Source organism: Cervus canadensis, chromosome 2, assembly GCF_019320065.1.
Source record: "Cervus canadensis isolate Bull #8, Minnesota chromosome 2, ASM1932006v1, whole genome shotgun sequence".
Lineage (NCBI taxonomy): Eukaryota > Metazoa > Chordata > Mammalia > Artiodactyla > Cervidae > Cervus > Cervus canadensis.
The window spans coordinates 23,052,395-23,124,483 of record NC_057387.1 but is presented as its reverse complement, the minus strand read 5'-3'; the positions used below and the strand labels follow the sequence as shown (position 1 = coordinate 23,124,483).

At 40.7% G+C, this 72,089-nt stretch overlaps 1 protein-coding gene across 1 annotated transcript; it reads left to right on the top strand.

The window, feature by feature from the left end:
• The first annotated feature begins 50,891 nt into the window (after positions 1-50,891).
• Positions 50,892-61,715, top strand: LOC122428582 (pre-mRNA-splicing factor SYF2-like). The gene is made up of 2 exons (XM_043448602.1): positions 50,892-50,939; positions 60,845-61,715. Exons 1-2 carry the CDS (start codon positions 50,892-50,894, stop codon positions 61,454-61,456), a joined length of 660 nt encoding a protein of 219 aa, XP_043304537.1. The 3' UTR covers positions 61,457-61,715.
• Positions 61,716-72,089: the final 10,374 nt, after the last annotated feature.

Here is a 72,089-nt window from a genome sequence, read left to right as displayed (position 1 = left end):
AGGAATACACCTTATGGGCTACTCACCTGTGACAACTGGAGGAGATAATCTGTGTACCCAGATGCAGGAGCCCAGAGATAGCTGTAAATCTCTTGCAGTGTTGCTCTTTTCCCATGAGGTTGTTATCCATAGAATAGGGCTTACTGTAAAAATTTTTATAAGCTACACATATAATGCAAAGGACAAGCTTAAGGACAGTACAATCTGTGTTTCTTATTTTAAGTTCTTTGGGAATAAAGTCTGCTCAGTTCCTTTTCCCTCACATAGGCTGGAAAACTTGGATCTATCCCCAGCTTTATACATTTTCTTTAGTTGAAAAAACCCACATGTCCTACTCTCAGAATCACTACTGAAGTAGAAGAGGTTTTTATTCAGGGCAAGAATTCTTTGTAAAACAATATCCAAATTCAGGATAAGACATCCATGTCATAACAGTTTAAAGTCCAATTTGGTCTGCTACAAAAGATATTTCTACAAAGTCAAGTATCTCATATGCAATTGGTAAATAAGAAACTAACATGGGATTAGTGGAACTGAAACTTGATTTTCTTAGATAAGGAGACCTAGAGTAGCTGGAAGAAAATTGTAACCTTCAGTATGAAAGAAAGAAATTTTAGTGTGGTTACTGCTAAGCAATAGTTCTTTCAGCTGTACCTTAAGAAATTTAAAAATAAGTGCTTGATTGCTGGTGTTAGCACAAATTGTATAAACTGATGAAGTGAAATTTAACAGTACTTAGCATTGATTTGGGGCCATAAACTGTCCCCTCCCAAATTCATATATTAGAATTCTTAACCCCAGTACTTCAGAATTTGACTGTATTTGCAAATAAGATCTTTAAAGAAATAATTAAGGCAAATGAGGTTAGGTTGTATAGGTGCTACCTCGGCTTCCCAGGTGGCTGAGTGGTAAAGAATCCGCCTGCCAATGCAGGAGACGCAGGAGACGCGGGTTTGATCCCTGGGTTGGGAAGATCCCCTGGAGAAGGAAATGGCAACCCCCTCCAGTATTCTTGCCTGGAGAATCCCATGGAGAGAGGAGCCTGGCAGGCTACAGTCCATGGGGTCAGAGAGAGTTGGACACAGCTTAGCAACTGAACAACAGCAAGGTAGACCCTAATCCAGTACAACTGGTATCTATGTAAGGAGATATTAGGACACAGACAACAGACAGAAAGAGGAAAGACCGTGTGAGCACGCAGCAAGAAGGTGGCTACCTGCAAGCCGAGGAGAGACCTCAGAAGAAATCAAACTTACCACCAGCTCAGTCTTGGGTTTCCAGCCCCCGGAACTGTGAAAAAATTAATTTCTGTTGTTTAAGCTACCTGGTCAGTAGTATTTTTTTATGGCAGCCCTAGCAGACTAAAATACTCTAGGATACATACATACATACTCAGTATATTTCTGCCACAAAAAATGAAACAATGTATAATTAAAATTGTTCATTGTGATAATATTTGTGATAGCAAAAAAGCAGAAACATCGTAATTTCCTTCCACAAGAGATTGGTAAGCTATGGTATATCCACACAATGGAGTCTGATGCAGTCATGATGGACGGTGAGGAAGACCTCTGTGAACCGCTATGAAATGATTTCCGGGACATCCTGTTAAGTGAAAACGAAACAAAACAAAAGAGCAAGATGCTACAGTGTATATGTAGTATATTATGTTTTGTGTTAGAAGGAAGGAAAAATAAAAATATGTGTGTATTTGCTTATTTTTGCACAAAATAGACACAGAGAGTAAAAATAAAAAATGACAATGGTACCTGATATAGGATAAAGGGTAGGTAATGAGTTCATTAACATAGGGATGGGAGTGTGTTATCCCTGAGTATATGTTTACTGTAGTCTTAGTCTAATTAATTAATTTATTTGGGGCTGCACTAGGTCTTTCCTGCTGTGGGTGAGCTTTCTCCAGTGGCAGCGAGCGGGTACTGCGCTCTAGTTGTGGTGCGTGGCTTTTCATTGCGGTGGCTTCTCTTGTTGCAGAGCAGAGGCTCTGGGGCATTCAGACTTCAGTAGTTGTGGTGCAGGCTTCGTTGCCTTGTGCCATGTGGGATCTTCCAGGACCAGGAATTGAACCTGTATTCCCTGCATTGGCAGGCAGATTCTTAACCACTGTACCACCAAGGAAGTCTGTAATATAGTTTGAATTTTTGAATTACATAGATGTTTTCCAAATTCAAAAATAAATTAATTTGAAAAGACTGAAAGAAGAGACCCCTAAAATTGAATACAATCAGAAAAAATAAACCTAACCCTTTATCAAGTTGATAACCCTGCAGCTAAAAAGAATTAAGGTAACTTTTGAACACTGTAACCTGAGTGGTTTATTTTTCTCTTGCTCTTTTCTTTTAAAAAATTCTGTGCTTCATTTTATCAATAGATAGTTACTATTGGTATGTCTCCAAGTTCACTTACTTTTCTTCCATGATATCTAATATGCTCTTAATCCTGTCTAGGGTATTTCTTATTTTAGATATTTTAGTTTTCATCTGTAAAAGTTCAGCTAAAAAAAAATCTTCCCTGTCTTTACTTGTTCAATCTTTCTTTTGGTTTTTATTGAACAATGGACTAGAGTTATCATAAATGTTTTACTGTCCTTTATTAGTGCTATTATCTGCGTAGTTGTTAGTATATTTTGATTGATTGGTTTTCCCTCTTCATTATGGGTTTTATTTTTCTAACTTTTTTTTTTTTTGCATATTTGGGCATTTTTTTATTAGATGCCCAACATTATGAATTTTATCCTGTGGAATATCAGACATTTTTGTATTCTTAAAAATATCATCCCACTTTGTTCTGAGATGTGGTTAAACTATTTGGAAACAGTGTGATACTTTTGGGTCTTGCTTCTAGGCTTTGTTTAGTGGGACCAGAACAATATTTAGCCTTGGGTTACTTTTTCCCCACTACTGAGGCAAGAAACTTCTTGTTACTGATCTCAGCCTCAGGAATTCTGAAACTTTCCACTCTGGCTGATGGGAATGGCCACTTTCCAGTCCCTGTATGAACCCCTGAATAGTTTGCTCTTATTCCGTAAGGCGGGTTCATTTCCTAGTCTTAGGTCGTTTACTCACTGACATGCTTCATCAGTTACCTACTGAAAGTTTGAAAGGGACTCTCAGCAGTTCTCAGTTCTCTGAGCAGTTCTCTCCTCTTGTTCTCTGTCTGAGAATCCTAGCCATGTCAGCTTACCAGGACTCCCAAATTCATCTCCGCAACTCTTCTCTCTCTGTCACCCGACTGGAAACTCTTCAAACAGTAAGCTAGGCAATCCTAGGGTTCACTCAGAGATCATTAGTCTTCATGCTTATTTCCAATATCTTGAGGGCTGTTGTTTGATTCATATATTTGTCTAAGCTTTTTGTTGCTATTGTTGTTCTTTTTTTTTTTTTTTAACATAGCAAAGTAAATCTAGTCACTGATAATTTACTCACATTTTCAAAACTGAAAATAAATGGTCAGATTTTTGAGGGTAGGTTTCATTTTGTATAAGTCATTTTATTTCCTTTGTAGTGCCCAGCATGTAGATTCTCAAAATAACGTCTTGATTTGTTATAATAGATTTGTTAGTCCAGGAATATATTATTGTCTTCACTAATATGATCATGACTAGCTATGATGTGATGACTGTCTATGTTAGGCACTCTACTGGGAACTGTATACAATATCTCGTTCAGTCTCCACTGTTGCTCTATGATATAGAGATTTCTAGTCCCTTTTTATAGACAAAGAAGGGCTTCCCTGGTGGCTCAGTGGTAAAGAATCTGCCTGCAGTGCAGGAGACGCAGTTCGATCACTGGGTGGAGAAGATCCTCTGAAAAAGGGTATGGCAACTCACTCCAGTATTCTTGCCTGGCTAATCCCATGGACAGAGGAACCCGGTGGGCTACACAGTCCATGGAGTTGCAAAGAGTCAGACAGGACTGAAACAACTGAACACAATAGACAAGGAAATGGGTTCAGGGGAGTTAAATAAACTTTATTAAAGGTCCCACATCTAGTAACTGATCCTGTTGAGATTCCAAACTCAATTCTATCTGATTCCAAATCCCAAGCTTCTTGTATTGCTTTGTCCCATTCAATAATGCATAATGAAACTTAGTGGTTCTTTTCTCAAAAAGGGAAAGAACTTAACAGGTTCTTTTCTCTTATTTTTCTTTCATCCTCTTAAAGAAGGGAATAAAAAGAAAGTCATTTTAGGACAAGGCAGTTTGAATAAATATGCATCTTGAGTTTTCTGGATTTCTCAGGGATCAGATTCAAGTCCTGGGTGATTTCATGTGGCTGTTTTATCCCTGAAGACCAGGGAGAGATTATGTTATTAAACACGATAAACTAAGAATACGCCAGAATCCCTTGTTCCCTTTTAAAATAACTTTTGCAGTTTCTATCAATAGAGATGGATTTACTCTTCAAGCACACCCCAGTTCTTTCAGTCATGACAGGAAACATTATTTCACTTGGAGACTCTTTTCAGAGTTACTCAAAAGCTTCTCTCAGGAAGGGCTTGCACTAGATGAAAAATTGAGTTCTGATCTCAAATAGTTTTTCTAATAATATTGTGGTATGGACTGAGCAGGCATGTTCCCTGAGAAAGGGAGGATAAAATTATATCGACCTCACGATGGTGCGTTTTACAGTTCCCCACATTTTGCTTCTCCACAACCAGGAAGCAAGATTTCATGTTACTTGGGGGGTTGAGTTTGAGCCTGGTAGGGCCTCTCTGTGAAGGAAGTCAAGGAACATGAGCCCCGATTGTCTTCACAAGGGGAAAAGGAACCCAGATTCATGGAAAGAGCCCAAGGTTTATCTGAATTGCCTTCAATCTCGGTCAAGGTTTAGCATCATGTCATTGGTGCCTATCACTGTGGCAATGAAGGATTATTTTTATTAAGCATTTTGTGTTTGTCCAAGAGCTTTCAGTCATTAATCATTTAACTCTTATTCCCCATGAGATTTTTGTGAAGTAAATGGGAAAGAAATAACAAAATTCTTATTTTACAGAGAGAAAAACTGAAGCATTTTTGTTTGCCGCTATTACACCCTGAAAGAGCTAAAGCCACATATTAGAATTTGGGAAAACCAGACTCAGACTAGGAGTTTGATGAACTTTTGTTCTACCATAGAAGTGAGGTTTTCTGTTTTTACATAAAATGGATTTGCATGTTTTTCAATTTGAAAGCAGCATGATGGATACTGAGGGGTGCCAAAGACAAAAGTAGGCTTTATTTCCTTACCTAATGTATTGTGAAAATTTGACTAAGTTCCCACAGAAAAATTGGGATCCAAATATGCGTTTACATTTAAGTAGTAAAGATTGTAAGGCATCGCTAATCTTGAGTTTTCTAAGAAAAGATATAAGCAAACACATCTAGTATGGTTGCATATAGCCAATAATAAATTATAAAGGGACCATGAGAGGTTAGCAGGGGGATTTTGCTGCCTGGAATTAATCTAGTGGGCTTCCTGGAGGGGGTGTGTTTTGAATTTCAATTAAAAAAAATTTCAAAGATGGTCTGTCCTTCAGCCCAGATGCTTTGAAATATCTTTTCTTACTTCTTTCCATGAAGTATAAACACTACCAAAAATTGTCAAATATCACAAGAAGGAGAAATCAACCGAGGGGTCCAGAAGGGCACATTTCAGAGTAATGGAAAGGAAATGAAGAAACGTTTTCTGACAGTGAGATCTTTCATATTTGTTAACAATGAGGTAGTTCAGAGGGCAGATGGATTAGGGTGGCAGGGAGGGAGCAGGGTATCAGTAGAATCCATTTAAACCAGACCAGATAAAGCACAGAATGGTGACTTCAGGAAGCAACGTGTCCTGTGGTGGGGAAAACAGTTAAGAATAGCATTTATTTACTTCCTTTGGCATAAGACAGACTGGATTCAAATCTATATGGAAACTACATGACTTAAAAGTCTCAGGTTCCTCCTTTTCAAAATGGTACCAACAAGGCCTACCTTATAAGTTGACGAGTGACAAGAAAGTGGTATGTTTACATGGTACATGGACCAGAGGCAAATTTGGGTTATATTGGGTCTGAAGCTTATATATTATTGGAAATCTTCTTTAAGAAAAAGAATACACAATTCTGGTTATCAATTTAAAGCAAGTATTTATTTAGAATGAGAAAAGAAATCACAACAAAGCTCTTTAAAAAAAACCAACAAATTGATAAATCCCACAAATACCACAGAATCCACAAACATCACAACATGATATTTTAACTTATTAACTACCTGAAATATCTCTATTTGATATGTGTTTATATAGTCCAACGTCCTTTTCATATGACAAAAATTTTGTAATATATTGCAGAGAGAGAATGGAAACATTTCCATGTACCTCTGATATGACTTATCAAGATTTGTTTTTAGTTACTGATATTTTAAGAAAGCTTTTTCAGCACAACTTGTTGCTTCTGCTATCAGGCAGAATTTTACAATTGTCAAATTTGGGGAAACTTCTATGAAGGTTTTCCGTATAAGCACAGTAAGATTTAGATAAGTCTTTCTTGACTAGCTTCTGACTATCCATGTCAAATCTTGTTCCATCATCATAGTTGGAGCTGGGCTTTGTAGGATACATGCACACTTCAGCATGATGTATTCTGGTCTTAGCTCCTTGGGTGAACCGACAATGTTAGGGGTATTTCTGGAATCTATTCCTACAACTGGGTGGCTAGGGTTAATTGTACACAGAAGTGATGTGTATCATGCATCATACATCCCACTCTACTCAAGCTGAATGTATCTTCAACTCAGCTCCGAAGCCAATCTAACAAAAGCCAGTGTGATGGGGGGAAGGGGAGTCAGAGCAGTATTGACTAGTTGGTATTAAGTATCTTAATTTTGTAAACTTTATAAAAACATATAACCATGCCCACACGCTGATAGAGTCCCTAGGAGAGCCTTGGAGGGGTCTTATGCCATTAGCTTCATGGTCAACTGCCCCTATGTGTTGTATCAACATGTCGAACGATTCCGTCCCTCACACTGGCATGTCTTGCCTGAAGTGAGCAAGATGGTGACGGGGATTTGGAATAACCAGTTCAGGAGACTTCCTGAAGGCAACAACTTGTCCAGGCACAGAGACAAGATGTGACCCCTTCAGCAGTGCTGAATCCAAATTAAACGGAGACTCGAGGATCTGATGGTGGCGCACCAGAAGGAGCTCTTTGTCTTAGATTTGGCTGTTTTTTTTCACCCTGACGTCAGTTGGTTACATTTGATTTCAAAGCTCCTCTTTGAATTTGTGGTAATTTATCTGACTCTGAACTCTCTCAGCTCTGAAAATCCCTTCTTGGGGGCCCATGACCCCCTTGGAGCCCTGTGATATCTGGTGGTGGTAGAGGTAAGCTGGCAAGGTTGTCAAACTTCCCTCAGGGCCCTTCCCCATGGTCCTGGGCAGAGGTATTTTTGAGGCTGGTGCAAGCAGCAGCTGGGAAGCAGGAGCCTAGTGGTGTGCTGGTCATCCCAGAAATGTAACCCCTTAGAAACGTGCTGCCCAGGCTCTCATAAGGAGGGTAAAACAAATAAAGCTGCCGCCAGCTTGGAACATACACTGGCTCCTTCCACATCTGCAGGACATTTAGCTCCTTGCATCTGGTAATGTTTGTGCAAATATAATTCCATATTCACTAATAATTCCTGGGGCTAAAGGCCCCCCCCTCGGGTAACCTTGTTAATATTCTCTCAAGGCCTGGTGTGAACGCCTCATAGCATTTTGATTAGAATTCAATCTTGTGTTTTTTTCCCCTCTCTGTCTCTCTCTCTCTCTTTCTCTCCCTCTCTCCTCTCATGCTTTCCCGGCCCCCGGTTTCCTGGCCACCCACATCAGGAGACATTCTCCCTCCCTTCCACTCTCCATTCTCAGTTTCAAGGAATTTCCTTGTGTCAAAGGCAAAATGTGATTGACATATTTTTCCCCTCTTAAGAGCAGCCATCACAGTGTTTCATTTAACCATCTCCTTATGGGGCTCACACAGTCATTACCTGGGTGAAAAAGAGACCTCCTGCTCACCCCCATGTTCAAGCACCAGGCTTGGACCCACAGAGCTCTGTATTTTTACAGAGTTTTAAATTGCCGCTCTCCTTCTCCTTTTCTCTACTCTTTTTTCTTTTTCTTTTTTCTCTCTTTTGGTAGGCACCAGCAAATGACTCCCTGGTGCGTTGTACCCTGAGCCTGAAAGAATTTTAGTTATCTAAAAACAGGTAGACCAGCTGCCTCCTACCAGTGCCCTCCGGCCTGCCAAGAAAAGCACTTGCTGTTCTTCAGACCTGAGGGAAAGAGTGGACACAGAATGGGTGTTCTAGCTGTGAATTCACCGTCTCTAGGCTGGTTGTGCTTCTTGGATTCCTTAGTCTTCCTTGACCAACTTATTTGTCTCTCAGGAGAAGAAAAGAGAAAACAAAAGCAAATTAGCCATACAAGTGAAGAATTATCTTTAAACCCGAGAAGAATTTCTTGGCAGTGAAGTTCTTAATGTTGAAGAGATTCTGGAATCCAATGCACCCTCTCTCTTAGGCTGCCTTATCCTCAAATTCCTTTGGGTTCTAAGGGTTTCTGCCTGAGGGGGATGAACTGGCTGACCTTGGAAGGTCACTTGCAGCCTTTTCATTTAGCAGCCGCCTCTTTTGTGTGGAGGGCCACACGTCTCACAGTGTTGGAGCCGACTCAGTCTTAAGGGGATTTATTCCTGTCTCTTCAGAGTAGCCTGAATCACAGCCCATTGTTCTTTTCAGTGAATCACACGTGCTGGTGCTGCTTGTGAGAGGCTACCTGCACAAAGTTACAGTTGTGGGCAGCTCTGCAATAATGCTCATGCAATAATGATGCAATAATGATATGCAATATCATTATTATGATATCACTATCATGCAATAATGATATGTTTAAGGTAACTGTGTGTGTCCCAAATACCATTGTTTCAGAAGGAAATGGAGTGCTAGATGATAGAGGCTTGGATTTATAGTAATAGAATTCTTTTCCTGCTGAAATTTCAGTAATAAAATAGCTTTATTCCATTGCATATATGTACCACATCTTCTTTATCCATTCATCTGTCAATGGACATTTAGGTTGATTCCATGTGCTGGCTATTGTAAATAGTGCTGCAATAAACATCAGGGTACATGTGTCTTTTGAATTATGGTTTTCTTGAAGTATATGCCCAGTAGTGGAACATATAGCTGATTCACTTAGTTGTATAGCAGAAAGTAACACAATATCGTAAAGCACCTATACCCCAGTTTCTTAAAAAATCAGTTTAGAAAAATAGTTTTAATAAAAGCTATATATATACATGATTAATGGTGAAATGTCACTGAATGTTAGCTTTGTACAATGAATTGAGATATTATAGCTATATACATATATACATATATATATATATATATTGCTTGTCATAATTATTATCCATGTTATGATAAATAAAACATAAAGCCAATGCAGCAAAACAGGCATATATTCTTACATTGAGAGTAACAGCAATATGTGCATTATAAATTGTATTTTTGATTGATGTTATACCCTACTGCTTTAGGAAAACTTGGCTACGGAGGAAATACCAGTCCTTCCCACTATATAAACACTCATAAGAATACATGTCAATCCGTGGTCCATCCAAGAGTATGCAAGTCTGAAAGTAGAATTATGGACTGTGCATGGAAAATAGTGATAACCCTACAAGATACTGGCCCCAGAAGATTAGGATGGACTTTGAGACTTTGCTAGCTTATTTCAAATTCCTATTTCAGGTTTCCAATAGCCGTTTATGAAGTCAAGACCTGAAGAACTGATGTGGTCCACCATGTATCTAAGCCTTTCCTGTACCCAATTTCTATTTTCACCTCATATGCTCACTTGAGATAATAAGTTTCATAAATTCACCACCTGCTTCATAGGGTAATGCTTCCTCTTATTTGTTGTGTATCTGCTTCTTTCAAACTCAAGGAGTTTCACCAAATTCTTATATTCTAGGATTTGGTTTAAGAGTCTATGGTTCTCCATTTCTATATCTTTCATGACCTGGAAAACTTTGATCAGATTTTTCTTACATGTTCCACTCATATGTCTATTCCTCACTGCCACCACTTTCGTCTTTCCAGGTGGATAAACAGGAATTTTAAAACTTGAATCATGGAGAATCCCTTCTAAATATTTTAGTTGATGATGTCCAAAAGCTCTCTTAGTGCCTAAATCATGGTGACTGATATTACATATATCAGTTAATGTTTCTACAAGCTGGGATTATCTTCTTAGAAGAGTAGATATAGTATATTCATGTCCTTCTTTTCAGTTTTTCTGCTACACTGCTGTGTTTAAGATAATTAGACCAATTTTACTGATGACCACTATTAATAAGCTTAATACCTGAGCCAGTAGTTTCTAATTTTGAGCAGTGGAAACAGTTTTTCAAATACAAAGTTATATGGAATACAAAAAACATGAATGTCATATAAGCAGCAGGAGTTGGACACCAATGCCTAGCTCATTTGGCCTCACCCTGGTCTCTGAGGTACTCCATGAAATAAGAGGTCCATGAAAGATGCTTTGAAAATCACCAAGTTTACCAATCACCAAAGTGAGCATCAACTAACGTTTACTTTAAAAAGTATAACTTAGTCTAAAATGCATGCATTCACATTTTTTAAACAATTTTTTTCTTTACAAAACGTATGATTTTGACATGTGTCTTTTATTTCAAGTCACCAAATATTATCCAGGCCTCACCTGCTCATGGTTATAAATAAAGTCATGGGTGTGGTTCAGCATAAAGTTCATTGACAAGGTAACCCTAACCTGTGGGACAGTAGGACCCCAGGTGACTTCTGAGGTGCTTTTATCCTCTAGTGTTTCTCAAGGAGTCTATAGGAGATGTTTTGCTTGTCCCCCTGCCCCAGCTACCATCAGTAGTAACAGCGCAGACACATTGTTGCTGAGTGCGAAGTGGCTCTGCTGCTACAGAGAGCTTTTTGTGGCCATTGTAACCATCACCATCCCCTCTGCCCAAGAGTAGACAGGGAAACTTTCTTTAATACCCCACAGTGCAGCCAGGAACAGAACTTATTACTTTTTTTGTCTAGCCTCAGGAATAACCAAAAGGAAGTATATACCCAAATCATCTTTTAGCTGTCTACTATACGTCCTCATGCAGTTTACTATTGGCCACATTTCTGCTCAGCTGCTGCAGAGAAACTCCATCCAGTATCTGTTCTCTGCTCTTCCTTCTTTGTAGAAAAATAATTTCATTTGAGATGGTGATGAACCAGACTAAAAAGATGTCTTTCCCATCCTCCCTTGCAGCTAGGTACAGTCACAGGACTAAGTTCCAACTAATGCAACAGAAGTGGACTTCTGGGAAGGCTCCTTGGTGCAGCTGATACAACTGGGAGGTACTTCCTTTTTGCCTTTCCTGATGCCTGAAATGAGTATGTGAGGGCAGAATTGACGGCAGTCATCTTGGAATATGAGGTGGTCTTGAGGCTAGAAGAGAATGTTGAGGATGGCAGAGCAGAGAGAAGGAGATGGAGTCACTAATTACCTGGTGAAATCACCATGGAATCTTTGAGATAATGACTTCTGGACATATTTGTGTGTGGTGGGTTTTCTGTAATCTACAGGCAATCCTAATTAATCATGGCACAGCAACAATGAGCCTGCTTCCTCCCTTGCTACAAGGCTGCTCAGCTCCTGATCTGGTTGCATATGGTGGAGTCCAGTTTCTCTCCACTGTGTAGAAAAACCCTTCAGCACTTCTAGACCCTTCAGAGCTTCTTCTCAAGAGAACCAGAGCCCAGAAAGAAGTAATTTTCTCCTTACCCACAGTCGAGGGGCCAACTGCCAATTTTTCGCCTCCTGACCCAGAAGCTGCCTCTTTTCCAGGATAATTAAGAGTTATAACGATTATTCCCCTAGACCCCACTTTCTGCCCAGAGGGGCATGGCCTCACCTGCTGCTGCCAACAGTAAGCACATCAGGCTCACATTTCAGCCGCAATTCAGTTCCTTCATCTGATAAATGGGGAACATTTAAAATAAACATAAACCACAAATGGCTTTTAAAATATACTCTTAGGTATTAGTTTTGGAATCCCTACCAGAGTACTTCTTAAATTTTATTTTTGACTCTTCTTATTTTTGGCTCATCTTACCCATATGTGCATTTCCTTAGATACACAGCAACTTATGAGTGTAAACCCAGAAACGCACACATACAGACTGGGTACATGAGTATGCATACGTGCACATGGAGATGCTTGTATATACTCCCACATCAATATATACATACACCCAGGACACTGATACACAAGCTCAAAGGAATATGAATTGAAGTTTAGCAAGGAGTGGAGTAGATATAGCAGGTAAAAAGACTAGGCAGGTAGGTTGCAAAAGAGTAAAATAACCCCCAGGGTACTCATTTTTCTATGGCACTGCAGTAAATTTTCTGTATGCTCCAGGGATAGGTTTAATGAGAAGTTGATTAGGGAGATGGGCATAATGCACAGTCCAATGCTGCTGCTAAGCTGGCCCGTGTCAACCTGGTCTTCTGGCTGGTCTCTTCTTATTCTTTTTAAAAAATATTTATTTAAGCTGTTCCAAGTCTTAGTTGAAGTGTTAGTGGCTCAGTCATATCCGACTCTTTGGGACCCTGTGGACTGTAGCCCGCCCAACTCTTCTGTCCATGGAATTCTCCAGGCAAGAATCCTGGAGCGGGTTGCTATTCCCTTCTCCAGGGGATCTTCCCAACCCAAGGATCAAACCTAGTTCTCCCTCATTGTGGCAGAGTCTTTACTGTCTTAGTTGCGGCACATGGGACCTTTGATCTTAGTTTCGAACTCTAAGTTGCAGCATGTGGGATCTAGTTCCCTGACCAGTGATTGAAGCCACACCCCTTGCATTGGGAGTGCAGAGTCTTAGCCCCTGGACCACCAGGGAAGTCCCATTGCTGGTCTCTTCTTGATGGTAGAACTCTCACGAGCTGTTGTGAACACCCTGAGAGTAGCAGGGAATGGCAGTCTTGTTCTCCAGCCTTATCATAGACTCCCAGAAAGATTTGGAAATATGAGTGAATGATTAATGTACTTTGCACAGAGTGCCCTAAAGACTGACCCTCCTTGAGTATGCATGGGGAAGAGAGAAAAAGCTAGCAGAATGCTTACCTGGATCCAAGACAGCACTAGTTCTAGGGGATGGGTAGTGGGGAAGGGGAACTTAGGTAGAGATAAAAGGCCTCTGTGGTGACAACTCACCCCCTCACCTGGGAGCTGGTGTGGGCTTGTAACTCTGCAAAGGAAAAAATTTTCTAGGATACTATCCAAGGAACATCCCTGGCATTCCTGGAGAGGCCACTCTGGAGATAGAGACAGACAGAAGGATGGAGACACTCTGTTTTTCTTTTCATATTTTTGTCTTTCTCTTGTTTACATCGACTGTTCCTCTCCTCTCCTGGTGATTGAACACTTGGAATACTTGTATGTTCTAACCACAGCCTGGCCCTGCTGTCATTTAGCCAAATCACACACATTTAGGTCTTTTCATCTTTCTTTATGAACCACTCTCTCCAGTCTATTTAATCATTTTGGCAGTTCTTTTCTGAATTCCATCCAATTTAAAAATAAGCTAAATTCCCCACTCCTGTGGATTTAAAAGCAGGCTGTTGCGAACCCATGCAGAGTTCTAGCCTGGCTTTGGTGCATACAGAGGAAAGATAACCCCATGTTTTAAACTCTCTATTCCCAGTTTTTCTCAGCAACAAGAGCCTGGAAAAGGCCAGGAGAGGTAGGAAAAGGTGCAAGAAACTTTGTTGACCAGAGCAGAGACCATATTGATTGTTCTGGATTTATTTTTAAATTTTCTTATTGACTGATTGATTCGTTGGTTGATTGTTAGAGGTGACAGTCACATTTGGTTCAGAATCTAAAAGGTGTAGAAGTATATACAATGAACAGAAAATGTTGCTTCTGTTTCTGTTACCTAGTCACCAACCCTGAAGAAACAACCAAAGTCACTTGTTTCTATGTGAATCATTCCAAAAATATTTTATGTGTACAATCAAATATATATTTATATCTGTGTGCATATGAATCTCTTCACCTCCATTTTAGACAAATGGTGACATACTGAAAACTTTACTTTCCTCTTTGCATTGCACTGACTCAGTGGACTGAGTTTGAGTAAACTCCGGGAGTTGGTGATGGAGAGGGAGGCCTGGCATGCTGCAGTCAATGGGGTCGCAAAGAGTTGGTCACGACTGAGTGACTGAATCGAACTGAACTTGCATTTTTAAAATAATCTGTCTTGGAGATTTAGAGATTGGTCCATATTCACACACAAATAGTTCCTTCAGTATTTTTTATGGCTACATAGTATCTATAATGTAAATGTGCTATGATTTTGGCATCCACAATTAATGAGTATTTATACCCTGATTTTTTATGGTTGCTATTAATGAACATTTAGGGAGCTTACTAAATTTTTTTTTTTTTTGTATTACTGATACTGCTTCACTAAATAAGTTAAACATTTTACACATGTCTGAGTAGATATGTAGAATGGAATTCCTGGGTTAAAATGTATGTGCAACCTAGAGGGGTGGGATCGTGTAGGGATGGAAGGGAGGTTCAAGAGGGAATGGATATATGTATACTTACAGCTGATTCACGTTCTTGTATGGCAAAAACCAACACAACCTTGTAAAGCAATTATCCTCCAATCAAAAATAAATTAAGAAAAACAAGGTACGTGCATCAGGTTGTTTAGTTCAAAGCTGGCTGACCATCAGCTTATACTGACCATCAGCTTATGACCACACTGTGCATGGATATGCGTGCATGATCAGTCTGACTCTTTGCAACCCCATGGACTGTAGCCCACCAGGCTTCTCTGTCCATGGGTATTCTCCAGGCAAGAATACTGGAGTGGGTTGCCATGCCCTCCTGGGATACCATGCCATCCCGACCCAGGGACTGAACCCATATCTCCTGCATCACCTGCATTGGTAGTTAGGTGGGTTCTCACCACTGAGCGATCAGGGAAGCCCATACCCACACTAATGTATGAGAATAACTGTTTCCCCATACTCACATAAATACTAAAGTTTTAGAACTTATGACAGTCTGATGGGGGAAAAGGTAAAACATTTTTGTAAATTTCCCTTATTGTAAGTGAAGTTGGCTTCTTTTCACAAATTTAAGAGCCATTTGAATTTCCTTTTGAGTGGATGGTCTATTTCCTTTCTTTATACTTCTGTTGAGTTATTGGTTTTCTATTGATTTAGAGGGGCTTTTTAATAAATTAAGAAGATTAGATCTATGTGACTTAAGTTGCAAATATGTCTTCCTGCTTGTCATTCTTTTCTGTTTACAAAATTAATATATTTACCTTTTATTTTATGATTTCTGGGCTTTGGTTTTGTGACATACTTAGATAAGTTTTTCCCACTTTGATATTGTTTTTAAGAAATTCCATGGTGTCTTCTGGTACTCATATAAATGACAAGTAAGCTTTGTTTTTCCAGATGGCCACCCAGTTGCATCAACATCATTTATTAAATAGATATCTTTTATTCATAGATTTGAATGCTACTTTTATAATGTATAAAATCTTCATGGCATTTGTGCCTGTTTTCATTGCTGGCTTCTTATATGAATTTTAGAATCAGGTTGACTATTTTAAAAAATCATTTTGGCATTTTAAAAAATCAGGGGCATGCTAAATTTATAGATTAATTAGGGAAAGTAGGCATCTTTACCACATTGCTTGCTCCTTCCCAAGAATATGATATACTTTTTCATTGTGCACATGTTTCTCAGTAGCTCTTTAAAGCTTTATTTTTGTAAATTGTGCCCATTTCTTGATAATTTTATATCTTTTTGGTTGCATAAATTGAGATCTCTTCTAACCAATTGTGTGTGTGTGCACTTTTGCTTTCTGCTGATTAATTTTGTAATCACCAGACACATTCCCAAATTCTCTTCTGTTCTCTCCGAGTGTCTCTCAAAGGTTCTTGTAGGCCAGGATTCCTCAACTCTGCACTAATGGCATTTTGAGCCAGGTAATTATTTATTGCTGGGGTGATGCGGGAGAGGGATGGAGGTATATTGTAGGATTTTAGTGGCATTCCTTATCTCTACTTGCTTCTGATAAGAACCATTACTTTTGTTCATAATCCAAGGAAGGTATTCATTATTTCAACCTGCTCCCAGCCCACTTTTCTATTAGCCACTGTTGGGTCTAATCACAAGAATGGAAATAGCTAAGGCCCAATGTTCTGTTGTAACAACAAACAATGCCTAGAAGTAGCCATGGAAGTGATGGCCATTCATGGCCTAAGAACTATTCATAGGTCATAGAACTATGAACTAAACTATGAACTATGAACTAAACATATGAACTAAGCTATGAACTAATAGTTCATATTCATAGAACTATGAACTATTCATAGTTCATGGCCAAGCTACTGGGGGAAATCAGTCACAGTTACAAACTTCATCAATTTAAAAGTGAAAAGTAATAAAAAGAGGGAAGTGGAATCTATTGCTTCTGTATCACACTCCTTCCGCTTTCACTGCATGGTGTCTGGCATGTTCTCTATCTGTTTGAAGGTGTGACCACTGTCTTCTCCATGGGCTTGAGTCATATATCGCAGGCTTGAAGGGATATCATCATGTTCCTTAAGGCATGTTATTACATCTTGCACCCTGTTAACACTCTCAACTATGTTGTACTGTTTTTACATTTTTGGAATGTTTACCGTTGTGCTGGGTTCATGGCAGAATGTTTGGAATAAGAAAGATTGACATTCAGTTCCTCGTTAAGAGTCATTAGGTTATTAGCTGTATATACAAGTTATCTTATCTCTGTAAATACCATCTGCAAAGCAGTTATGAATATTACTCACATTGTAGGGTTGCAGTGACCATTAAATGAGATCACATGAGTAATGCAAAGAGAACATAGCAAGAACACAATATGTTAACTCTCATTGAAAACTCAGGCACTCAGTATGTGATAGCTGTTATCTTCATTGTTGTTATGTGAATACAAGTTCTTTATCTGAAGAATTAAGACTAAAACAAACTAATCCAAATCATCTCTTAAAAATGTCAAATATTGGGAAACCATTTCAAAAAACTGACTTGATACTGTTGAAAGTCAGATATTTCTGTAAGAAACATCCATTTCTATTATTTCTTACTTATTGAACATAGACTCTTTGACAGTCTAAATAGTCTGGGCCTTGTCAGCAGCTTTGTGGGTGATTATTGTCTATAGAATTCAACATTGACTATAGAATAACATACAATGCAAAAGGGCAAAATTTGTTCTTAATCATGTTTTTATGAAGTGAAGCAGAATTTAATGATAGTATTTTTTAGCTGGATTTGCTTATTTTCTTGTTAAAGCCTTTTTCAAGTTTTGGAATGTCACACACATATAGAAATATATACATATATAAAACTTAAATGTACTGTATAAAGTAAGCAAATAATGGGTAACTTCTGCTCAAATTAATAAATAGCACATTATCAGTCCCCTGAACAGTGGATCCCTTCCTTATCATAATCCTCCCGATCCTTGTTTTCCTTTGTAACTTTACCCTCTATGAATATGTGCCCTATTGATATAGTTTAATAATTTTTTCTATCCTGTTTTAAAACTTTCCGTAAATGTACTGGTACTAGACCTATTCTTTTGTATCTGGCTTCTTTAAGTTTGTTAGGTTTACCTACAGTTTTGCCTTATAGTATTTCATTGTATGAATATAGCACAATTTATTTACCCATTCTACTGTTGATGGACAGATAAGTTATTTTTAGTTTAGGACAAATATGAACTATGTTGCCATGAGCATTCTTGTACATGTATTATGGCTGACAAGTGCAGGAGTTTCTCTGATTAAGTACCCAGAAATAAAATTCTGGATCATGCTGCTACTGCTGCTAAGTCGGGTGTGTGTAAATTCAAATTTAACAACAATTTTCAAAGAGGGGTGCACTAATTCATACCCTCACTAACTCTGTGAGAGTTCTGCATGTTCCACACCCTTGCCACATCTGTTATTATCAGGGTACTCATTTCTAGGAACCCAGTGAGTCTGTGGTGGAATTTCATTATGACTTTAATTCATGTTTCCTTAAGGTTAAGAAACTGCTACTGCTGCTGCTAAGTTGCTTCAGTTGTGTCTGACTCTGTGTGACCCCATAGACGGCAGCCCACCAGGCTCCCCTGTCCCTGGGATTCTCCAGACAAGAACACTGGAGTGGGTTGCCATTTCCTTCTCCAATGCATGAAAGTGAAAAGTGAAAATGAAGTCACTCAGTCGTGTCTGACTCTTAGCGACCCCATGGACTGCAGCCTCCCAGGCTCCTCCATCCATGGGATTTTCCAGGCAAGAGCACTGGAGTGGGGTGCCATTGCCTTCTCCGTGAGAACCTGAGACTATGCTAATTGGTCAACTGAAATTTCCACTGCCATGAATTGCCTCCTTTAATCTTTTGCCTAGATCTCTGCTGGGATGCTTCTGTTTGCTTTTCCTCAGGATGTTCATGTCCTTTTTCAGAAGTGAGACTGGCATGTGCTTTCTTTTCTTAACTTGACTTAGCTTGTGCTATCAGTGTTCTAGCTTCATTTGATGAGTTGGGCATTATGTAATTCTTTTCTATTATCTGGAAGAGTTGACACAAGAGTAGAACTATTTCTTCAAAGAACTTTCGATGAAACCTACCATCAGGTGGGTTTCCCAGGTGGTGCTAGTGGCAAAGAACATGCCAGGTCAGTAAGTCTGCCAGTGCAGGAGACATACGTAGGTTTGACCCCTGGGCCGGGAGATCCTCTGCAGGGGGTAATGGCAACCCACTCCGGTATTCTCTTTTTTCTTTTAATTTATTTATCTTAATTTGAGGCTAATTACTGTATAATATTGTGGTGGTTTTTGCCACACATTGACATGAATCAGCCACAGGTGTACTTGTGTCCCCCACCCTGAATCCCCCCACCCACCTCCCTCCCCATCCATCCCTCTGGGTTGTCCCGGTGCACCCGCTTTGAAGGCCCTGTTTCATGCATCGAACTTGGACTGATGATCTATTTCACATATGGTAATATATATGTTTTAATGCTGTTCTCTCAAATCATCCCACCCTTGCCTTCTCCCAGAGTCCAAAAGTCTGCTCTTTATATCTGTATCTCTTTTGCTGTCTCACATATAGAGTAGTCATTACCATCTTTCTAAATTCCATATATGCTGCTGCAGCTGCTGCTAAGTTGCTTCAGTTGTGTCCGACTCTGTGTGACCCCATAGATGGCAGCTCACCAGGCTCCTCTGTCCATGGGATTCTCTAGGCAAGAATACTGGAGTGGGTTGCCATTTCCTTCTCTGTAATTCCATATGTATGCATTAATATACTGTATTGGTGTTATTCTGACTTAACTTCACTCTGTATAATAGTCTCCAGTTTCATCCACCTCATTAGAACTGATTCAAATGTATTCTTTTTAATGGCTGAGTAATATTCCATTGTGTATATGTACCACAACTTTCTTATCCATTCGTCTGCTGTTGGACATCTAGTTGCTTCCATGTCCTGGCTATTGTAAGCAGTGCTGCAATGAACATTGGGGTGCACGTGTCTCTTTCAGACCTGGTTTCCTCGGTGTGTATGCCCAGCAGTGGGATTGCTGGGTCATATGGCAGTTCTGTTTTCAGTTTTTTAAGGAATCTCCACACTGTTCTCCATAGCGGCTGTACTAGTTTGCATTCCCACCAACAGTGTAAGAGGGTTCCCTTTTCTCCACACCCTCTCCAGCATTTATTGCTTGTAGACATTTTGATAGCAGCCATTCTGACCGGCATGAGATGGTACCTCATTGTGATTTTGATTTGCATTTCTCTGATAATGATTGATGTTGAGCTTTTTTTCATGTGTTTGTTAGCTGTCTGTATGTCTTCTTTGGAGAAATATCTGTTTAATTCTTTGCCCATTTTTGGATTGAGTCATTTATTTTTCTGAAATTGAGTTACACGAGCTGTTTTTATATTTCTGAGATTATATCTTTGTCAGTTGCTTCATTTGCTATTATTTTCTCCCATTCCGAAGGCTGTCTTTTCACCTTGCATGTAGTTTTCTTCGTTGTGCAAAAGCTTTTAAGTTTAACTAGGTTCCATTTGTTTATTTTTGCTTTTATTTCTGTTACTCTGGGAGGTGGGTCATAGAGGATCTTGCTGTGATTTATGTCAGAGAGTGTTTTGCCTATGCTTTCCTCTAGGAGATTTATAGTTTCTGGTCTTACATTTAGAACTTTAATCCATTTTGAGTTTATTTTTGTGTATGGTGTTAGAAAGTGTTCTAGTTTCATTCTAAAAGGTGGTTGACCAGTTTTCCCAGCATCACTTGTTAAAGAGATTGTCTTTTCTCCATTGTATCTTTTTGCCTCCTTTGTCAAAGATAAGGTGTCCATAGGTGCATGGATTTATTTCTCATTCCAGCATTCTTGCCTGAAAAATCCTATGGGTAGAGGAGCCTGGTGGGCTACAGCCCAAAGCGTCACAAAGAGTCAGACACGACAGTGACTAAAGCACATGTTTATTGTTAGGTTGGGTTATTGAGTAGACTGATCCAGGTAAAATAAGAACCGAGGGAAAATCTCACTCAAAATCCAACAAACTTATGGATATCTCACTTTTAGGCTGTGAATAGGTTTGACTGTGTGCTTGTTCTTACAAACTGGATAGTATATGACTAGAGCACATATTTCAGGAAACATACCTAAGATGCAGTTAAAATATTTTTCCAAAGATATTTACCATTTTTGCAAAACCATGAAAAAATTTGTGTCCCTGGTTCTGAGAGTATAATACTAAATAGCATATGGGGCCTAGCAACAGTGATCCAGAGTTTAGTGAGGAGATGGGTATATAAATGGTTAATTTAAGTACTGTAGTAAATGTTATAATAGGTAGATGTATATAATGTCAGGGTGACATGAAAGTAGAAAATGACGAATAAATCTAAAAATGGCTTCACATGGGAAGCACCATTTGACCCAGTCTTAAAATATTTTCAGGAATTTCCCAAGCATGAAAAGAATGGAAGCAACTCATGGAAGAAGGAATAACATGTGCAAGAGCCTAGTGGTGTGAAAACATGGAAACATGTAGTTGGTGACAAGGAAGTGGTTCTGGGAACTTGCAGTTAGGACAGGTGAGAGGAACTGATGGGAGGTGAGGCTGGGGAGGTATACAGGAGCAGATAATTTAATTCTTTGAGGGATAAGCTAGAGAGGTTGGTTTTTTATTGTCATTGCTGTTCGCTATGAAGAGCCATAAAGGGACTTCTCCTTCTCTAGGAGATCTTCCCAAACCCAGGGATCAAACCCAGGTCTCCTGAATTGCAAGCAGATTCTTCACCATCTGGGCCACCTGGGAAGCCAGACTAGTACTAGTACTAGTGTGAAGTATATCTTGGAAATGAGACAGACCAGAGGCAGAAAGATAATCATGAAGGTCCTGTCATGGTATAGTTTATGGTCAGACAAACTGAACTAAAGCAAATGGGCAAGAAAGAGGAGGATGATATTAAAAGATGACTCTGCAGTTTTTATTCAAGTGACCTAGTAGACAATAGACACAAGGATAAAGAGGAGCTAAAAGATGGATATGGTTTGAGATTTCTGGAGTTACTGACTTGATGACCGGGAAACACCTCTTTGGAGCTATCCATTGAAGACAGTATAGACCTGGAGTTCACCGAGTAAGCAGGGTTAGAGATGAGTGGCAGGGAATGGGACCGCACTTGAGGAGGGGCATGTAGGTGGAGAAGGGAACCACTGATGGGATCTTGAGGAATGGCCTTTTGGAAAGGGTGACTGAAGAAAGAGGAACAAGCAAAGGAAATGATAAAAGGGTAGTAAAAGAAGTGGGAAGAGAAACAAGAGTGTCTTATGAAAACCAAGCAAAGCACTTTAAGAGGGAAAGAGAATTAGTGCCACAAAGAGATTTAAAAGAATAAAGTCTGAAAACAAACGTGTACTGTTTCATTGGTGGAGCTAGAAAGTAGAAGGCAGATTGCAATGTCTAAGATATTAATGGGAGGTGAAGAAGCAGGGACAAATAAAACCTATTTAGGGGAAGCAGAAGTTAAAAGCACAGATCCTAGAATCAGACTGCTGTCATTAGCATCCCCACTCTGTTGTTTACTAACTCTGTGATCTTAGACAAGGGACTTAATCTCCCCTTTCCTCAATTTCCATATCTGGAAAATGTGACAGTAATAGCATATATCTCATCAAGTTGTTTTGAGGGTTGACTTATACATTAAGATCTTGGACTAGTGCCTGACACACAGTGGGTGTTCAGTTAGCTATAGCTCTTATTCCATCAAGATGGAAACTGATGAAAAAGAAAGCAGTGGGTCAACAGCTTGAGGATGACAGGGTGGGGACAGAAAGGAGGGCAATATTTTTGGAAGAGCACATTTGTAGGTAGATGCAAATCAGAGGAGAAGGAGAAACAAATCAATAGAGTGAGTAGGGATTAGAGTCCAAAGGGAGAATGAGTCTGTGGAATGAGGAGAAAAGGTAGAGGTGTTGAGCCCATGCAGGATAGGAAGAAGCAGAGCTCAATGTATGTATGTATATTTAATCATATATATATATATATATGTATATATATATATATATATACATATACACACACACACACACACACACATACACACACACACACACACACACACACGGGAATCGCCTGGTAGCTCAGATTGTAAAGAATCTGCCTACAGTGCAGGAGGCCTGGGTTCAGTCCCTGGGTCAGGAAGAACCTCTGGAGAAGGGAATGGCTACCCACTCCAGTACTCTTGCCTGGAGAATTCCATGTATATGTGTGTGTACATATTTGTGTGTATACATAGTAAGCAGCATGCCATTCTTACATATTTATACCTTAATTTTCTAACCTAGTAATGTATCTTAGAATTCTCTTTTAATAGCTGACTAATGTGTCATTGAATGGGTTATCATAGTTCATTTAAGAGCCTAGTACTTAAGGAAGGGGCATTGGAAGCTGTGTCCAGTTATTTGCTTTTACAAGTAACAAAGTACTAAAGATTCTTGTGTACTTGTGTACACATATGTCCACTTGTACAAATATTAATATATGCATAGGATAAAATTTTAGAAATTGTATTTCTAGGTGAGTGGTATCAGTAATTACCCCTCCAAAGAGGAGAAGCTATTTTATACTCCTACCTTAGAGTGTACCCATATGCCTGTCTTTACATCCTTTGAACACTGTTAATACCAGCTTTGCAATCTTTGTCATTCTAATATATGAAAAATAACTTTATTGTTGTTTCCATTCATACTTCTTTAATGACAAGAGAGATTTAGTTCAGTTCAGCCACTCAGTCATGTCCGATTGTTTGTGACCCCATGAATCGCAGCACACCAGGCCTCCCTGTGCATCACCAACTCCCGGAGTTTACTCAAACCCATGTCCTTCGAGTCGGTGATGCCATCCAACCATCTCATCCTCTGTCGTCCCCTTCTCCTCCTGCCCCCAATCCCTCCCAACATCAGGGTCTTTTCCAATGAGTCAACTCTTCTCATGAGGTGGCCAAAGTACTGGAGTTTCAGCTTCAGCATCAGTCCCTCCAATGAGCACCCAGGCCTGATCTCCTTTAGGATGGACTGGTTGGATCTCCTTGCAGTCCAAGGGACTCTCAAGAGTCTTCTCCAACACCACAGTTCAAAAGCATCAATTTTGGGGGGCTCAGCTTTCTTCAAAGTCCAACTCTCACATCCATACATGACCACTGGAAAAACCATAGCCTTGACTAGACGGACCTTTGTTGGCAAAACAATGTCTCTGCTTTTTAATATGCTATCTAGGTTGGTCATAACTTTCCTTCCAAGGAGTATTAGGCAGCTTTTAATATGTTTATTGGAGAGCTATATTTCTTAACCTTTGGTATGCAACCTCTAAAATGGCCCCAAGATCCTCAACTCCTAGTATTCAGATTCTTGTATAGTCCTTCCCACAATGCACCAGGTTTGGTCTGTGTTACTAAAAGAAAGAATATGGTGGAAGTAATGGTGAGTCACTGCCAAGAGTAAGTTGAAAAAACACATTGTGGCTTTTGTCTTGAGATCTCTCTCTCTTTGTCTCTCTAGTCACTCTATGGGAGAAACTTCCGTGTCATAAGAACACCCAGGCAGTTTAGAGAGACCCACATGGGAAGAGGTCTCTGGCCAGCAGCCAGCCAGGAAGTAAGGCCTGACAAAAACTCTAAGAGTGAGTTTGGAGAAGATCCAGCCCCAGTCAGGCCTACAGATACTGTGGCCCTGCTGACAGCTTGACTGCAACTTCCCAAGAAACACAGAGCTGGACCTCCCAGATAAACCACTCCAGATTCCTGGCCCAGAGAAGCCATGAGATAGTAGATGTTTGCAGGTTGTCTTAAGCTGCCGAATTTTGGGGGTAATTTTGGGGGTAGTATACAGCAATGTATAACTAATACAACATTCCCTGCCCCCATTTTTCCATAAATTGCTTACTATTTTCTTACTGATTTTAAGAATATTTATCATTTTAAGCTAACCCTTTGGTGGCCAACTGGCACATGAAAAAGGAATCCTCTGACACTGTTAGTAGGAATATAAACTGGTGCAGTCATTATAGAAAATAGTATGGAGGTTCTTCAAAAAGCTAAAAATAAAACTAGCAAATGATCCATCAATTACCCTCCTGGGTCTATAACCAAAGAACGTGAAAACACTAATTAGAAAAGATGTGCATCCCAATATTCATAGCAGCATTATTTACAATAGCAAGATAACTGAAATAATCTAAATGTCCTTCAACAGATGGATGGATGAAAAAGATGTGATGTGTGTGTAAACACATACACAATATTTTACTTAGCCACAAAAAGAATGAAATTTTGCCATTTGCAACAACATGAATGGACCTGGAGTGTGTTATGCTTAATGAAATGTCAGATAAAGACAAGTACTGTATGTTATCACTTATATATGGAGTCTAAAAAAATGAAACAAATGAATACAACAAAACAGAAACAGACTCATAGATACAGAGAATAAATGAGTGGTTACCCATGGAAAGAAGAATGGAGTAGGCAAGATAGAGGCAGGGGATTAAGAGGTACAAGCCACTATATATAAAATAAATAAGATACAGGAATATATTGTATAACATGAAAAATATAGTAAATATATCATAATAATTTTAAATGGAGCATAATCTGCATAAATGTTGAATCACTGTTGTACACCTAAAACTAATGTAATTTTGTAAATCAACTATATTTATTCAACTTAAATAAAATTTTTGTTCAGGTTTTATTTCAAGCAGTTTTTTATTTGTATATGTCAAATGGCATTCTTTTTTCCTTTTTTATTTCTCTGTTTTGTTTAATGTATTCATTTCAAAATTATTGTTAAAAATCACTCACGCTTTCTTCTATTGCTGTGTCTTTAAGTTCACTAATACTTTCCTCTGCAATGTCTAATATGGTGGTGTTCCCATCGGGTATATTTTTTTAATTTCAGATATTGTAGTTTTCAGCCCTAGAAATTTGATTTGTGTCTTTTTATGATTTCTAGGTGATATATGCTTATAATAATTGATTTAATACCTTGAATACTAATTATGTTGTCTTACTAATTCCTGACTCTGTTTCTATGGATTGCTTTTTTCATTGTATACTATTTCCCTGTTTCATTGCATGCCTGGTAATTTTTTACTGGATACCAGACATTGTGAATTTTATCTTCTTGGATGCTGATTTTTTCGTACAGTAAATATTCTTGAGTTTTGTCCTAGAACATAGTTAATTGCTTGGAAAACACTGATCTGTTTAGATCTTGTTAAACTTTGTTAGGTAGGACTAGAGTAGCATTCAGTCTAGGGCTCACTTTTCTCCATTAATAAGACAAACTCTTGTGAGTACTTTTCCTGATTCCCTGTGAGTTTTGAGGATTTTCACTGTGGTTGGTGGCAACAGGTACTGTTTCCAGCTCTTGTGAGGTATTGCTCTCTCTCGACCTTTCAAATGGTTGCTTCCCCAGCCTCTGGGGCTTGTACTAGTTTACTCACATTGGCCGAGCAGTACTGAGCTGCATACTGCAAGGGAACCCTCTGAAGACCTCCAGAGCTCTCTCTGCAGCTCTTTTCTCTCCAGTGCTCTACCCTCTACTCTAAATGCCGTGGCCTCCCTGGACTCACAGCTACATCTTTTCAATTTAGAGAGGTCACTTTACTATAACTGGCTTCCTCTTCCCTATTCTGCAGTCTTGAAAGTCCCTCCAGCTCACAGCTGGGGCAATCTTAAAACTTGTATCACTTGTTTCCTTCTCTCAAAGACTGCTGTCTTTTGTTGCCTGATTTCCAATGTTTTAAAATCATTGTTCTTTGTAGTTGTCTTTTTTTAAAGTTGTTTCAAGAGACAAGGTAAGGTCTCTATTATTCCTCATTCTTTCTTTCATATCTTTCATTTTATATATCTTTAATCCATCTGGAATTTATTTTTTATTGAGAGAAATATAGTTTTAGTATTTTTTCAAATGGTTAGCCAGTTGCTCCAATTCATATTTTGAATTCTTCACCTCCCTCCTCACCCAGTTGAAAATGTCACCTTTATCATAAGCCAAACTTCATGGATACTTGAGTCTGTTTCTGAACTCTTTATTCTGTCCCTTTGATTTTCCATCTTTTGTTGAATAGCAAACCTTTTTACTTGTTGAAGTTTCAAAATATATTGCATTATCTAGTAGAGCTAATTATCTCTTACTTCTTTTTATTTTCAAGATTTCCTTGAGCATCCACATATGCTATTTTCTACTTGAGCTTTAATATCATTTTCAACTTTCTTCTGATTTATTATAGATGTTATGTGCTGGGATTACATTAAAAGAGTAGGACCTAGGCAAGTTCAAAGATGGCAAAGTGAAGAGTCAGGAGAGTAGAAGTTCAATGATTTAATTTTCATGGTGACCTAGGAGGCAAAGACAAACAGAGTGAGTAGAATAGGGCTGAAACATAGACTAAGGATGAACAATGGAAATTTGAGTGAATCATATTATTATAATTACGGGGTTATTGAATCCCAAATAAGGAGAGTGTTAATGGGCATGTAAAATATTGACTGAATATCTCAGGACTGAAAGTGAAGATTCATCAATGGGCATTTGTATTTCTAAGTTTCCTTTCTCTGAAAATATAAAATATGCCATTAAAGGGTCCTGGAATGTATTTGTTATTACCAAGCCAAGCAAATCTCTAGCCATCCAGTTTTGTTTTTTTTGTTTAAATGCATGTCTCTCTGGTTTGCTGTCATGTCCTCAGTGCCAAATATATTGCTTGTTCATATTTGGTACTGAGTAAATATTAATGGAGTGAATTCATTAAATTTCTGAGTGGTTTCCTCTGACTTCTGCTTAAGATGCTTTGTTGGTATCTCTGTCATTCTGACTTCAGATTCAAAATCCAGCCTCAAATCCTAATCAGTTCTTCAGTTGCCTAGAAATGGAGAACTTAGGGTGATTGCTTTTACTATCTAAATGGCACAATGTGCTAAAATACTGTTTGAATAAAGACTTGTTCAATCTTAGACTTCTTAAACCTTCTTTCAAATTACCCAAGTTATTCATGTAAGTATGTTTATGGGAGAGCTAAGATAAAGGAGGGCTTAAGGCAAAAATGACCTGATTTCTTTCAACCATTCAGAGGTGTTCATCTCAAAACTAATGATAAAGATGGGAAGGAGTCCACATCATGTTAATGTATGATTTTACTTAATTTGGCCTGTAATGTGCTGCACACTCCACTATTGAACCCCTCAATGGCTTTGAAAAAGTAGACTTGCTTAGTTAAGAGCAAATTTTCAATAGTTGTCTCTTGGATTGGATGTAACAAGTATATGGTTTATATTAGTATAATACTTTCACCCTAAAACATCTTGAGACAATTTCTCTTTTTTAAATTAATTAATTAATTTTCAACTGGAGGATGATTGCTTTAAAATTGTGTTGGTTTCCGAAGGTAATTTCTGATGGAGAAAGACAGGGTGTATGGTTTTCAGGGACAGAGTTCATCCTTCTGCTAGGAAGATAGATCTCAAGTACTTAAGGTAGTCTCCTTGACAAGGAGATCAATTGATGAGAGTCAATTCTTAATGGAAAAGGAAAATTTAGAAAATTCAAAAGCACTCAGACATTTTAGATCTTGGATGAGAACTTTTGTAGACCAAGTAGAATCACTTGGAGCCTACCTCCTCCATTTTAACATTTATTATTTTATTTTAAGTGAAGCAAAGCTTGAAATGCTTTAATATCCCCTTAGAGACTATTTGGCTATTTCATAGCCCATAAAAAGTAATATTTGGATGATTTAAAGGGAAATGAATCAGAAATATTAAGTTTCAGTTTTCCTTTATGCAACAAGACTTCACCACACCCGCAGAGTCAATAGAAGTAGCCTGTAGGGTAAAACACATCTTAGATTTTATTGAAACAAAAATGATTACCTATGATGTATGGCAGAAACCAACATAGTATTGTAAAATAATTATCCTTCAATTAAAAATAAATATTTTTAAAAATGCAAAAAAAATATCGATGCATGTACAGATAGTAATGTCTGTTCCAAAATACTTCTTTTTTAAAATATTTAGACACTCAATTTTATAATTTTTCTACTGGTTAACAAGGGATCTAACAACTTCCCCAGTTTCTTCAGAAAGGACAATTTCTTGCATCAAACCTATTGATTAAACTCTCTATTTCTTAACCAAGAAGAAATGTGATCTCACTGCCCCAGGCAGTGTTTTCTTAAAAGCTACTTCAGGCTTCTCAGTTACATACCCCAAAGTGGGAGATGGTGGTAGAATCCAGAATATCCATGTGATTGGTTGGCAAAGTTTTCAATGTGGTTATTCATTATACATTTAATGTTTACTTCTTCTTAAGTTTAAACAAGATTTTCATTTAGGCATTGGATTTGTGTGATACAAGCATTTCTCTGTAGGTTAATAACTGGCTTCACTCTTCACTGATGTAGAGGAAATGAGAATCAGCAAACCTGATTGTCCCTCCTTGCTCTGCCATTACCTTCCTGAGTGACACTGGGAAAATTCCATTATGTTTTCGGCCCCAGTCTCCTCGTCTGTAAATAAGGTTTGTTAGGTGATCTCTGGAATCCCTCTAACAGCTGATGTGCAATTTTGGCATTTTTTGTTGTTGTTTAGTCACTAATTCATGTCTGACTCTTTGTGACCCATGGACTGTAGCATGTCCCTGTCCTCCACTATCTCCAAAGATTTCTCCAATTCGTGTCCACTGAGTCTGTGATGCTATCTAACCATCTCATCATCTGCTGCCCCTTCTCCTACTTTCAGTCTTTCCCAGCATCAGAGTCTTTTGGCATAGAAATCATTCATTAAATGGTAACACTTATTTTTTATTGAAGAGTTTCCTTCATGGAGAATATTAGAATAGCTTAATTTTAAGAGTCTAAAGAGCTTAGAAGTTGACTCAAAAGTCTTGGACTTCTGTCTTGTTATTTACTAGCTATATAATCTTGGGACATTTTTGCCATGTTTTAAAGACTCAATTTCTTCATTTTTAAAATGAGATGAAGGTATTACTGTTAGGCACAGTTCTTTGTTGCAAGTAATAGAATCCACTCTGGCTAATTTAGGCAGGAAAAGAATTTGGTAAAAATATTAAGCAGCTCACAGAATCCTCTGGAGGGCAAGAGAGTCAGACTTAGAAATAGTGAGGCCAGAAACCACACCAAACCATACTGTAGAATTGGCTCCAGGGAAAATACCATTGCTACCAACACTTGGCAACAACTCTGCTTCTTAGAGAGACATTGCCATTTGCCTTGATAATGCCAAGAGCTCAACCATTGAGCCCCTGTGGTCGTATTCACCTGGGATAAATGCCATTCACATCAGCATTCTTATAGCATTAGCTTGCCAGCTGACTCATGTGATGCATCTGATTGGCAACACACATTTCATGTATGATGTCAGCAACAAGAGGGCCTAGGACAGTGACTTCTGGCTATATCTTGGGGGTTACAGACGGGGAAACTCTCCAAAAGTCAGAAACTATGTTCAGAAGAGATTGGACAGCTTCAAACTACTCTGTCTAGGAGACAATCAGTGTCCCAGGTAACAACCCCGGTACTGTATGAAAGGTAATTGCTATCTTTTAAAGCTTATTTTACTGAATAGGAAGAAAAATAAGGTAGATGGAGCTTGTGAATGAAAACTGTAAGGAAATCTATCCAGATACAATTTCTCTTTTATTGTGAATATACCCATATATATTATATTAATATGATTGTAAAATGTATTCTCACTTAAAAATTCATGAAGAATAGAAAAATTATAGGGAAGAAACAAGAATCATCAAATAATTCTACCAGCATAAAACTACTTTTACCTCTTTGGTTCATACTCATCCATTCATCTAATAAAATTACATAATGTGTACATTGTTGTTTAGTTGCTAAGTCATGTCAGACTCTTTTGTGACTCCATGGACTGTAACTTGCCAGGCTTCTCTGCCCATGGGGTTTCCCAGGCAGAAGTGCTGGAGCGGGTTGCCATTTCCTTCTCCAGGGGATCTTGCTGACCCGGGGATCAAACCCTCATCTCCTGCATTGGCAGGCAGATTCTTTACCACTAAACCACCTGAGAAGCCCTTAATATGTACATTATTCATATATATATGCATCAGTTCAGTTTAGTCAGTCAGTCGTGTCCGACTCTTTGTGGCCCCATGAGGTGTAGCACACCAGGCTTCCCTGGCCATCACCAATTCCAGAGCTTGTTCAAACTCCTGTGCACTGAGTCCATGATGCCATCCAACCATCTCATCCCCTGTCATCCCCTTCTCCTCCTGCCCCCAATCCCTCCCAGCATCAGGGTCTTTTCAAATGAGTCAGCTTTTCGCATCAGTTGGCCAAAGTATTGGAGTTTCAGCTTCAACATCAGTCCTTCCAATGAATATTCAAGACTTATTTCCTTTAGGATGGACTGGTTGGATCTCCTTGCAGTCCAAGGGACTCTCAAGAGTCTTCTCCAACACCACAGTTCAAAAGGATCAATTCTTTGGCCCTCAGCTTTCTTTATAGTCCAACTATCACATCCATACATGACCACTGGAAAAACCATAGCCTTGACTAGATGGACCTTTGTTGACAAAGTAATGTCTCTGCTTTTTAATATGCTGTCTAGGTTGGTCATAACATTTCTTCCAAGGAGCAAGTGTCTTTTAACTTCATGGCTGAAGTCACCATATGCAGTGATTTTGGAGTCCAAAAAAGTAAAGTCTCTCACTGTTTCCACTGTCTCCCCATCTATTTGCCATGAAGTGATGGGACTGGATGCCATGATCTTAGTTTTCTGAATGTTGAGTTTCAAGCTTACTTTTTCACTCTCTTCTTTCACTTTCATCAAGAGGCTCTTTAGTTCTTCACTTTCTGCCGTAAGGGTGGTGTCATCTGCAGATCTGAGGTTATTAATATTTCTCCCAGCAATCTTGATTCCAGCTTGTGCTTCTTTCAGCCCAGCGTTTCTCATGATGTACTCTGCATATAAGTTAAATAAGCAGGGTGACAATATACAGCCTTGATGTACTCTTTTCCTGATTTGGGACCAGTCTGTTGTTCCATGTCCAGTTCTAACTGTTGCTTCCTGACCTGCACACAGGTTTCTCAGGAGGCAGGTAAAGTGGTCTGGTATTTCCATCTCTTGAAGAATTTTCCACAGTTTGTTGTGATCCACACAGTCAAAGTCTTTGGCATAGTCAATAAAGCAAAAATAGATATGTTTCTGGAACTCTTTTGCTTTTTTGATGATCCAGCAAATGTTGGCAGTTTGCTCTCAGGTTCCTCTGCCTTTTCTAAATCCAACTTGAATATCTGGAAATTCACAGTTCACATACTGTTGAAGCCGGTCTTGGAGAATTTTGAGCATTACTTTGCTAGCATGTGAGATGAGTGCAATTGTGTGGTAGTTTGAGCATTCTTTGGCATTGTCTTTCTTTGGGATTAGAATGAAAACTGACCTTTTTAAGTCCTGTGGCCACTGCTGAGTTTTCCAAATTTGCTGGCATATTGAGTGTAGCATTTTCACAGCATCATCTTTCAGGATTTTGAAATAGCTCAACTGGAATTCCATCACATCCACTAGCTTTGTTCCTAGTGATGCTTCCTAAGGCCCACTTGACTTCACATTCCAGGATGTCTGACTCTAGGTGAGTGATCACACCATTTGTGGTTATCTCAGTCATGAAGATCTTTTCTGTGTAGTTCTTCTGCTATTCTTGTCACCTTTTCTTAATATCTTCTGCCTCTGTTAGGTCCATACCATTTCTGTCTATTCTGCACATCTTTGCATGAAATGTTCCCTTGGTATCACTAATTTTCTTGAAGAGATCTCTAGTCTTTCCCATTCTATTTTTTCCTCTCTTTCTTTGCATTGATCACTGAGGAAGGCTTTCTTATCTCTCCATGCTATTCTTTGGAATGCTACATTCAAATGGATATATCTTTCCTTTTCTCCTTGCCTTTCACTTCTCTTCTTTTCACAGCTATTTGTAAGGCATCCTCAGAAAACCATTTTGCCTCTTTGCATTTCTTTTTCTTGGGGATGGTCTTTATCACTGCTTCCTGTATAATGTAAGAACCTCCATCCACAGTTTTTAGGCACTCTGTCTATCAGATCTAATGCCTTGAATCTATTTGTCACTACCACTGTATAATTGTAAGGAATTTGATTTAGGTCATACCTGAATGGTCTAGTCACTTTCTCTGCTTTCTTCAATTTAAGTCTGAATTTGGCAATAAAGAGTTCATGATCTGAGCCACAGTCAGCTCCAGGTCTTGTGTTTGCTGACTGTATAGAGCTTCTCCATCTTTGGCTGCAAACAATATAATCCGTCTGATTTCAGTATTGACCCTTTGGTGATGTCCATGTGTAGAATCTTCTCTTGTGTTGTTGCAAGAGGGCATTTGCTATGACCAGTGCGTTCTCTTCACAAAACTCTGTTAGTGTTTGGCTTGCTTCATTCAGTACTCCAAGGCCAAATTTGCCTGTTACTCCAGGTGTTTCTTGATTTCCTACTTTTGCATTCCAGTCCCCTATAATGAAAAGGACATCTCTTTTGGGTGTTAGTTCTAGAAGGTCTTGTAGGTTTTCATAGAACCGTCAACTTCAGCTTCTTCAGCATTAGTGGTTGGGGCATAGACTTAGATTACTGTGATATTGAATGGTTTGCCTTGGAAATGAACAGAGATCATTCCATTTTTTTTTGAGATTGCATCCAAGTACTGCATTTCGGACCCTTTTGTTGACTATGAGCACTACTCCATTTCTTCTAAGGGATTCTTGCCCACAGTAGTAGATATAATGGTCATCTGAGTTAAATTCGCCCCTTCCTGTCCATTTTACTTCACTGATTCCTAAAATGTCAATGTTCACTCTTGCCAACTCCTGTTTGACCACTTCTAATTTACCTTGATTCACAGACCTGATATTTCAGGTTCCTATACAGTATTGTGACCCACTTCGACTGTGTGAAAAATTCTGAAATAGATGGGAATACCAGACCACCTAACCTGCCTCTTGAAGAACCCGTATGCAGGTCAGGAAGCAACAGTTAGAACTGGACATGGAAAAACAGACTGGTTCCAAATAGGAAAAGGAGTATGTCAAGGCTGTATATTGTCACCCTGCTTATTTAACTTATATGCAGAGAACATCATGAGAAATGCTGGGCTGGAAGAAGCACAAGCTGGAGTCAAGATTGCTGGGAGAAATATCAATATCCTCAGATATGCTGATGATACCACCCTTATGGCAGAAAGTGAAGAACTAAAGAGCCTCTTGATGAAAGTGAAAGAAGGGAGTGAAAAAGTTCGCTTAAAGCTCAACATTCAGAAAACTAAGATCATGGCATCCAGTCCCATCACTTCATGGCAAATAGATGGGGAGACAGTGGAAACAGTGGCTGACTTTATTTTTTTGGGCTCCAAAATCACTGCAGATGGTGATTGCAGCCATGAAATTAAAAGATCCTTGCTCCTTGGAAGAAATGTTATGACCAACCTAGGCAGCATATTAAAAAGCAGAGACATTACTTTGCCAACAAAGGTCCATCTGGTCAAGGCTATGGTTTTCCCAGTAGTCATGTATGGATGTGAGAGTGGGACTATAAAGAAAGCTGAGGACTGAAGAATTGATGCTTTTGAACTGTGGTGTTGGAGAAGACTCTTGAGAGTCCCTTGGACTGCAAGGAGATCCAACCAGTCCATCCTAAAGGAGATCAGTCCTGGGTGTTCATTGGAAGGACTGATGTTGAAGCTGAAACTCCAATACTTTGGCTACCTGATGTGAAAAGCTGACTCATTGGAAAAGACCCTGATGCTGGGAGGGATTGGGGGCAGGAGGAGAAGGGGACGACAGAGGATGAGATGATTAGATGGCATCACCTATTCTATGGACATGAGTTTGAGTAAGATCTGGGAGTTGGTGATGGGCAGGGAAGCCTGGCATGCTGCAGTCCATGGGGTTACAAAGAGTCAGACACATCTGAGCAACTGAATTGAGCTAAAATCTGCAAGTCATCTGTGTTGATACAGGTAAAGTAGCTCATTATTCTGAACTACAGTTTACCCGACAGTAAAATGAGGGCAATAATATTCCTTATGTTGTATGCTATGAAGATAAACATGTTAATATAAGTAGAACAGTTTTTGGTCCATGGTGAATAGCCACAGGACTGAAAAAGGTCAGTTTTCATTCCAATCCCAAAGAAAGGCAATCCCAAAGAATGTTCAAACTACCGCACAATTGTACTCATCTCATGTGCTAGTAAAGTAATGCTCAAAATTCTCCAAGTCAAGCTTCAGCAATACGTGAACCATGAACTTCCAGATGTTCAAGCTGGTTTTAGAAAAGGCAGAGGAACCAAAGAACAAATTGCCAACATCTGCTGCATCATCGAAAAAGCAAGAGAGTTCCAGAAAAACATCTATTTCTGCTATATTGACTATGCCAAAGACTTTGACTGTGTGGATCACAATAAACTGTGGAAAATTCTGAGAGATGGGAATACCAGACCACCTGACCTGCCTCTTGAGAAACCTGTATGCAGGTCAGGAAGCAACAGTTAGAACTGGACATGGAAAAACAGACTGGTTCCAAATAGGAAAAGGAGTATGTCAAGGCTGTATATTGTCACCCCGCTTATTTAACTTATATGCAGAGTACATCATGAGAAACGCTGGGCTGAAAGAAGCACAAGCTGGAATCAAGATTGCCTGGAGAAATATCAATAACCTCAGATATGCAGATGACACCACCCTTCTGGGAGAGAGTGAAGAGGAACTAAAAAGCCTCTTGATGAAAGTGAAAGAGGAGAGTGAAAAAGCTGGCTTAAAGCTCAACATTCAGAAAACTAAGATCATGGCATCTGGTCCCATCACTTCATGGCAAATAGCTGGGGAGACAGTGGAAACAGTGGCTGACTTTATTTTTTGGGGCTCCAAAATCACTGCAGATGGTGATTGCAGCCATGAAATTAAAAGATGCTTACTCCTTGGAAGAAATGTTATGACCAACCTAGGCAGCATATTAAAAAGCAGAGACATTACTTTGCCAACAAAGGTCCATCTGGTCAAGGCTATGGTTTTTCCAGTGGTCGTGTATGGATGTGAGAGTTGGACTGTGAGGAAAGCTGAGCGCCAAAAAATTGATGCTTTTGAACTATGGTGTTGGGGAAGACTCTTGAGAGTCCCTTGGACTGCCAGGAGATCCAACCAGTTCATCCTAAAAGAGATCAGTCCTGGGTGTTCATTGGGAGGACTGATGTTGAAGCTGAAACTCCAATACTTTGGCCACCTGATGCGAAAAGCTGACTCATTTGAAAAGACCCTGATGCTGGGAGGGATTGGGGGCAGGAGGAGAAGGGAACGACAGAGGATCAGATGGTTGGATGGCATCACCAACTCAATGGGCATGAGTTTGAGTAAACTCTGGGAGTTGGTGATGGACAGGGAGGTCTGGTGTGCTGCGATTCATGGGGTCGCAAAGAGTCAGAAACGACTGCACGACTGAACTGAACTGAACTGAATATATATATCTAATCATGTTAGCTACTAGTATCACACTACTGGATTCAAATTGCTAATTTTTCTATTTAGAGTTTTATATTAATATTCAGAAATGAGTTCAGTCATGCTTTAGCATTTGTACATGTATGTGCTTCTATTTTTGCCTTTTCATACTGTCCATGGGATTCTCCTGGCAAGAATACTGGAGTGGGTTACCATAGGCCCTGATGCTGGGAAAGATTAAAGCCAAAAGAAGAGGGTGGCAGAGGATGAGATGGTTAGACAGCATCACAGACTCAATGGACATGAATTTGAACAAACTCTGGGAGATAGTAGAGGACAGAGGAGCCTGGCATGCTGCAGTCCATGGGGTCTCAAAGAGTCAGACATGACCTAGGAACTGAAGAACAACAAATTTTTGTGCTAGTCTTATACTGTTTGGATATTGGGTTTTGATAGTAAATGTTACCTTCACCTACCTGGGTATTCTTCAAGAAGTTGTATAATGAATCATTACCACTCACATCCACCCAAGATCCCTCCAAATCTGCCTCCCAGATACATCTCAGGTCTGTGGACTTTTCTCCATCAGTACCTTCTCTTCTCGGGTCCGTATTACCATCATCACTGCTTTTGTCCACCGTGCTAGTTACCTAACCTATCTCCCAGTACTAAATATGTGCTCCTTCCCCTTGCACTTAGGTTAACAATCTTAAGACTTTTTCAAGGTCTCCCAGGTTCCTAATATCATGGCCCTGCCTGCCTCTCCATTCCTGGCTTGTACCTGTGTTCCTCTCACCCTCCTGCTTTGGACACATTCCCTGCCAAGCAACATACTCCCCATCCCAGGACTAGCCAGTCCCTAATTATTCTTTCTCACTGAAATTTTCCCTGACGTGGCCATATCAAACAGATCTCTCTATATAATCATTCGTCTTACCCTTTTCTTCCCTTTCTCAGCACTCACAGCATGTGTGATTATGTATTTATATGTTTGGTTAATATCGCTAATGTCTATGAGCTCCTATTTTGTCAGTTTAGCATCTTTATTTTTATTTATTCTAATTTTGCACATAATGAATTGTTCAACAAATGTTTACTGAATGAGTGGCTCCCAGTCTAGCTGTGAAGACAGATACATAGACAATAGCAATGAAAGGAAAAATTGAAACAGATATACAGACATAGATGTTGAGGGCACAGAAAAGGAAGAGGAAGAAAGAAACTGTGCCAGGGGAACCCTCCCACTGGCAGTTTACGGAGAGAGCTGCTCACTGATTAAGCTCCCCTTGAATGTTATCCTCTCAGAGTTGACACGTCAATGGCACTGTGTTACCATTTAACATTCAAGGGAGTTGTTGGGTTCATGATGATACTAGATGCACAGGTTGTAAGAGACTCAAGAAGGCACACATTTGCCTGAGCTCTTGGCTCACAGCAGAGCACAACGGCAGCTCTGAAGGTGGCAGAAGTCCTCTGCACCTCCCGGCCCTGTTTATTTTCTCCTGCAGCAGAGGGGGTGGCGTAGGTCAGCTGAAATGGTGCATCCTGGTGAATATTTGTTGACCCAGAATATCATGCTGACAGACATGCAGACAGGCAGACACGGAGGCCTCACTTCTCGGCTGCCAAGGTTGTGACACGGCTGACACCTCCCCGCACGGGTCCTGACTTCCACAGCTGCTCCTGGGGAAGCTGGTGTCTCACTGGCGGGGGTCCCTGCGGACACTGTGCCAGATGCCTTCCATGCTGCTGCCTAGGCCTCTGCCCAATGGTGGTCTCAAGATGTTTCCCGTTCCCGCAGCCCACACCAGTGATCACCGAGCCAGGCTGTTTCCATCTCTCCCCTACTAGCTCTTCCATCTCCACCTTAACTCCATTGTTAAGAATTCTAGGTTCAAATTAAGTGTGCGTTTTAAAGAGGAAAGTCCTGAGTGACATCAACAGTCATCTTTGTATACAGTAAAGAAAGGGGCTCTGTTTTTGCTATAAAAAGTAATTATGTCACATAAATGTGACTCATTCTTAATATCTTTCTCTCCATCTTCTGGGTTTTCTTTCCCATCTCTCCCATCGAGTTAATTTAAATGTTATTTTAAAATCTTTTTTATTGTTATAAGAAGTAACAGAAAAACATAAAAAGAAAGTGTGCAGGTGAAAGTCACTGCTTTAAGATCGTGTGCATGCATGTATGCGTGCTCAGTCATTCAGTCATGTCTGACTCTTTGTGAACCCATGGAGTATAGCCTGCCAGTTTCCTCGGTTCATGGAATTCTCCAGGCAAGGATACTTAGGACTCTTGTAAACACTACCCATGATTAGAGAATTTTCCAGTCACCCCAGAAGTCCCCCTAAATGCCCGCCTCAACCACCACCCCTCTGCTAGAGTAACTACCATCTCGCCTTTTATTGCAACCACTTCCCACTTTTCTTTAGTCTTACCACCTAGGTGTATGTTCCTAAACACTAGTTTGGTTTTACCTGTTTCTAAAATTATCTTTAAAACGTCCTTTCATCCATAGATCTTCCCTTCCATGACTTTATTTTTCCTTACAATTCACTTAATGAAGAAATTGGATCACTTTTCTGCAGTTTCCTATAGTCTGGATTTTGCTGATTACTTCCCCAGAGCAAAGCTTAATGTTTTCCTCTAACCTCTATGTTTCCACTTATCCCAATTCAGGTCCTTTTTTTCCCCCTTTTTGGTCATGACAGCCTCATGAGTGATGTCTTCTTCATCAGGAGGCATGTATGTCTCAAAGCCTTTCTTATGGTGATAGTAGTCATTGATGTCCAACACTCTGTTAATTCGTTAAGATTACACTGACATTCTAATTCTATTATTCTTTCTTTGTGAATTTGTTAAAATATTCTAGTTAAGTACCCATGTAGTTGTTTTCTTCCATGATGCAGAAAAATTTAAAAAAAATAGTTACCTAGTATCTTCTGAAGATATCATTTTGGTTTTTTAGAGTTTAACTTTAAAAACAAATAAGCAACTAATCGTGCAGTACACTGGCAGCCCTTCAGAGGATGTTACACATCCTAGGAGAGAAAAGGGGAGAGGTTAGGCCAGCAAAGTGGGAACCCCCGCAGAAGCCCAGCAGGCAGACAAGCCTCACTTTTGCTCAGAAATGACCAAAGTGGGTTACACTGGCCACACTAATGTAGAGTCAACACATAATGTAGAGAGGGATTCAAAAGAGACCTCCTAGGAGACACTGCCTTCCTTTCATACTCGGTGTGTGACCCCTTCTTGGAATGTGGTGGTTCATCTTCCTTTATTCGCACGTTTCTCCATCCAGCCTCCTCCCCACTCCTCACAAGGAATGTTTACAAACTTTAGATGAGTTTCAATTCACCTACAATCACTGATTGATGTCTGTCCTCCTGTGTTTTGTTTTTTCCTTTAGGAGTAGCGATATAGGAATGGATCTGGGCTGCACTGGGTTTAGAGTTGGAGGCTGAAAGGTGGCTGATACCAGGTGGAGGCTGAAAGCTCTTTGCAACTAGATAAACTTTCCAAGTTAATATTAGAGTTCCCAGCAGGGTCCTAAATGTCATTTGAGCAATACAAAAATCTTCTTTAAAATATTTTTTATTGGTATACAATTCACATACCATATAGTTTGCACTTTAAGGAGTAAAATTCAGTGGGTTTTAATATATTCAAAAGGTTGTGCCACTATCACCACTATTTCAGTTCAGTTCAGTTGCTCAGTCATGTCCGACTCTGTGTGACCCCATGGGTTGCAGCACGCCAGGCTTCCCTGGCCATCATCAACTCCTGGAGCTTACTCAAACTCATGTCCATAGAGTCGGTGATGCCATCCATCCATCTCATCTTCTGCTGTCCCCTTCTCCTCCTGCCTTCAGTCTTTCCCAGCATCAGAGTCTTTTCCAATCAGTCAGTTCTTCGCATCAGGTGGCCAAGCTAGTGCCGTTTCAGCTTCACCATCAGTCCTTCCAATGAATATTCAGGACTGATCTCCTTTAGGATGGACTGGTTGGATCTCCTTGCAGTCCAAGGGACTCTCAAGAGTCTTCTCCAACACCACAGTACAAAAGCATAAATTCTTTGGCACTCAGCTTTCTTTATGGTCCAACTCTCACATCCATACACGACTACTGGAAAAGCCAAAGCTTTGACTAGTCCTGCCAAGAGAATGCACTGGTCATAGCAAATACCACTATTTAGTTCTGGAAAATTTTCATTTCTCCTAAAAGAAACCCTGACCCCTTAGCAGTCACTCTGCATTATCATCTCTCCCCAGCCCCTGGCAATCACTAGTCTGTTTTCTGTCTCTAAGTTTCCCTGTTCTGGACATTTCATGTAAATGGATCACAGAGTATGTGGACTTTGGTATCTGGCTTCTTTCACTTTTCATCTGTTCAAGGTTCATCCATGTTGTAGCATGTATTAGTACTTCATTCCTTTTATGGCTAAATAATATTTTATTGGATGGATATACAACATTTTATCTACTCATCAGTTTATGGACATTTGGGTTTTTTCCATCTTTTGGTTATTACAAATTGAGCTTCTATAAGCCTTTGGGTATGCATGTTTTCAGTTCGCTTGGGTATAAACTTAGTGGAATTGCTGGGTCATAGAAGTCTATGTTTAATTTTTTAAGGAACTGCCAGACTGCTTTCCAAAAAAGCTGCACCATTTTATATTCCAACTAGTCATATACAAGGGTTCCAGTTTCTCCAGATCCTCATCAGCACTTGTTATTTTCTGTCATTTTTACTTTAGCCATCCTAGTGAGTGGCAAATGATAGTTCACTTTGATTTTGGTTTTGATTTGCATTTCTCTAATGACTAATGATACTGAACATCTTTTTTCATGTGCTTATTGACCACTTATCTTCTTTGAAAAGTATTTTTTAAAATACTGTACGTGTCTCTGGAGAGATCTGCCTTTGTTACTAGTTCTCTCCAGTTTATTCTTTGCTTCTCCTCTTCACCTTAAGAAGAAAGGGCTAGAGCGCTGTGCATACCTTTCTCTTAATTGCATCTTCACTTAGAGAGAAGTGAACAGCAGAAGCAGTGGTAGACTCAGAGTGGGAACAGGGTGGGGAGAGGGGGTGATGTTCTTTGTGTAATTAGAAAAACTCCTTAAGGGAGAGTGAAAAACACCCAATATGTTAGTGCTTATCTTTTTTCCCTTTGGGTTCTATTTTTAAACACTTTCTTCTTTATGTCTATAAGAGGGTGAGGGAAATTGAGATCCTAGAAATCACGTTTCTTTGTCTTAGAAGAAGGAAAGAACAGCAAAAAAAAAAAAAAAAAAGAAGTAGCCCATGAAGAAGTTAGTGAGGTGTTTGTAGCCAGGGAGTGGCTCCAGGGACCTATTCCCCTGTCTGCCCTTTTTCTTCCTCAACTCTTCATTCTTCCTCTTCTTCTTTCTTTTTTTCTTCCTCTTCTTCTTTCTTCTTTTCTTCCTCAACTCTTCTTCCGAGTGGCTCCCAGTATCTTCTCAGTAAGGGACTCTGCAAACTTCCCAGTCTAGAGTGACAGGGACTCCACCTTGTCCCCATCTTGTGAACGAGGCTCAACCAGTAAAGGCTTCTCATGGTGCTGGGTGCCGGGGTGATGTTACAGGAATGCGGGTTTCTTTTTCCCTCCTTTACTTAAGACGTTCCTTCTGCGCACCTATGATGTGCCAGACTCAGTGCTTTCCTGAGGGAGAACAACTTGGGGAAAAACAACTTAGATCCCAAGTCAGCACTGGATGCTTTCCTTGTGGATGGTCTCCATGTGAAGCAGAGCTTGAGAAGAGAAGCGGGTGGAGTGCTGAGTGATGTTACACTGAAGCGCAGAGTCAGGGTGAGTGGCCAGTGGAGCAGCTCCCACCAGCTGGCCAAAAAGCTTGGACAGGGAGCCCCCCGTCAAGGAGAAACCAATAGCATCATCATGACATGCAGGTGGAAACAATGTTTTTGAGCTTTTGCATGTTTCCCCGCATAGAATTAGGAGGCTATCTAATTTCATGAGCTAATATTATTTATGGAGGCAAGAAGTAAACTTGATCCATCATCAACTGCGAGGAGAGTATTACACTTTAAATATAATTTTATTGAGTTTCCTGCACCTTTTTGAGTGCCATTTCCTTTTTAGTCGGTGTCAATTAATTCGCCGTTGCTGGTTTTAGTTTTCTACTTGATAAGCAAAAGTTTTGAATCCATCTTGATTAAAGCATTGAGGCCCTAAACTCCATCCTGCCAGCTTTCTTTGAAGTTCACGTAAACTCTGTATTCAGATCAGCTGCTCAGGGCACAGAGAAAGATGAGCTATGAGCTGTGACAACATGAGGGCCCCAGGCCAGATGCTTTAAGACAGTCTGCTTCCTTCTGGGAATAGAATCACTAGAGAGTTTCATCTCTCTGGAATGGTTTAGGTGTGGCTGGGAAGGAAAAAACACAAAAATCCAAAAATGAAAAGATGATTTTTCAGGTTTCTTCCAGAAACGGTCCAAATTAGACAAAAATCTATTTGTTAAAGCTGATGGCAGGCTTTCTGGTGCTTGTGACTGCCCTGAACTCTAGATTATTCCAAGATATATGCCATCTGGTAAGTTGGAGGGTTGGTTATTACACAGAGGAATCAGGAAAGGGAAGAGTGGGATATTGTTAAATATGTACCATGGCATGTTTTTCTCATATTTGTGCAACAACCCTTCTGCTTTCTGTCCTCTTATAAGATTGCCTCTTCTCTCCCTTTTCTCAGTTTTTTCTTCATTATGCCTCTCTCTGTGTCTCTGTCTCTCTATCTCTGACTCTCTCTGTCTGTCTCTGCAAAACCAACATCTTCCTTTATTTCCCTTTTCCTCTTTCACTCTTTTTTTTTCCTCCGTATGCATATTTTCAAGTAGAAGCTTTGGTTCTGATGCTAATACATTTCAAATAAGCCACTTTCCCTCTTTGGGCAACAGGTTTTTTTGTCAGTAATATATAATGATTCTTAAATTTCCCTCCAATGCTAACATTCTCAGATTCTTTGGGATACCTATTTTTTTCAAGTAACACAAATTTCTTCCCCTAAAATCTGTGGAAATTGACCCTATCAAGGCTGACAAGGCAAGTGATAATTCAAACCCTTTTTCTTTCTCTTTGGGGATCACTTTACCCTGCATCTGTATTAAAAAGTCACACATGATCTCTGATACCCCCATGCCTCCCAGAAGCTGGAGAATAATGGGGTGTGCCCCTGAAGCAACAGATTCAGACATTCCATCAGCATCAAAAGCTCAGGGTCTGGGGAAGAAGGGTAAGGAAGAGGAGAAAATTAGAAAACACAATTTTTAAAAAGAAGAATTTGTGTGTGTGTGGTACTGAACTCTCCTGAAGATTTTTATATGTATCTCAGATTGCATGCCCTACTCTCTATGCCATGAATTTTCAGGTTCTTTCCTGGACAGAATATCTAAGAGAACACCCCCTCTCTCCCCTCCAAAAGAATGAGTTTTATTTTCCATATGGTATATGCTAGCAATCCTGGCATTTGACCACATTTATGTAAACATGCAGAGATAACTATAAATTATTGGATTTATCCCAGTTTGAGTTTCCAACTATGTACTACAATCATTACAGCTGTTCTTACTTTAGCCTAAGATATTTTGGTCCATTATATGGCTGATTAGTCATCTCAACTGTGGACTACATTTATAACATTGTTTGGGGAACATAACAGCTATTCAGTGGGGGCACCAAGAGTCTATATATAAGCCAACAGTTCTGCAAACTGGTAGAGATCCCCTCACCCCTCTTCCATCCTAAGTAGTAACTGACTGTCTGGGCTACCCAGAGCTGCCCAGCACTTTGAGGGAACTTTGGGAGAACTTGGGCTCTCCCCCAGCATATTTAGATTGAAGAGAACAAGAGGCTGGGATAACTAAGACCCCCACTGTTAAAAATCTGGGCCCTTTCCAACAGATCTGGGACTTGTCGATGGGGAGAGGATCCCGGTGGGCCTTAATAGCGTTGTAGGAATCTTGGCAGTAGAGATTAAGCTGAGCTTTCTCACTCAGCTCCCCCTCACTCATCCCCACCACAGGTCTCACTGCTTAGCCCAAGCTGAGCTCAGATCCCCTGAGGGTCCCATAGGGCTGGAAATCTTGGGCTCTAGCCTGGTGTCAACATCTGGGACAACCTGCAGGGGGCGCCCTAAAGCAGATGCTGCCTCCCACAGCTCTTTCACTTCAGTGAAACTCTCAGAGAAGTTTCCACTATTATTTGTAATTAACCATGCAGTTTGTTCATATGACATCTTAGGTTTTGGGCAGCTTTTTCCCAAATGAATTTTCATATGTTTTGTTTAATTTTTCTATCCACTTCTCACAATCACCAGGCAAAGTAGCCTGTGTAGAATAGCGAAATGATTGTAAAGTTTAGGTGGTCATCAGTGGTACAGAGTATCTGGAAGTCAAGCATCTTGAGTCCCAGACCTGTGCTCTTTCTACAAAAGCTCTTTACAGTGAGGATAATAGTAAACAGAAAACACTTCTGCTGTCCCTTTTCTTTTCACTTTCCTCTTTAAAACTTTGACATGTTTTATTTATGTCCGTCCTCCTGAGATCAGTTTTCATGAAACCCTAGTACGTTATTGGCTGTCCTCCATGCTCAAACAATGTTGGGTAGGATCTCCAGTCTTGTTCTGATTTATTCAACAGATGGAGAGTTATTATCAATATTTCTTCAGAGTTTTGAGGGGGTATTTTTGGATGATAGAGTTAGTTTCCATTTATCATCATTTTTATCCCCAGTGCTGCTCTGGGGGCTCTGATTTTTGCCGTATGAATGTGAACCCTGAGTTTGCATTCATCTTGGTCTACTTTCAAAGCCAGAAGAATAGAGACCAGAACACAGAAATGTATGGTGGCCTTCGGCAACTTGGTGGGCATGTTCACTTAAGGCATTCGTACCTCTTCAGACCTTGAAGAGGTCATAGAAAACTTTTAGTAGCTCTTGTTCTCACTGATGCAGAAAGTGAGACTCAGAGAAGTCAGGACACTTGCCTGCGATCACACAACTGCATGGTGGTGGTGCTGAAAATAGGCATCAGGTCATTTGTTCTGGGTCTAAGGTACCATCTGTGTAACCACAGGATCTCTCAAAACTGAGGACTGGCTACACCTAGAGAATGCTGAGGGAGAGTTCATGTGATTAACTCAGTTCAGTAAACACTGAGGCCACTTCAGGGAAAACCACCGAGGTGTTGTGTGGAACACCCCCTCCCCACCACAGCTCGCAACGGCTGACTGAGCAGGTCCAAATCCATTTGTTCCTCAGTTCTGTTCTGAGGGGCCTAAGGGCCAGGCCTCCTGAGATGCTGCTATGTCTACATTGAGAAATTCACTCTGAGGACTAAAATCTTCTGTCTGGAGGGATGGAACCCAAGCTTTTCCTTTGTTTCCTGTGGTAACAAAAAGGAAGGCCATGGAGAGGCTTTCCTACCAAACCACAGGAAGATTGAAGGGCCAGGGAAAAGAATGCATCTTGGATGAGGAAGTCGGAGAGTTTGTGGGCCCAGAAAAGAGCTTTCTCATTATTAATGGTGGCTCTACCACAGCTGTGGCTTGGAAATGGAAAGACAGGAGGCAAAAGAGCCCCGTGTGCGGGTCTTTGTTGCTCTGACTGCAGGCGTGTCCTCCGGATACCGTGCCCCACCGACGCTCAGAGAGACGCAGGAGCCCTTGCCACCCGCATCTGGTGACAGTGTCTGCTGGCCACCTTCTCCCTGGCTCGGGGGCAGTGAGCACCATGGGGGAGGAGATGAAATTGCTAATAGCCGTGGTCTTTGAGATCTGTTCTTTTCAAGGAATCAGTGGAATTAGAAATGAGATATTAGCTCTAATCAGTCACATATGTTGGGTTCTTAGGCCCTAGGAAAAGAATTTCTGACTGTGGCTCGTCACCCGGTAGGGAAAATGCAGCTACACCTGTGGGTCTGGCAGGGCCCCTCTTCTGTCCTCTGGAGGATCAGGGACAAAAGTACCCCTTCATATATGCTGTCAGTCCGTCATCTGGTCTCATCTGAAGTGGCCAGACTTCTGACCAAGCATCCCCTATGTGGCTTTTCAACAAGTGCAGAAGAAATTCAAGGCACACATATTTCCATATTGAGCCACGAACTAGGGCTGGAGGTGAATTCCATTTCCCCTTTGTCTTACGTGCTTATGTTTCTGAGATGTCGAGGTGTTCGGAGGAATAGGCACTTAGGGAAAGGATGGGTTTTCGGTTGTTTTTTTGTTTTGCTTTACTTTGCTTCTTATTTTACAAAAGTTTAAACCTATGAATAAATTTCAAGAATAATCAAATGAACCCCTGGGTGTCCTTGGTATAGATGGAGGTTTGGTGAGCAGGTTTTCACGAAGCGTGTGAGTTTCTCAGTATGGTCCCCTGACCATCCAGAGCTCTTCACTCAGGACCTTGGGGCAGTCTGGGATGCTGCACGCCATACAGTTCCCCAGGGAGCATTGATGAGCTGGTACCTGTGAAATGCCCTGTTGTGATCCTCATACAGAGCCGGGAGTCTATTGACCTGCCCATTCATTCTTTGTGTTACCAACTCTACCAGCTCCAATGGGTGGTCAGAATAGTGTGCTAATTGATATCATCTCTTTCAACCCTGCATTATACCTTTAAAAGTATAAACAAGGAGAATCACCCCATTTTTCCTTTTCTCACATGGCACTCTTCCTCTTAGCTACTAAGCATGACCCTTCTTCAAACTCAACAGACTTGTAGTGAAAATAAAATCTTATGTTAAGGTTCTTGCCAACTTTTTAATACTTAAGTTTAATTTCCAATTCACGTTGAAAGTTGATTTTATAGCCCTTGGCCTGCCCTTAACTAGAAACGTCCTCTGTGAATTCTTTGTGTATTGGTGATGGTGTGAATACAAATGCACTCACACGAAACACTCATTGAACTTTTAAATGTCAACATTGAAGAATTCCAAAGGGAGCAAAGGACAAAGTTAATTTTCAGGACAGATTTGAAGTCCAAGGTCTGATCTACAGTTGCCTCTGTTTGGGGGTCTGTATTATGTCATTTAAAACAAGAAGAGTTAAGGAAGCAGGGATGGGTGAAATGGAAAAGGATGGGGGTGGGTGGTCAGGGAGTGAGCAGCAGATTCGTTGTTGGCCCACTGAAGTTGTAGTCAGGCAGCAGAGTCGTGGCAGGTAAGAGAGTGCAGCCAGGGTAGGTGCTTGGCATTTGCTGAATGCTTTTATGAATGCCATCCGTCAGTTTCTTGTGAAGGGGCCACTGTCATCATTTCAGAGCTTAGAGAGGGCAGGCGGACCTACAATCCTGCCCCTGGGGCCCACATTTTGGTCTCTCCTTTGGTTCCAGCTACTCACAGCCACCCTGTTGCACAGCTTTGGGAACCACTTTCACTTATGCAGAACAGAGAGTGAATGGAGTCCCCCGCACTGGGCCCCTAGCAGCTCTGACTCTGCCCTGGGTGCCTTCTGGGAGGATGCTGTGGCTGCTATGGACACAGCCCTCTGGGGTTGGCAGATTTTATTTGTGTGTTGGCAGTCCCTCCTATTATTCACTCACTCACCAGTGCTACTTGTCTACCGTTTGGTGTTGCTTTCTCAGGGAATCCTAGGGACCAGTTCCCTTTAGGAAAGTGACTGCCCTCTTTCCCCACAATACTTTTTATCCTCAGCATTCCAACCCTGTTCTATAAGTATCGTAAACGCTGAGAGTATCTGGGACTCTTAAAGCTGAAGACATTCACTTTATTGAGGTTCTAACAGAAGGCCTTAGAGTTATGGCTCTTGGAGAAATGAAGGATAAATATGATATTTTGGGCACACACTTTTTCAATTATGGGCAGCTCAAACCCAGTATTGCTCCTCATCCATCTCAATCTGAAGGCTGTGGGGAGGCTGCTCCTAAACATCTTTGCACACTTAATCTCAAACCCCACTCATGCAGCTTCTAAATTTTTTAAGATTAATCAAATCTAAGTCTTGCAAAGCGTGCACCCTGATTTATATGAGTTTTGGCAAACAGGCACACCGAATAAAATCTTTCCTAGTTGGAAATGACAGCATTAGGGGGAACAAGGGCTGGAGAACCATACCAGGACACCCTGTTTGATGAGCCGGTGGCAGCTCCTGGAACTCCCTTAAAGGACTCAGCTTGGTGTGGTGCTAAGGCTGGGGCCTCCAGGTAACATATAAGGAATGCTGTGTTCTCTCACCCTTAGATTTATTTTTGATCTCTAGTTCCCATGAAGGAAAACCTTAGAAAGACTCATGTCAGAGGAATTGCTGTGTAGGAATATTACACGGACTCAATCGTGTCCACCTCTTTGAGACCCCATGGACTATAGGTCCACCAGATTTCTATGTCCATGGGATTTTCAGGCAAGATACTGGAGTGGGTTGTCATTTCCTTCTCCAAGGGATCTTCCTGACCCAGGGATCAAACCCATGTCTCTGGCATCTCCTGCATTGGCAGGTGGATTTTTTTTTTTCACCACTGAGCAACCTTAGAAGCCCTCTATTGTAGGGGCTGGAGACCATGATGAGAAGCTGGAATCAGCTGGCTCAGGGGCTTATCAGAAAGATGCCCAACTACCCCCTGTAGGAGTCAGTGAATTCACTCTTGACTCAAGCCACAGGTTTCTGAGAAAGTCCAGTAGAATGAATCAATATGGCAGCAATCAGTAGAGCATAGTAACATACAGTTAAGCTTGGTTCTGGGTTCCTGGTCCTGGGTTACTATTCCATTATTAAGCATTTCCTGGCAGTGAATTAACCTTGCTCTTTGCCTTCATCTTTGGCAAGCTTCGCTTGTTCCACAAGAGCACTGAACGTTGAAGCCTTTTGGCTGGCAGGGCCTTGCTCCCCTGCCACGGGAGGGTTGTGGACAGAGTCAGACTGGCTGACTAAGTGGAGCTGGAGGTCTAGGCAGGCTGCCAGCCCACAAGGAAAGTATTCAGTAGGAAAGAGAGGGAGAAGCCCAGTCACTTGAGTTGGGCCTTCTGATGGGAGAAAGACATAGCTATGGCTTGTCAGGCTCAACGTCAAGTATACAAGATAGGGTGCAGATGAGTAGCAGTAAGACCAGTTCCAGACCTACTGGGTGAGGGTCTGAGCCCCTGGAAAAGCATGGGTTTTTGTCAGACTGACTTCAAAACTGGGTGGGACTGGACTTGGCACCTACTTGGACAGGAAGAACTCTTCCTTTCTAGACAAATGTCAAAGGAGCAGCACCCTCCGTGAAAATAGAAGAGGGTTTAAAATGAACACCTAGGAAAAACATTTAAAATAAACATCTGGACAATACCTGGTACATGTTACTCTACATTTTCTTTTAAGGTCTTTTGCAATACATGACTAGATTCTCTCGACCTATTTTTGTTGTTCAGTCACTCAGTCATGTTCGAGTTTTTTTGACCCAGTGGACTGCAGCATGCCAGGCTTCCCTGTCCTTCACCATCTCCCAGAGCTTGCTCAAACTCACATCCACTGAGTCGATGATTCCCTCCAACCATCTCATCCTCTGTAGTCCCCTTCTCCTCATGCCCTCAATCTTTCCCAGCATCTGGGTTTTCTCCAATGAGTCAGCTCTTCGCATTAGGTGGCCAAAGTATTGGAGCTTCAGCTTCAGCATCAGTCCTTCCAATGAATGTTCAGGGTTGATTTCCTTTAGGATGGACTGGTTGGATCTCCTTGCTGTCTATCACAAGCACTAAAAAAACTTTTTTTCTGTAGAGACAACAAAACATGAGGGTAAAGTCACACACCGCCTTACAGAGCAGGCAGCAGGAATTCAGAGCACGGACTAATCTGAGGCACCAGCTGCTGCCCTGCCTTTGATGAGTTCACTGCTGTCTGAGAAGGAAGATTTAACCCGTTGGAAGGTACAGGGACCCACATCAGCCAGATGATGAGTGTCATACAAATGCAGACAGATGACCACAGGAAAAGGGCTACAGGACAAAAGGACACTGTGAACAATTGACAGGGGAAGAATGAGGCACAGAGTGAACGGGTCTAGCAGAAAGAGGGCAGCATGGGGATGGGCAGGAAAGAGAGGGCAGATGGCTTAATTTTTAATCTTTCATTTTATCCAGCCCAGGGGACCTACTAGAGATTTGGAAAGATCACCAACCACTACTCAGGCTTCACAAAAACTCAAGGGCAAAGTCAAGGATGCCTAATGATTTCCTTTAGTGTTCAGGTCTAGTCATGAAATCTAGGTCAGTAAAACAAAGTGACTTGGGCCTAGAACTTAGTGCATGTATGCATGTGTGCTAAGTCACTCAGTCATGTTCAACTCTTTTCGAGCCCGTGGACTATAGCCCACCAGGCTCCTGTGTCCATGGGATGGGCAAGAATAGGGAGTGGGTTGCCACACCCTCCTCCAGGGGATTTTCCCGACCCAGGGATTGAACCTGCATCTCTTATGTCTCCTGCATTGGCAGGTGGGTTGTTTACCACTAGCACCACCAGGGAAGCTTTGGTGAAGGCTGGCAAACTTTTTGCATTTTCCCTCTGAAATCGCCCTTTTATTCTGTCATTAATAACAGTGGCAGCAGTAGCAGCAATGATAATCATGAAAAGCAAACTCGTGCTCCACGTGGCAAACACTGTTTTAAACTCTGTGTATTAACTCATTTAATTTTCACATCCACCTGATGAAGTCATTACAAATATTATTCCCCTTTTTTAGGTGAGGAAGCTGGAGCCGAGATGGTTCCTGCTTTAACCACTGATTTCCCTGAGTCTTATAAATTACAAGTAGGATGACCACAGTGTAATATGATGACAGGGCCCAGCTCACAGGTGTTTTGTTTTGCTTTTAAATATTATTATCACTTGTTCTTAGGTACCTTGAGCCATCTTGGAGGAAATATTTGAAACTGGTGCCTGATCCGAGCATGGCTTCTTTCCTGGCATTGTGAGCTATTTGAGATGGTGTGTTCCACTGAATTTTGCATTCCACAATGGAATTGGCTCAAGCCAGGTGCCATTTTCCTGGGCACACTCTACAAGGTAAAACTTCAGAGTACCTATGCCCTTTGAGTAGAAGACATGAAATTTAACTGGCATATTCACAATTCTCTTCACGTAGTCATGTCAGATCTTGAAGGAATTCCCATTTCTTGAATGTTTTTGTGTATTTATTAAGAACAAAGCATGGTTGCACTTCCCTGGTGGTCCAGTGTTTAAGAATCCGCCTTGCAATGCAGGGGACCTGGGTTCAACCCCTGGTCAGGAAACTAAGATCCTACATGCCACAGGGCAACTAGAGAGCCCACGTGAGTGCACTGCTGAGTGCACACACTGGAAAATCCAACATGATGCAAGGAAGATCCCACATGCCACAACTAAGACCTGACGCAGCCAAATAAATAAAAATTTTTAAATAACTATTTTAAAAAAAAGAATAAAGCATGGGGAGTGTTGTCAGGGATACAGTGATGAATCAGAAAAGGGCTCTGATCTCATTTACAGTGCTCTGAGGTAGGCAGAGTATATGCAGATCATTGTAATGAGCAAAAGACATTCTTCCAGAACCAGTTCTGTTGTGGTTATACAACTTTTGGTACTTTCAATCAATTCAACTCAGACTTCTTTTGAATATCTACTGTGTGCGAGGTGCTGTGATAGATTCTGAGGACACAAAGGTGAAGAATATTCTGTTCCTGTCACCGTCTGTCGCTGCTGTAACTCAAGGCTGTGTGAAAACACTTCAGGGAGGCCAGAGGAGGGAAGGAATAACGCTGCCTGGTGTCGGGCTGTGAGGAAGGCTTTCCAGAGGGCCAACAGTTGAACTGGACCTTGAAAGTTTTATGGGACATCACTAGACCAGAAGAGAAGGAAGATACTTTTAGGACAGGAAGAAGTAAGCAGACCCACAGAGGCACAAAAGAGTATGGTGTATTTGGTCAATGTACTCTATGAGGCTGGAAAGAGAGTCTGGAACCCAACTGTGGAAGGCTCTTAATAGTCACAGTACAGGGTTTAGACTTTACCCAGTGCAGTGGTGGAAAGGAGGTGGGGAACCAGATAATAAATTGGGCAGTCTGTTACTGAAATGTGCCAAGTCACTTCAGCCCTGTCCAGCTCTGTAGCCCACCAGACTCCTCTGTCCAAGGGATTCTCCAGGCAAGAATACTGGAGTGGGTTGCCATGCCCTCTTCCAGGGGATCTTCCAGACCCAGGGATCAAACCTGCATCTCCTGCATTGCAGGCAGATTCTTTACCCAGAGTCACCTGGGAGCCCGTTCCTGAAATAGTCAACACTGAGCTTAATTTGATTCTGGTGAATGAACTGAAAAGCATAACAGACTTTAGAGTCAAAGGATCAGGCTTAAATCCCAATCTGTCGATTATAAGCCATGTGACCTTGACTAGCTTATTTAACCTCAGCTGTAGAAGGAGGCTAGTAAGTTTATCAGCCTTACAAGGTCATTATAACAAGAGGAGACAGGAGAGAAAAATGGTTTCTATACTGTCAAGCACTGTGTAAACTTTAATTGTTAATGTTATTTGGCACCAAAAAAAGAGATGCTGGGAAAGTGTCTGTTTAATATTTTCTCTCTATATTGCAGAGAATTCTTGGTTTTTCAGCAGTGTAAATACTAGTGGTTTGCTTTCCACTTGCCATAACACTCATGAGAGGTGATGCTTCTAAACTTGCATAAACAAGCACAAAAGGAAACTAGCATTCTCTGAGTGCTGTCCTGTGCCAAACACTTGGCAAACATCCTCTCATTTCACCTCCACTTTAACACTTAGAGGTAGTTATTGTCCCCATTCTACAGACAAGGAAATCAACGTTGAGAGTCAGTTAACTTGTCCAGACTAATGAGGACGTGGCCGAAGGTGGTTTTGTCTATGCTGCCATGTTTGTTCTGCCTGACTGTGCTGTAGAGAGCATAGAGTTAGTGTTTAAAATCAATCAGCCCACATCTCATTTCTCTGGTAAGTCCCCTAACCTCTCGCCCCTGATGAGGGGTCTCCTGAGATGGCCATGCTTATAAGACATGACTCCATGGTCACGGCTGATTGGACCACTTCTGATGCAAGCTGGACCCGTTACATTCCTCTTTCTGAAATTTGGAGTTGTAATACTTGGCACCTGAGACAATCACTGTGGGAACCAGGTGGGAAAGACAAGCCAAGTCAAGGCTTGAGTCTCTCCACAGTCTGGAGAGACACACTGAGAGGCAGGCTTGAGAATGAGCAGTGGTCTCCACGGATCAGAAGAATATGATGTCCTGGGAGGAAGACGGAACTGCACAAACAGGATCAGGGCCTGCACACCCTTTGCCCACAGAGAGCAAGGTGGGCGGAGGGCTAACTTAACAGCCCTCAGCGGCTGTCCAGTTTTCAGGTCCAATTCGCTTGACATCTTGACATTCTTACAATCTCCTTGTCTATTTAAACTAGATGGTCCTGCAGTCAGACAGCACCAATCAAGCAAGCACCAATCAAGCAAGAATAAATTCTTGTAGAACGACTGGCTAATTGGTGTATCTTCTATCACTTGTCTAGATGTTTTCACCCTGAGCATCACCTACTATACTTGTATCAATTTCACTGTAATTCTTTGGTCTGCCGTTTGGTCCTGGCGCCATAGTTCTGGAAGAATGAATAAATGATGCCTTAGAAATTACTCACCAAATAAAGGTGGCAAGATAATGGAGCAGAGGTACTGATAAGACCTTCAGGGGAGTGTTAGGTTATTTTAGATGGTCTGAATACCTGTGAATAAATTATACAATGTCTCTAAAATCCACATGGTGCTCTATTTCAATGTATTACAAAATTTAATTTTTGTTATAGGCTAGAGGTTTTGGTTCCACTTTTAATAATAACAGCAAAAATTTTAAATGGATGACTAACAAGGACCTACTGCAGAACACAGGGAACTCTACTCAGCATTCTATAACAACCTAATTGGGAGAAGAATTGAGAAAGAATAGATACATGTACATGTAAAACTGAATCATTTTGGTGTACACCTGAAACAAACACGGCATTGTTAATCAACAATAAAAAAGACAACTGCAATAAATTGGAGTTAAAATTAAATAAAAAAGACAACTCCAATAAAAACAACAACTCCAGTAAAAAAGTTAAAAGGAAAAAAAATAAAACACTAAAAGCCCTTTACATAAAGTAGAAAGGGCACACACAAAAGCAAAGAACAGCCTTTCTTGAGACTAGCAAAAAAGCAGTGATATTTGCTCAGAGGAAAAGTCCTGTAGCAGATTTTGAGTGTCAGGAAGAGGAATACCTTATGACCTTAAATACTATAGCTGAAAAGAACTGTTAATCCCATTCCTTTTTGAAGCAGAGCATTTGGAAATTCAAATTCCATTTGAAGCATTCTTTGGAAAGAGGGAAAGGCTTAAGCTTATGAGAGTAATTTGTCTCTGTTTTCAACTTTTATTTTTAATCTTGCTCCAAATTTTATTAGCCTTTTAAATGTGAACTTATGCTAATATAAGTACATGTGTAGTTTTGCTGCTTAATGAACATTCTATTTTGTGAAGGGAAGGCCTATCATTATGAAAGTGGGCTAAGGGGATCCAGAGGGTTTGCATATCAAAGCTGCAACCCAGGCAGCAGCTTTCATAGTCAGTACCTTGCCTGAAAAGAAGCGTCTCCTTTGGAATTGTTGACTTTTAGTAATAAAATGACAGTGTGTCTGCGTGCTAAGTCAATTCAGTCATGTCTGACTCTTTATGACCCTGTGAACTATAGCTCTCCAGGCTCCTCTGTCCAAGGGATTCTCCAGGTAAGAATACTGGAGTGGGTTGTGATGCCCTCCTCCAGGGGATCTTCCCCACCCAGGGATTGAACCGGTATCTCTTATGTCCCCAGCATTGGCAGGTGGGTTGTTTACCTCTAGCACCACCTGGGAAGCCCAAAATAACAGCAGATGTCACAATACCAAATGGACAATCCAAAACACTTACTTTATTCCCAGTGTGATTTTGAGTATGTGGAATCCTTGCTGGTGGTGGAGAAATGGAAAGTGCACTGAGCCAGGAGGCAGAGCACCAAGTTGCCTCCATCACTGCCACTATTTAACTTCTCTGAGTTCAGGTATTTCATTGATAAATTAGTGATGATAGGAGAAAGGCCCTTGGAAAGTCTTCATTTTCGAGGAACATGGGGTTGAATCTTCTAGAAAGGTTGTGGACAGGATAAAATCCCATATTTGACAGTGACTAGCATATTTCCTGGAGCAAAATGAGTGCTCCAACTCTGCTTGCTATTGTCCCCATCCCTTCACTCACTGACGAGGCTGCAGTAGGGCCCTGTTAACCAAAAATAACATCATCAGCAGCCTCTGCTGCTCGGCCTTAGCCCCACCACTGGTTTTCTGTCGCTTGGTGGGTAGCAGAGGGTATGAGCCATTCATGCTACCGGAGCAGGAGAAATCTGTTTCTCCTGGAACTTAAACACTTGGGAAGCAATTGATTCCTTTCCATATTTGAGTTTCAAAATAAAGTCTCTAATCTGGCATGCATGTGTGCTCAGTAACTTCTGTCATGTCTGGCTCTTTCTGACCCTATGGACTGTCGGCTGTCAGGTTCCTCTGTGCATGGGATTCTCAAGGCAAGAATACTGGAGTGGGTTGCCATTCCTATCTCCCAGGGCTCAAACCTGCATCTCCTGCATTGCAGATGGATTCTTTACCACTGAGCCACCATGAAAGCTCCTCTAATCTAGCTAGAGATCTAATTTAAAACTGGAATGATCAAGTGGTTCAAATGATCAATGTCTTCTATTTACAATAGCCAAGACATAGAAACAACTCAAGTGCCCATCAACAGACAATTGGCTTAAGAAGATATGGTATCCACCCACACACACATACACAAACTATGAAGTATTACTCATCCATAAAAAGAATGAAATATTGCAACTTACAGCAACATAGATGGACCTAGAGAATATTAGTGAAGTCAGAGAAAGATAAATACTATATGAGATCACTTATATGCAGAACCTAAAAATAGTACAAATGACTCTGTATGCAAGACAGGGCAGATTCACAGACACGGAGAACAAACCTATGGTTACCAAAGGGGAGAGAGAGGGACAAATTAGGAGGATGAAATTAATGCATACAGACTATCATACATAATATAGATAATCAACAAGGATTTCTGTATAGCACAGGGAATTAAGTCAATATCTCGTAATAGCCTATGTGCTGTGCTTAGTCACTCAGTCATGTCTGACTCTTTGTGACCCCATGGACTGTAGCCCGCCAGGCTCCTCTGTCCATGGGGACTCTCCAGGCGAGAATACTGGAGTGGATTGCCATGCCCTCCTCCAGGGGATCTTCCCAACCCAGGTATCGAACCCAGGTCTTCCACATTGCAGGTGGATTCTTTACCATCTGAGCCACCAGGGAAGCCCAATAACCTATAATGGAATGTAATCAGAAAATAACTGAATGACTTTGCTACACAGCTAAAACTAACACAACATTTTAAATCACTATACTTCGATCAGAAAAAAATCAGTGTCTGAGAAACAGAAAAGTCAGCTTCCCCAGGAATATTAATACTTAGAAAAGGAGGCACTAGCAAGGGTGCGCTCTGGTTTGGAGGGTATCAACCTGCAGATGGGATGTGGGAGTGGGGGCAGGAAGCAGAAAGGACGCCTCAACATTCCTTCATCAACTGCAAATTGCTTTGTCAGGGAGGATTCCCCACTCGGGATCAATAAGCAGTTCTCAGCTGATACTCTTTAAAGCCTAGAAAAGTGTGGAAGCAATCATACGGTGGGGGAGTTTCCATGTGGCCCCAGGCGTGCCGAGGTAGAAGAATGAAAGCTGCCCTAGAGAGCTTGAGAGGGAGGAGGGGAAACAGCTGTGAGCGTCTCTGGACGGAAGAAACTGGTAATAGATGCAGACGGGGTGAGAAAGAGAAAAGGAGCAGGAGACAGGGCAGCAGGAAACAGCGTATTTCCACTCATTTCATCTTGAGAACACAATGGTCTTCTTTAAAAAAAAAATTCAGGAACAAGTTCACACTATGAAAATTTCTTTTTAGCAAGTGAGTAAACAGGTTGGGTTTTAATTTTAAAAATGTAATTATCCACCTTTACTGCCCACTGTTTCATCAGTGTGGGCTTGATAGTACATAGTAAAGCTACAGAGTTGAATACTGTAGTAGACAGAGTTTAACACTGCATAGTAGTGGCAAAGAATCTGCTTGCCAATGCAGGAGATGTAAGAGATGTGGGTTCAGTCCCTGGGTCAAGAAGATCCCCTGGAGGAGGAAATGGCAACCCATTCCAGTATTCTTGCCTGGAAAATCCCATGGACAGAGGAGCCTGGCAGGCTGCAAAGACCGTGGGGCCACAAAGAGTCAGACATGACTGAGCATGTACACAAGCCACTGAAGTTAACTGGTGACTAGTTTAGGATGAAGCTAGCATTGGATGAAACTGAGCAAAGATGGAAATATGGTCTTCATTGCTTCCTCTCTATAGTGGGCTAGAAGACACTTCTAGCTTCTCCAAAGCAACCAAGATGATAGCAGTACATGTTGGGAGACTAAAGAAAGGTGAAAAGGGGGAAGTAGCTACCTCTTGCTGCTGCTGCTGCTAAGTCGCTTCAGTCGTGTCTGACTCTGTGCGACCCCATAGACGGCAGCCCACCAGGCTCCGTTGTCTCTGGGATTCTCCAGGCAAGAACACTGGAGTGGGTTGCCATTCCCTTCTCCAATGCATGAAAGTGAAAACTGAAAGTGAAGCTGCTCAGTCGTGTCTGACTCTTAGCGACCCCATGACTGCCGCCCACCAGGCTCCTCCATCCATGGGATTTTCCAGGCAAGAGTACTGGAGCGGGGTGCCACTGCCTTCTCCGAGCTACCTCTTACTGTGTTGTATACCTCCTTAAACTTTCTGAGTCTTTGTCTCCTCATCTGATAAATCAGGATAATAATACCCATGGGCTCATGAAAATAAGACTGTATAGGACATGTAAGAGGGCTTGACTCATAGTAGTGAAAGGGTTAGTTGCTCAGTCATATCTGAATCTTTGTGACCCCCTCCCCACCCCCCCCACCATGGACTGCAGCCCGCCAGGCTCCTCTGGACTATGGAGTTTTCCAGGCAAGAATACTGAAGTGGGTTGCCATTCTCTTTTCCAGAGATCTTCTTGAGTCAGGAATCAAACCCAGGTCTCCTGCATTGTAGGCAGGTTCATTACCATATGAGCTGCCAGGGAAGCCCTTATAGTAGTAGATATTGGACAGATCAATCTTGGTTCACTTTCTCTGGCAGATCACCCTGTTCTCTGGTGAAGCATCTGTTAACTACAGAAGTGCAATTCGTGTTACTTAAGGCAAACGGGGTGTTGGTGATAGAGTTGAAGTTTTCTTTTCCTGACTTCCCTCGAGTTACAAGATTTAATTTGTTGCTGTTCAGTCACTCAGTTGTGTCCAACTCTTTGTGACCCCTTGGACTGCAGCACACCAGGCTTCCCTGTCCTTCACCACCTCCAAGAGCTTGCTCAAACTCAAGTCCATTGAGTCAGGGATGCCATCCAACCATCTCATCCTCTGTCTTCCCCCTCTACTCCTGCCTTCAATCTTTCGCAGCGTCGGGGTCTTTTTCTAGTGAGTCAGCTCTTCGCATCAGTTGGCCAAAGTATTGGAGTTTCAGCTTCAGCATCAGCCCTTCCAATGAATATTCAGGATTGATTTTCTTTAGGATTGACTGGTTTGGTCTCCTTGAAGTCCAAGGGACTCTCAAGAGTCTTCTCCAACCACACAGTTCAAAAGCATCAATTCTTCAGCACTCAGCTTTCTTTATAGTCTGATTCTCACATCCATACATGACTACTGGAAAAACCATAGCTTTGACTAGATGGACCTTTGTTGGCAAAGTAATGTCTCTGCTTTTTAATATGCTGTCTAGGTTGATCATAGCTTTTCTTCCATGGAGCAAGGAACTTTTTCAGTCACCACCTGCAGAGCCCAAGAAAATAAAGTCTGTCACTGTTTCCACTGTTTCCCTATCTATTTGCTATGAAGTAATGAGATCCGATGCCATGATCTTAGTTTTCTAAATGTTGAGTTTTAAACCAGATTTTTCACTTGCCTCTTTCACCTTCATCAAGAGGCTCTTTAGTTCTTCTTCATTTTATGCCATAAGGGTGGTGTCATCTGCATATCTGAGGTTATTGATATGTCTCCCGGCAATCTTGATCCCAGCTTGTACTTCATCCAGCCCAGCATTTCACATGATATACTCCGCATATAAGTTAAATAAGCAGGGTGACAATATACAGCCTTGATATACTCCTTTCCCAACTCGGAACGAGTCAGTTGTTCCATGTTCAGTTCTAACTGTTGCCTCTTGACCTGCAAAATTCAGGCTAAAGTTGAAGAAAGTAGAGAAAACCACTAAATCATTCATGTATGACCTAAATCAAATCCCTTACAGTTATACAGTGGAATTGACAAATAGATTCAAGGGATTAGATCTGATAGACAGAATGCCTGAAGAAGTATAGACAGAGGTTGATGACATTGTACAGGGGCAGTGATCAAGACCATCCCCAAGAAAAAGAAATGCAAAAAGGCAAAATGGCTGTCTGAGGAGGCCTTACAAATAGCTGAGAAAAGAAGAGACATGAAAAGCAAAGGAGAAAAGGAAAGATATACCCATTTGAATGCAGAGTTCCAAAGAATAGCAAGCAGAGTAAGAAAGCCTTCCTCAGTGATCAATGCAATGAAATAGAGGAAAACAATAGAATGGGAAAGACTAGAGATCTCTTCATGCAAAGATGGGCACAATGCAGGACAGAAACGGTATGGACCTAACAGAAGCAGAAAATATTAAGAAGAAGTGGCAAGAATACACAGAAGAACTATACAGAAAAGATCTTCATGACCCAGATAACCACAATGGTGTGATCACCCTTATAGAGCTAGACATCCTAGAGTGTGAGGACAAGTGGCCCTTAGGAAGCATCAATACGAACAAAGCTAGTGGAGGTGATGGAATTTCAGCTGAGCTATTTCAAATCCTAAAAGATGATGCTGTGAAAGTGCTGCACTCAATATGCCAGCAAATTTGGAAAACTCAGCAGTGGCCACAGGACTGGAAAAGGCATTTTCGTTCCAATCCCAAAGAAATGCAATGCTAAAGAATGTTCAAACTACTGCATAATTGTACTCATTTCATATGCTAGCAAAGTAATGTTCAGTGCTCTCCAAGCTAGGCTTCAATGGTACATGTACTGAGAACTCCCAGATGTTCAAGCTGGATTTGGAAAAGGCAGAGGAGCCAGAGACCAAATTGTCAACATCTGTTGGATCACAGAAAAAGCAAGGGAATTCCTGAAAAACACCTACTTCTGCTTCATTGACTACACTAAAACCTTTGATTGTGTGGATCACAAGAAACTGTGGAAAATTCTTAGAGAGGTGGCAATAGCAGACCACCTTACCTGTTTCCTTAGATTTAAATTAGAAGGGTAGATATTTTGTGTTTCTTGCTATGTCAGAGAGTTGTTGGTTGTTGGGGGCTGACTGGGGTAGGGTGAAAGCTATTCTGATGTCTCTTTTAATCATACACTAGATGGTTGCCAGGCAGCTGAAACAACTACATTTTCTGGCATGGTTTACTTCTGCTGGCTTATAGACGGATAACCTTAGAGAGATTCTCAAAAGAAACTCAACAGTGACAAACACCAGGAAGTTGTTGAAGAAGATAAAAGACTTAAGTTACCTGCAAATTGGGAAGCCAAAAAAGCTCATTTGGAATGGGAACTACAGGAAGAAGAAAAGAAAAAGGAATGTGCAGCAAGAGGGGAAGACTATGAGAAAGTGAAGTTGCTAGAAATCAGTGCAGAAGATGCAGAAAGACGGGAGAGAAAAAAGAGGAGGAAAAACCCTGACCTGGGATTTTCAGATTATGCTGCTGCCCAGCTTCGCCAGTATCATCGACTGACCAAACAGATCAAACCAGACATGGAAACATACGAGAGACTGAGAGAAAAGCATGGAGAAGAGTTTTTCCCAATGTCCAACAGTCTTCTTCATGGGACACATGTGCCTTCCACAGAGGAAATTGACAGGATGGTCACAGACCTGGAAAAACAAATTGAAAAACGAGGCAAATACAGCCGGAGACGTCCTTATAATGATGATGCAAATATTGACTACATTAATGAAAGGAATGCTAAATTCAACAAGAAGGCAGAAAGATTCTATGGGAAATACACAGCTGAAATTAAGCAGAATTTGGAAAGAGGAACAGCCGTCTAATCCCATCAGGAACTGTTTAGAAGCTTGAGACTAGAGTGAAAATTTCTGCTAGCAAATTGAAGTTCTCTTCAGAGTTATACTGTAAACTAGAACTCCGTTTGTGCCCTCCTACCCAGCATTTAAAAATAAATGTTTTTTCTTAAATGTATACTTCATGTATATTTCCACATTTTTTGTGCTTGGATATAAGATATATTTCTTGTAATGTACTTGTTTTGTAAAAATCTACTTTGTATAAATTCTATTATTTTTCCATGTATTTTAAATGTGTATGACTTGAATCTTTGAAGCATTTTGGGTTTAAGGAATGCTGGTAGCATATGTAAACGCTGTCATTGTTACTTTGAATATTTCAATGAATTTGATGAAATCTAGAACTGGACTCGGGAACCATGTGGGGCTGTAGACTCCATAGCTAAGGATGGGGATGAGGAAGATGCCAGTGGCTACAGGAGGGCAGGAGCAGGCTCTCTATGCAGGGCTGCTTAGGACCAAGTTTAGGAAGTAGAATTGTGCTCCCATAAACAGTGACCAGGTATAGTCCCCTTTTCAAAAGGAGATATCTTGTGGAAGAGAATCCCTACTAAACATTTTATCATTTAAAATAAGTATTTGGGGACTTCCCTGGTGGTCCAGTGGTTAAGAGTCCGCCTTCCCAGGTTTAATCCCTGGTTGGGGAACTAAGATCCCATATTCTCGGTCGCTTCAGTCGTGTCCAACTCTTTGAGACTCTATAGACTGTAGCCCGTGAGTCTCCCATGTCCATGGGATTTTCCAGGCAAGAACACTGGAGTGGGTTGCCATTTCTTTCTCCAAGATCCCACATGCCATGGGGCAACTAAGCCCATGCCCTGCAACTGGAGAAACCCACATGCCTCAGCAAAGACTTAGCACAGTCAATAAATGAATATTTGTGTTTATACATTTATATTAATGCAGATACACACATACGTGCTTCCATTGCAAACATGGTCAAAATAATACAATGTGTCCTATAATAATTCAGTGCCTGTCTTTAATATTACCAACTTAGGTCAATCTTTGTTTCATCTTCATTTCTATCCACTTTCTATAACTCTCGTGTTATTTTGAAGCAAATACTAAATGTATAATTTCATCTATAAATATTCACTATGTATCTGAAAGATTAAAAAAAAAACTACAATGCTATTATCACAATAATAGTCCTATTTTAATAAAACTAAAGATTGAAAAAAAAAAAAAAGAAAGAAACTCAACAGTGTTGAGTATCCACTCCTCTTGGATACATTCTAGGCACTTTCAAATGCAATACCCCATTTGCTCCTCAGACAAACTCTAGGAAGTAATGTTTCCACTTTAAGAAAGGAAGACCGCAACTGAGAGACATTGATTTGCCTCCAGATATATTAAAATCAGCGCCTGTACCCTGAAATTAGCTAAGTACCAAGCCTGAGTTCCTTCTGCACTGGCGGAAGGGAAAGGAAAGAAAAAAGAGTAAGAACCAATTCTGTGGTGTTGATTTCAACTGCTCATTGCTTCCACTGTGCACATCTCTTCAGTGTTCTCAGGAAACCTCTGGAGGAATCCCGCACACATGGAATGATTCCAGCCACCACACAGCACATCCCTGGAGCTTCAGCTCAGGAGGTAAGTCCCAGCCCACTCTGCATGCCACGGCAGAGGCCACTCACAAAAAGGACTGTTTCAGAATTAACTTCATTTCATTGTGAGTTTCATTTCATGGTTGAGCAGATATGCCTAGGTTATATGACCACTCCTTTAGGGAGGAGCCAAGTTGTGTGGTGTATTATAGGGATGCTATTACTTTATATTATTGCTATTCTTAGAGTGATAAAAAGAAACCACCACTTCTCAAATAATTGCTGGCTGTTGACCAGCATTTTACACATATCGTCTCATTTAATGTCACAGCAACTCTATGAGATAAATATCATCATTCTCATTTTATAGACAAAAAAAAGTCAAGGAAGTTCAGAGGCTTGACAAAGGTCACAATAAGTGACAAAGCAGCATGCACACTGTCTTTTTAACACGCAAGCCTGCAGTCTTTCCACCTTATCGTGGATGCTTGCACGCATGCTGAGTTGCATCAGTCGTGTCCGACTCTTTGCAACCCCATGGACTGTAACCCACCAGGCTCCTCTGTCTATGGGATTCTCCCAGCAAGAATACTGGAGTGGGTTGTCATGGCTGTCTCCAGAGGATTTTCCCACCCAGGAATCGAACCCAGGTCTCTTGCATCTCTTGCCTTTGCAGGTGGGTTCTTTACCACTAAAACCACTTGGGAAGCCTTTCCACTTCATCATGGTCTCTCAGATAATTAATCTCTACATTGAAATGAGGCATGAAGCCTGGGCTTTGGAATTTCAAGACTGCTGTGCTTCTAAATGAAGTCCTTCCTCTTTAAAGTTAACTTCCAACCCCTAAACATCTTTGTTATTGTTGTTGTTTACTCACGAAGTCATGTCCAACTCTTTTGTGACTCCATGGACTGTAGCCCGCCAGAGTTCTCTGTCAATGGGATTTCCCAGGCCAAGAATACTGGAGTGGGTTGCCATTTTCTTCTCTAAAGGATCTTCCTGACCCTGGGATTGAACCCATGTCTCATGCCTTGGCAGGAAGTTTCTTGACCACTGAGCCACTAAGAAAAGATGACCTCTGTCCCTTTTCAAGGCATCTCCCAAATTTATGACCCCCAAACCAGGGCACTCCTGCTGGATTTTGCTTAGAATTTTTCCTCACCTTCCATCATGGGTGCTAACAAGATCATTGATTCTTTCTTCCTAATGTTTTCTGTATTCACGCCTTGTCATCTAATTCCACTGTCACCACTCTCCTGTATTATTTCAGTAGTTTCCTGATTTCTTGCTTCCAGGCTTTTCCTATCCTAAATCTTGCTCCTAAATCAGTTCTCTGAAAAAGTCATCTTGTAAATGTCAATGCTCATTCAGAAACATTCCATTGATATGATGCAGCCATTTAAGCTGATGTTGGAGAAGAACGGTTAATGACATGATATGGAAAAAATGTTCACAGTATGTTATTAAGTGAAAAAAAGTTATGAAATACTCCCAATGTTAGTTTGGGTGATCTGTATGGTGGAATCATGGATGATTTTATTTAGTTTTTGCTTCTCTAGAGCTCTTAAATTTTTTGCAATGAACATTATTCTTATAATAAGATGAAAAAAACTAGGATTTAGAGTAAAAATAATGAAAAGGTACTCAGGGTAGTGTAAAAGAGAATAATGAGATTCTATTGCATTTTTTAATTGGATATATTTGACATAACCATGTATAACATGTTACTTTGATATGTGTATATACATGTTACTTTGTACATGTACAGATGTACATGTTACTTTGATATGTGTATGTATTGTGATATGATTGCCTTTGTAGATTTAGTTATCACATTACATAATTATAGTACAGTATTATTGTCTAAATTCATTATACCTATATTTGATCACTGTGGCTTATTTGTTATTCATTACAAGTTTCTACCCTTAAATAATATCAGCTTTATCTCTTGATTCCTTTTATTTTTACACAATTCAATTAGCAAAAAATGTTTAAAGTTAAAATAGCATGTGTTTCAGGGAAAGGACATCTTCATGCACTGCAGTTGGGGGTACAAACTAATACAACTTTTGTGGAAGAAACTGTGCAGGATTCATCAAAGTGAAAAATTTGCATAAACTTTTACCCAGCAAGTTTAATTTTAGCAATCCAGTGTGGGGAGAGAGCAAATTAGCCAAGATGGCGTGTTCAGACTCTCTCACCCCAGGTTTGTAAATAATGACTATGTAACAGCTAAGATCATTTATAGCACTCCTTATGTGCATCACAAGGTACTTGCTTGGTCATGGGCTACTTTGTGTGATCCGGATGTATGAGCTCCACCTAAAAAGCAGTGGGATTACTGCTGCATCATGGTTGTGTCCGTTGGGTCAGCCAGGAGAGATCCTGGTGTAGCATCCAGGATCTGTGGTTTAACAGTCACTGGAGAGGCCATTCTGATGCATGCTGAAGCTTTAGAACCATGACAAGAAACAGCCTTCCTAAGTAAGTACCTTTGTGAACAAATGCACAAGTGTTACTGTATAATGATTTACATTACAATCTTACTTATAATGTTGTAAAATTAAAAATAACCTATGGGGCTTCCCCGATGGTGCAGAGGGTAAAGAATCCACCTACAATGCAGGAGATGCAGGAGACTCGGGTTCGATCCCTGGGTTGGGAAGGCCCCCTGAAGGAGAGTATGGCAATCCACTCTGGTATTCTTGCCTGGAAAATCCCATGGACAGAGAAGCCTGATGGGCTGCAGTCCAAAGGGTCAAAAAGCGTCAGACATGACTGAATGACTAAGCACACATGTACTCAGTAGGAAAATTGCTAAATAGGTTCTATTAATTTATCCTATGAAATACTATGCATTGGTTAAAGAGAAAAGCTATTAGCATAGAAAGCCCATTAGTACATATGGCTTAGCAAGGAAAGTAATTTGCATATATAAATATGTCATATTCTTTTTTTAAATTAATTGATTTTTTTGTGGCACTGGGTCTTTGCTGTTGCACGCAGGCTTTCTCTAGTTGGGGTGAGCGGGGGCTACTCTCTAGTTGTGCACACGGTTTCTCACTGCGTTGGCTTCTCTCGTTGCGGAGCATGGGCTCCAGGGCTTGTGTGCTTCATAGCTGTGGTGCATAAGCCTACTTACTTGCTCCACTGCATGTGGGATCTTCCTGGACAAGGGATCAAATCCGTGTCCCTTGCATTGCAGATAGATTCTCAACCGCTGGACCACCAGGGAAATCCTATATATCACATTATTAACCACAATTTATATTGTTTAAAAACAATAAATTCATTTATTACTTATGCAAAATAAAACCTCCCCTTGGCTCCTGTAAGATAGGTTTCAAACTTCGTAGACAGGTAATGAAGGTCCCTCATTATTTGCTTCAGACTGATTCTTTGAACCTAAGTCCCTGGCATATTCATTAAAAAAAAAAAATCCAAATATCCATTCCAGGTCTGTTACTATCAAATTATTCTATAAATGGCTTAATATTGATTTCCTTAGACTTATTTCCATTTTTAGTCAAGGAAATTGAGAAGTGTAAAACTTGAGTGATGACTTGCCTGTGGTCACAAGACAGCATTTGAACCTGGGTCTGTTTTACTGAGTTCCATCTCAAGTGCTTGTTCCACTCCTCCAAGCTGGTTGGCTAATTGTTCTCCAGTCTGAAATACACAGTCCTCTGTGACTTTGCTCATATCATTTTCCTTTCTTAAAGTGCTCTGAATCATGTCTTGTATCCTTCATGAAGTCTTTCTCCAGAACCCTAAGCAACGGCCTTAAACCATGTATTAACAGTTAAATCTTTAATCAAGTACTGAGCCTCCCTCCTCACCTGTTCTGTTCTGTAGCATTCCAAGTCTATTTCCCCAAGGATTCTGTTGTACCTTGGGACAGGAGCTGTTCTGTTCTTTTTTCTTCTTAGTAATTGATCTGCAATAAATGGTTGTAGTTTATGAAAATGATGATGGATATGTGCTAACACATATTTGCTCTAAATATGTCAAAGATCTGACTTACACAGAAGCAGTGACAGAAATCAGAGCAGGTTCTTGGCACACCAGTCCTTGGGATTTAGAAGTTGGATTAAGAATGCAAATAAGACTTCTCTAGGTATTTCTTTTCATATAGTTTTGACTTGTAAGTTGCATCAGGGCTTCCCCGGTGGCTCAGTTGGTGAAGAATCACATGCAGTGCAGGAGACCCAAGTTTGATCCTGAGTCAGGAAGATCCCCTGGAGAAGGGAATAGCTCCCCACTGCAGTATTCTTGCCTGGAGAATCCTATGGACAGAGGAGCCTGGCAGGCTACAGTCCATGGAGTTGCAAAGAGTCAGACATAAGTGTTTTACTTATTCACAAAATAAAGTGTGGAAAGATGAAAAATAAATAAACCTTCACATTTAATATAAACAGAAACAAACAAATTAAGTTGTTACAAAATTGATCATCTAACCACACAGTGTAAAGAATTTAAGTATAATTCTAAACATAGTACTCTATGTGCAATTTCTCAGTGTAGGGACAAAAAGAACTTCAAGAATTTTAATTTTACTTAGTTGGTCATTTTTAAGTAATTATAATGTTATTGGGGTCCTGAAACTATCCTGTACACATTTGTTCAACAAAACAAATAGCTGAATATATTGATGTCATCATATAGTCAGAAAAATAACACTCGCCTTCCCAAGATATCTACATCTGGACCTGTGTTTGCATAGCAAAAGAAGCTGTGCAGATAGAGTTAAGGTTAATTCTTTAATTCAGAGAGATTATTCCAAATTATCTAAGTGGGCTCGGTAAAACCATATGGGCCCTTAAAAATGAGAGAGGAAGACAGAAGAGAAGGTAAGGGAAGGCGAAACAGGAGAGAGTCAGTCATGAGAAGGACTCAGCCTGCCACTGATGGTCTTGAAAGTGGAGTAAGGCGGTCATGAGTGAAAGCATGCAGGTGACCCTCAAAGGCTGGGAACAGCCCTCAACTGACAATAAGGAAATGGGGACCTTAGCCCTGCAGTCGCAAGGAACTGAATACTGCCAACAACCCGAATGAGTAAGAGAACAGATTCTTCCCCAGAGACTCCAGAAAGAAGTTCAATTCAGTTCAGTTGCTCAGTTGTGTCCGACTCTTTGTGACCCATGGATTGAAGCACATCAGGCTTCCCTGTCCATCACCAACTCCCAGAGTTTGCTCAAGCTCATGGCCATCGAGTTGGTGATGCCATCCAGCCATCTTATCCTCTGTCATCCCCTTCTTCTTCTGCCTTCAATCTTTCCCAGCATTAGGGTCTTTTCTAATGAGTTGGCTCTTCACATCAGGTATTGGAGCTTCAGCTTCAGCATCAGTGCTTCCAATAAATATTCAGGATTGTTTTCCTTTAGGATTGACTAGTTGGATCTCCTTGCAGTCCAAGGGACTCTCAAAAGTGTTCTCCAACACCACAGTTCAAAGGCATCAATTCTTCACCTCTCAGCCTTCTTTATGGTCCGACTCTCACATCCATACATGACTACTGGAAAAACCATAGCTTTGACTATTTGGACCTTTGTCAGCAAAGTAATGTCTCTGCTTTTTAGTTTGCTGTCTAGGTTAGTCATAGCTTTTCTTCCAAGGAACAAGTGTCTTTTAATTTCAATGCTGCAGTCACCATCTGCAGTGATTTTGGAACCCAAGAAAATAAATTCAGCCACTGTTTCCACTGTTTCCCTATGTACTTGCCATGAAGTGATGGGACTGGATGCCATGATCCTAGTTTTTTGAATGTTGAGTTTCAAGCCAGCTTTTTCACTCTCCTCTTTCACTTTCATCAAGAGGCTCTGCAGTTCCTCTTTGCTTTCTGCCATAAGGGTGGTTGAAACCTCATATCTGAGGTTACTGATATTTCTCCTGGCAATCTTCATTCCAGCTTGTGCTTCATCCAGCTCAGCATTTTACATGATATACTCTGCATATAGGTTAAATAAGCAGGGTGACAATATACAGCCTTGATGTACTCCGTTCCCAGTTTGGAATCAATCTGTTGTTCCATGTCCATTTCTAACTGTTACTTCTTGACCTGCATACAAATTTCTCAGGAGGTGGGTCAGGTGGTCTGGTATTCCCATATCTTTAAGAATTTTCCACAGTTTGTTGAGATCCACAGTCAAAGGCTTTGGCATAATCAATAAAGCAGAAGTAGATGTTTTTCTGGAACTCTCCTGCTTTTTCAGTGATCCAATGGATACTGGCAATTTGATCTCTGGTTCCTCTGCCTTTTCTAAATCCAGTTTGAACATCTGGAAGTTCACGGTTCATGTACTGTTTAAGCCTGACTTGGAGAATTTTGAGCATTACTTTGCTAGCGTTTGAGATGAGTGCAATTGTGCAGTAGTTTGAACATTCTTTGTCACTGCCTTTCTTTGGGATCAGAATGAAAACTGACCTTTCCCAGTCCTGTGGCCACTGCTGAGTTTTCCAAATTCGCTGGCATATTGAGTGCAGCACTTTCACAGCATCATCTTTTAGGACTTGAAATAGCTCAACTGAAATTTTATCACCTCCACTAGCTTTGTTTGTAGTGATGCTTCCTAAGGCCCATTTGACTTCAGACTCCAGGATGTCGGGCTCTAGGTGAGTGATCACACCATCGTGGTTATCTGGGTCTTGAAGATCTTTTTTGTACAGCTCTGTGTATTCTTGTCACCTCTTCTTAATATCTTCTGCTTCTATTAGGTCGATACAGTTTCTGTCCTTTATTGTGCCCATCTTTGCATGAAATATTCCCTTTGTATCTCTAATTTTCTTGAAGAGATCTCTAGTCTTTCCCATTCTTTTGTTATCCTCTATTTCCTTGTGTTGATCACTGAAAGCTTTCTTATCTCTCCTTGCTATTCTTTGGAACTCTGCATTCAGATGGGTATATCTTTACTTTTCTCCTTTGCCTTTAGCTTCTTTTCTTTTCTCAGCTATTTGGAAGGCCTTTTCAGACAGCCATTTTGCTTTTTTGCATTTCTTTTTCTTGGGGATGGTCTTGATCACTGCCCCCTGTACAATGTCCTGAACCATAGTTCAATGTCCTGCCCATAGTTCTTCAGGCACTCTGTCTATCAGATCTAATCCCTTGAATCTATTTGTCACTTCCACTGTGTAATCATAAGGGATTTGATTTAGGTCATACCCAAAGGGTCTAGTGGTTTTCCCTACTTTCTTCAAATTAAGCCTGAATTTGAGAATAAGGAGTTCATGATCCTTTTATTGCAAAGTTCAGAAAGCTGTGCAGCCCTGCCCATAGCTTGATTTCACCCTGGTAAGATTGACAACCAGCCTTCAACAGAAATGTGAGAGAACCAGTGTGTTGTTTTAGGTTGCTCAGTTTGCGGTAGTTTGCTGTGGCAGTGTATTTATCTCTTGGGCTGCCATCACAAAGTACCGCAGACTGGGCGACTTGAACAACAGAAATGTGTTATCTCGCAGCCTCACCCAAAGTCAAGGTGTTGCAGCCTTGATGCCTTCCTTGGTGCTGGGAGAGAAGGACCTGTTCCAGGTCTCTCTGCTTGGCCTGAAGGTGACCGTCTTCTCCCTGTGTTTCCACATCATTTTCCCTCTGTGTATGCCTTTCTATCCAAGTTTCATCTTTTCATAAGTATGCCAGTCATATTGCATTAAAGCTTACCCTCTAATGACTTCATTTTAGTTTCATTACCTCTGTAAAGATCCTATCCCCAAATAAGATCACATTCTGATATACTAGAGGTTGGGGAACTCAATATATGTGTGTGTGTGTGTGTGTGTGTGTGTGTATATATATGTATGTATGTATGTATGTATGTATATATTTATAAATTGTGTGTGTGCATTCAGTTGTGCCCAACTCTTTGCAACCCCAAGGGCTATAGCCTACCAGGCTCCTCTGTCAGTGGAATTTTCCAGACAAGAAATACCGGAGTGAGTTGCCATTTCTTTCTCCAGGGGATTTATAAATTATGTATATATAAGTTATATTCTGTTTATGAATTACACATACACACACACATTTCCCTCTAACTATGTCAAACAAAAGGGCCTTTGGCAACAACATCAACACCACTGTAGCAATGAGCACACCTTGCACCCAGATCTTGATTTCTAAATATCACTTCTCACTAAAGAAATGAAGAAATAAGTGCTTCTGATCTGGTACAGGGCAAACACAAGTGAACTTGGAGAAATCTTGGTGTGCCAGAAAGAAAGGAAATACTTAAAGATTAATGAGGTCATGTCAAAAGGACACAGGATCTTGCTTGAAGGAGTTCCCACTGGCCAACTTTGGAATAATTTGAACATCAAAAAGAAAATGACAGTAATGGATTAAAATCCATTGAAGTTTTTTGGGAAGAAAAAAAAAAGCCCATGAGTCCACAGTCATTCTGAAAAAAAGAAAGAACTAAAAAAAAAAGGCGGGGAGGGGGGTTCTATCTTCCACCTAATAAATGCAGAAAAAGTGATAGAATTAGGGAATCATTGTGTTTCAGTCCCTACTGTAATAACAGATTCAGGCAAGGATCATCACCAGATGTTAACCACTCAGTAAAAGTAACAGGATGTTCACACAACATCAGTATATTTCCTCACAAATTGTTAATTACAAAAGGGAAAATGTTTGGTTTGGAGAGATTTGATGGTTATTACTTTAAGTGATCAAACTGAACATCACCAAAAGTGAAGCAATCTGATATTATTTAAGCCTTTTGATATGAAGCCCACTTCTGGATTATTTTTGCCAAAAAAGCATTTAAGTTATTAATGAATCTAACCATAAGAAATAACATCATAAACCCAGAATGTGGCACATTCTATAGATGGTTGGTCTGGATTCCTCAAAAAAGTCAGTGTCATAAAAAAAAACTATAAAAAAGCAGTTGGGGGGTGACCATTCTAGATTCAAACAAACAAACACCATATGCAATATGCAGACTTGATTGGATTCTTGATTTTTTTTAAAATGTTATGAAAGACATTTGGGGGACGATTTGGAAATTTTTAGTGGGAAATGTCTATTAGATAATACAATGAAGCATGTTGCTAAT

Excerpts from the sequence above, each read along its gene's own strand:
- LOC122428582 (XM_043448602.1), top strand. The coding sequence starts at position 50,892 with ATGGTTCCTGCTTTAACCACTGATTTCCCTGAGTCTTATAAATTACAA. Across the intron at positions 50,940-60,844 it reads CTGAGTCTTATAAATTACAA|AGAGATTCTCAAAAGAAACT; the intron begins GTAGGATGACCA and ends GGATAACCTTAG.